Raw genomic sequence first — 72,089 nt, 5'->3', positions numbered from 1 at the left:
TTGCGCCTTTGATCTTCATCTCCAAAGCACGGACATGATCTCCATCATCAACGGGCATGATCTCCATCATCGTCGGCGTAGCGTCAAGGTCAATGGCGCCATCTTCATGATTGTTCTCCCATGTAGCAACTATTACAACTTCTTTGAAATACTACTCAACATGAAATTTAAAGACAACCATAAGGCTCCTGCCGGTTGCCACAATACAATAATGATCATCTCATACATATTCATCATCACATTATGGACATATCACATCACCAAACCCTGCAAAAACAAGTTAGACGTCTCTAATTTGGTTTGCATATTTTACGTGGTTTAGGGTTTTCGAGTAAGATCTAATCTACCTACGAACATGAACCACAACGGTGATACTAGTGTTGTCAATAGAAGAGTAAATTGAATCTTCACTATAGTAGGAGAGATAGACACCCTCAAAGCCACTTATGCAATACAAGTTGCATGTCGAGCATGGAGCAAATCTCATGAACGCGGTCATGTAAAGTTAGCCCGAGCCGCTTCATCCCACTATGCCACAAAGATGCAAAGTACTCAAACTAAAGACAACATAAGCATCAACGCCCACAAAACCATTGTGTTCTACTCGTGCAACCATCTATGCATAGACATGGCTCTGATACCACTGTAGGGATTCGTTGCATAGAAAACAAAAAATTTCCTACCGCAAGAACGCAATCCAAGCCAAGATGCAATCTAGAAGACGGGAGCAACGAGGAGATGATCGAGACTCACCCTTGAAGATTTCCAAAGCCTACAAGATGAGGCTCTTGTTGCTGCGGTAGACGATCACTTGCCGCTTGCAAAAGCGCGTAGAAGATCTTGATCACGGTGCCACGATCGGGCAGCACCTCCGTACTCGGTCACACGTTCGGTGTTGATGAAGATGACGTCCTTCTCCCCGTTCCAGCGGGCAGCGGAAGTAGTAGCTCCTCCTTGAATCCGGCAGCACGACGGCGTGGTGGCGGTGGCGATGGAGAACTCCGGTGGAGCTTCGCTAAGCGTTGCGGGAGAGGTGGAGGAGAGGGGGCGGCTAGGGTTTGGGAGAGGGAGAGGTGGCCGGCCACTATGAGGGGTGCGGCCACAATGGCTTTTGTGTGGCCGGCCCCCTCCCCTTGCTCCTCATTATATAGGTGGAACACCCAAGAGTTGGTCTACAAGTCTTCGAATAAGACCCCAAACCAAAACCTTCCATATGACATGAAACCTACCCAAGGTGGGATTCCCACTTGAGGTGGGACTCCCACCTTTCCTTGGGAGGGGGTGGCCGGCCACCTTAGGTGGAGTCCACCTGGGACTCCACCCCCTAGGGTTGGCCGGCCATGGGTGGTGGAGTCCCTCCGGGACTCCGCCTTCCAAAGTGATTTCTTCCGGACTTTTCTAGAACCTTCTAGAACCTTCCATAAATGCACCGGATCATTTCCAAACTTGGAATATGACTTCCTATATATGAATCTTATTCTCCGGACCATTCCGGAACTCCTCGTGATGTCCGGGATCCCATCCGAGACTTCGAACAATACTTCGAACTCCATTCCATATTCAAGTTCTACTATTACAACATCAAACCTTAAGTGTGTCACCCTACGGTTCGTGAACTATGTGGACATGGGTGAGAAACTCTCTCCGACCAATAACCAATAGCGGGATCTGGAGATCCATAATAGCTCCCACATATTCAACGATGACTTAGTGATCGAATGAACCATTCACATACGATACCAATTCCCTTTGTCACGCGATATTTTACTTGTCCGAGGTTTTGATCATCGGTATCACTCTATACCTTGTTCAACCTCGTCTCCTGACAAGTACTCTTTACTCGTACCGTGGTATGTGGTATGTTATGAACTTATTCATATGCTTGCAAGACATTAGACGACATTCCACCGAGAAGGGCCCAGAGTATATCTATCCGTCATCGGGACGGACAAATCCCACTATTGATCCATATGCCTCAACTCATACTTTCCGGATACTTAATCCCACCTTTATAACCACCCATTTACGCAGTGGCGTTTGATGTAATCAAAGTACCTTTCCAACATAAGTGATTTACATGATCTCATGGTCGAAAGGACTAGGTAACTATGTATCGAAAGCTTATAGCAAATAACTTAATGACGTGATCTTATGCTACGCTTAATTGGGTGTGTCCATTACATCATTCATATAATGATATAACCTTGTTATTAATAACATCCAATGTTCATGATTATGAAACTAATCATCTATTAATCAACAAGCTAGTTAAGAGGCTTTACTAGGGACTCATTGTTGTTTACATAACACACATGTATCAATGTTTCGGTTAATACAATTATAGCATGATATATAAACATTTATCATAAACATAAAGATATATAATAACCACTTTTATTATTGCCTCTTGGGCATATCTCCAACAATAACAAGGATAATTTCTGAAGTGACATGCTATCATAATCTTGATCAATACTATTGTAAAGCACATGAGATGAATGCAGCGATTCGAAGTAATGATGAAGACAATGAGTAAACAACTGAATCATATAGCAAAGACTTTTCATGAATAGTACTTTCAAGACAAGCATCAATAAGACTTGCATAATAGTTAACTCATAAGCAATAAGTTCTTAGTAGAAAGCTTTGAAACAACACAAAGGAAGATATAAGTTTCAGCGGTTGCTTTCAACTTCAACATGTATATCTCATGGATAATTGTCAACACAAAGTAATATAACAAGTGCAATAGGTAAACATGTAGGATTCAATGCACACAGTTTACACAAGTGTTTGCTTCTAAGATAGAAAGAATAGGTAAACTGACTCAACAATAAAGTAAAAGAATGGCCCTTCGCAGAGGGAAGCATGGATTACTATTTTTGTGCTAGAGCTTTTCATTTTGAAAACATAGAAACAATTTTGTCAACGGTAGTAATAAATCATATGTGTTATTTATAAGACATCCTATAAGTTGCAAGCCTCATGCCTAGAATACTAATAGTGCCCGCACCTTGTCCTAATTAGCTTGGATTAACACGGATTATCATTGCATAGCATATGTTTCAACCAAGTGTCACAAAGGGGTACCTCTATGCCGCCTGTACAGAGGTCTAAGGAGAAAGTTCGCATTGGATTTCTCGCTTTTGATTATTCTCAACTTAGACATCCATACCGGGACAACATAGACAACATATAATGGACTCCTCTTTAATGCATAAGCATTTAACAATAGATAATATTCTCATAAGAGATTGAGGATTTGCGTCCAAACTGAAACTTCCAACATGATTCATGGCTTTAGTTAGCGGCCCAATGTTCTTCTCTAACAATATGCATACTCAAACCATTTGATCATGAAAATCGCCCTTACTTCAGACAAGACGAACATGCATAGCAACTCACATGATATTCAACAAAGGTAAAAGTTGATGGCGTCCCCAGAAACATGGTTACCGCTCAACAAGCAACTTATTAAGAAATAAGATACATAAGTACATATTTTTCACCACAATAGTTTTTAAGGCTATTTTCCCATGAGCTATGTATTGTAAAGGCAAAGAATAGAAGTTTAAAGGTAGCACTCAAGTAATGTACTTTGGAATGGCAGAGAAATACCATGTGGTAGGTAGGTATGGTGGACACAAATGGCATAGTTTTTGGCTCAAGGATTTGGATGCACGAGAAGAATCCCTCTCAATACTAGGCTAGGCTAGCAAGGTTGTTTGAAGCAAACTCAAGTATAAAATGGTGCAGCAAGACTCACATATGAACATATTGTAAGTATTATAAGACTTTACATTGTCTCCTTGTTGTTCAAACACCTCAACCAGAAAATATCTAGACTTAGAGAGACCAATCATGCAAACCAAATTTTAACAAGCTCTATGTAGTCCTTCATTAATAGGTGCAAAGTACATGATGCAAGAGCTTAAACATGATCTATATAAGCACAACAATTGCCAAGTATCAAATTATTCAAGACATTATACCATTTACCACATGCAGCATTTTTCCGTTTCCAACCATATATCAATGAACGGAGTAGTTCAACCTTCGCATTGAACATTAAGAATAAAGCTAAGAACACATGTGTTCATATGCAACAATGGAGCGTGTCTCTCTCCCACACAAAGAATGCTAGGATCCGATTTTATGCAAACAAAAACAAACAGACGCTCCAAGCAAAGTACATAAGATGTGACTGAATAAAAATATAGTTTCACTAGAGGTGACCTGATAAGTTGTCGATGAAGAAGGGGATGCCTTGGGCATCCCCAAGCTTAGATGCTTGAGTCTTCTTAAAATATGCAGGGATGAACCACGGGGGCATCCCCAAGCTTAGACTTTTCACTCTTCTTGATCATATTGTATCATCCTCCTCTCTTGACCCTTGAAAACTTCCTCCACACCAAACTCAAAACAAACTCATTAGAGGGTTAGTGCATAATTCATATATTCAGAGGTGACATAATCATTCTTAACACTTCTGGACATTGCACAAAGCTACTGAAAGTTAATGGAACAAGGAAATCCATCAAACATAGCAAAACAGGCAATGCGAAATAAAAGGCAGAATCTGTCAAAACAGAACAGTCCGTAAAGACGAATTTTTCAGGGGCACTTAACTTGCTCAGATGAAAATTCTAAAAATGAATGAAAGTTACGTACATATCTGAGGATCACGCACGTAAATTGGCAGATTTTTCTGAGTTACCTACAGAGAACCCTGCCCAAATTCGTGACAGCAAGAAATCTGTTTCTGCGCATTAATCCAAATCTAGTATTGACTTTACTATCAAAGACTTTACTTGGCACAACAATGCAATAAAATAAAGATAAGGAGAGGTTGCTACAGTAGTAAAAACTTCCAAGACTATAATATAAAACAAAAGTGCTGTAGTAAAATAATGGGTTGTCTCCCATAAGCGCTTTTCTTTAACGCCTTTCAGCTAGGCGCAGAAAGTGTGAATCAAGAATTATCAAGAGATGAAGCATCAATATCATAATTTGTTCTAATAATAGAATCATAAGGTAACTTCATTCTCTTTCTAGGGAAGTGTTCCATACCTTTCTTGAGAGGAAATTGATATTTAATATTACCTTCCTTCATATCAATAGTAGCACCAACAGTTCGAAGAAAAGGTCTTCCCAATATAATGGGACAAGATGCATTGCATTCAATATCCAAGACAACAAAATCAACGGGGACAAGGTTATTGTTAACCATAATACGAACATTATCAATCCTCCCCAAAGGTTTCTTTATAGCATTATCAGCAAGATTAACATCCAAATAACAATTTTTCAATGGTGGCAAGTCAAGCATATCATAGATTTTCTTAGGCATAACAGAAATACTTGCACCAAGATCACATAAAGCATTACAATCAAAATCATTGACCCTCATCTTAATGATGGGCTCCCAACCATCTTCTAACTTCCTAGGAATAGAAGTTTCAAGTTTTAGTTTCTCTTCTCTAGCTTTTATGAGAGCATTTGTGATATGTTTTGTAAAGGCCAAATTTATAGCACTAGCATTGGGACTTTTAGCAAGTTTTTGTAAGAACTTTATAACTTCAGAGATGTGACAATCATCAAAATCTAAACCATTATGATCTACAGCAATGGGATCATTGTCCCCAATATTTTGAAAAATTTCAGCAGTTTTATCACAAGCAGTTTCAGCAGTTTTAGCAGTTTCAGGCAATTTTGCACGCTTTGCACTAGGAGTAGAAACATTGCCAACACCAATTATTTTACCATTGATAGTAGGAGGTTTAGAAACATGTGAATCATTATCATTACTAGTGGTGCTAATAGTCCAAACTTTAGCTACATTATTCTCTTTAGCAAGTTTTTCGTTTTCTTCTCTTTCCCACCTAGCATGCAATTCAGCTATTAATCTTATATTCTCATTAATTCTAACTTGGATGGCATTTGCTATAGTAACAATCTTATTATCATTATCCTTATTAGGCATAACTTTCAATTTTAAAAGATCAACATCAGAGGCAAGTCTATCAACCTTAGAAGCAAGAATATCAATTTTATCAAGCTTTTCTTCAACAGATTTGTTAAAAGCAGTTTGTGTACTAATCAATTCTTTAAGCATGGCTTCAAGACCAGGGGTACATTCCTATTATTGTTGTAAGAATTACCATAAGAATTACCATAACCATTACTATTATTAGAAGGATATGGCCTATAGTTGTTACCAGAATTATTCCTATAAGCATTGTTGTTGAAATTATTACTTTTAATGAAGTTCACATCAACATGTTCTTATTGGGCAAACAATGAAGCTAAAGGAACATTATTAGGATCAACATTAGATCTACCATTCACAAGCATAGACATAATAGCATCAATCTTATCACTCAAGGAAGAGGTTTCTTCAACAGAATTTACCTTCTTACCTTGTGGAGCTCTTTCCGTGTGCCATTCAGAGTAATTGATCATCATATTATCAAGAAGCTTTGTTGCCGCCCCCAAAGTAATGGACATAAAGGTACCTCCAGCAGCTGAATCCAATAGGTTCCGCGAAGAAAAAATCAATCCTGCATAGAAGGTTTGGATGATCATCCAAGTAGTTAGTCCATGGGTAGGGCAATTCTTCACCAAAGATTTCATTCTCTCCCATGCTTGAGCAACATGTTCATTATCCAATTGCTTAAAATTCATTATGCTACTTCTCAAAGATATAATTTTAGCGGGAGGATAATATCTACCAATAAAAGCATCTTTACATTTAGTCCATGAATCAATATTATTCTTAGGCAAAGATAGCAACCAATCTTTAGCTCTTCCTCTTAAGGAGAAAGGAAACAATTTCAATTTTATAATATCACCATCTACATCCTTATACTTTTGTATTTCACAAAGTTCAACAAAATTATTAAGATGGGCAGCAACATCATCAGAACTAACACCAGAAAATTGCTCTCTCATGACAAGATTTAGTAAAGCAGGTTTAATTTCAAAGAATTCTGCTGCAGTAGCAGGTGGAGCAATAGGTGTGCATAAGAAATTATTATTATTTGTGCTAGTGAAGTCACACAACTTAGTATTTTCAGGAGTATTCATTTTAACAGTAGTAAATAAAGCAAACTAGATAAGGTAAATGCAAGTAACTAATTTTTTTGTGTTTTTAATATGGAGAACGCAAGCAAGATAGTAAATAAAGTAAAGCTAGCAACTAATTTTTTTGTGTTTTGTTTTAGTGCAGCAAACAAAGTAGTAAATAAAATAAAGTAAAGCAAGACAAAAACAAAGTAAAGAGATTGGAAGTGGAGACTCCCCTTGCAGCGTGTCTTGATCTCCCCGGCAACGGCGCCAGAAAAAGAGCTGTTGCCGGGGGAGTTGGCAATTTCCGTGGTGTAGCTTTTCTTCAGTTCCCCGGCAACGGCGCCAGAAAAAGAGCTTGATGCGTGCAGTTAACACACGTCCGTTGGGAACCCCAAGAAGAAGGTGTGATGCGTACAGTAGCAAGTTTTTCCCTCAGTAAGAAACCAAGGTTTATCGAACCAGTAGGAGCCAAGAAGCACGTTGAAGGTTGATGGCGGCGAAGTGTAGTGCGGCGCAACACCAGGGATTCCGGTGCCAACGTGGAACCTGCACAACACAATCAAAGTACTTTGCCCCAACGTAACAGTGAGGTTGTCAATCTCACCGGCTTGCTGTAAACAAAGGATTAGATGTATAGTGTGGATGATGATGTTTGTTTGCGAAGAACAGTAAAGAACAATTGCTGTAGATTGTATTTCAGATGTAAAGAATGGACCGGGGTCCACAGTTCACTAGTGGTGTCTCTCCCATAAGATAAATAGCATGTTGGGTGAACAAATTATAGTTGGGCAATTCACAAATAAAGAAGGCATAACAATGCACATACATATATCATGATGAGTACTATGAGATTTAATCAGGGCATTACGACAAAGTACATAGACCGCTATCCAGCATGCATCTATGCCTAAATAGTCCACTTTCAGGTTATCATCCGAACCCCTTCCGGTATTAAGTTGCAAACAACAGACAATTGCATTAAGTATGGTGCGTAATGTAATCAACACAAATATCCTTAGACAAAGCATCGATGTTTTATCCCTAGTGGCAACAGCACATCCTCAACCTTAGAACTTTCTGTCACTGTCCCAGATTCAATGGAGGCATGAACCCACTATCGAGCATAAATACTCCCTCTTGGAGTTACAAGTATCAACTTGGCCAGAGCCTCTACTAGCAACATAGAGCATGCAAGAACATAAACAACATATATGATAGATTGATAATCAACTTGACATAGTATTCAATATTCATCGGATCCCAACAAACACAACATGTAGCATTACAAATAGATGATCTTGATCATGATGGGCAGCTCACAAGATCTAACATGATAGCACAATGAGGAGAAGACAACCATCTAGCTACTGCTATGGACCCATAGTCCAGGGGTGAACTACTCACACATCGATCCGGAGGCGATCATGGCGATGAAGAGACCTCCGGGAGATGATTCCCCTCTCCGGCAGGGTGCCGAAGGCGATCTCCTGAATCCCCCGAGATGGGATTGGCGGCGGCGGCGTCTCTGGAAGGTTTTCCGTATCGTGGCTCTCGGTACAGAGGGTTTCGCGACGAAGGCTTTAAGTAGGCGGAAGGGCGGAGTCGGAGGACTCACGGGGCCCCACACGCTAGGGCCGCGTGGGCCCCCCTTAAGCCGCGCCGCCCTAGTGTGGCGGCGCCCCGTGGCCCCACTTCGTTTCTCCCTCGGTCTTCTGGAAGCTTCGTGGAAAAATAAGCCCCTGGGCGTTGATTTCGTCCAATTTCGAGAATATTTCCTTACTAGGATTTCTGAAACCAAAAACAGCAGAAAACAGCAACTGGCTCTTCGGCATCTTGTTAATAGGTTAGTGCCGGAAAATGCATAATAATGACATATAATGTGTATAAAACATGTGAGTATCATCATAAAAGTAGCATGGAACATAAGAAATTATGGATACGTTTGAGACGTATCACACACCTATTGCTCCACCTGCTACTACAGCAGAATTTTTTGAAATTAAACCTTCTTTACTAAATCTTGTTATGAGAGAGCAATTTTCTGGTGTTAGTTCTGGTGATGCTGCTGCCCACCTTAATAATTTTGTTGAACTTTGTGAAATGCAAAAGTATAAGGATGTAGATGGTGACATTATAAAATTAAAATTGTTTCCTTTCTCCTTAAGAGGAAGAGCTAAAGATTGGTAGCTATCTCTGCCTAGAAATAGTATTGATTCATGGACTAAATGTAAGGATGCTTTTATTGGTAGATATTATCCTCCCGCTAAAATTATATCTTTGAGAAGTAGCATAATGAATTTTAAGCAATTAGATAATGAACATGTTGCTCAAGCATGGTAGAGAATGAAATCTTTGGTGAAGAATTGCCCTACCCATGGACTAACTACTTGGATGATCATCCAAACCTTCTATGCAGGACTGAATTTTTCTTCGCGGAACCTATTGGATTCAGCTGCTGGAGGTACCTTTATGTCCATTACCTTGGGGGCGGCAACAAAGCTTCTTGATGATATGATGATAAATTACTCTGAATGGCACACGGAAAGAGCTCCACAAGGTAAGAAGGTAAATTCTGTTGAAGAAACCTCCTCCTTGAGTGATAAGATTGATACTATTATGTCTATGCTTGTGAATGGTAGATCTAATGTTGATCCTAATAATGTTCCTTTAGCTTCATTGGTTGCCCAAGAAGAACATGTCGATGTGAACTTCATTAAAAGTAATAATTTCAACAACAATGCTTATAGGAATAATTCTGGTAACAACTATAGGCCATATCCTTCTAATAATAGTAATGGTTATGATAATTCTTATGGGAATTCTTACAACAATAATAGGAGTGTACCCCCTGGTCTTGAAGCCATGCTTAAAGAATTTATTAGTACACAAACTGCTTTTAACAAATCTGTTGAGGAAAAGCTTGATAAAATTGATATTCTTACTTCTAAGGTTGATAGACTTGCCTCTGATGTTGATCTTTTAAAATTGAGAGTTATGCCTAATAAGGATAATGATAATAAAATTGTTACTACAGCAAACGCCATCCAAGTTCGAATTAATGAAAATATTAGATTGATGGCTGAATTGCATGCTAGGTGGGATAGAGAAGAAAACGAAAAACTTGCTAAAAAGAATAATGTAGCTAAAGTTTGGACTATTACCACCACTAGTAATGATAATGCTTCACATGTTGCTACACCTCCTACTATCAATGGTAAAATAATTGGTGTTGGTAATGTTTCTACTCCTAGTGCAAAGCGTGCAAAATTGCCTAAAACTGCTGAAACTGTTTGTGATAAAACTGCTGGAATTTTTCAAAATATTGGGGACAATGATCCCATTGCTGTAGATCATAATGGTTTAGATTTTGATGATTGTCACATCTCTGAAGTTATAAAGTTCTTACAAAAACTTGCTAAAAGTCCCAATGCTAGTGCTATAAATTTGGCCTTTACAAAACATATTACAAATGCTCTCATAAAAGCTAGAGAAGAGAAACTAAAACTTGAAACTTCTATCCCTAGGAAGTTAGAAGATGGTTTGGAGCCCATCATTAAGATGAGGGTCAATGATTTTGATTGTAATGCTTTATGTGATCTTGGTGCAAGTATTTCTGTTATGCCTAAGAAAATCTATGATATGCTTGACTTGCCACCATTGAAAAATTGTTATTTGGATGTTAATCTTGCTGATCATGCTATAAAGAAACCTTTGGGGAGGATTTATAATGTTCGCATTATGGTTAACAATAACCTTGTCCCCGTTGATTTTGTTGTCTTGGATATTGAATGCAATGCATCTTGTCCCATTATATTGGGAAGACCTTTTCTTCGAACTGTTGGTGCTACCATTGATATGAAGGAAGGTAATATTAAATATCAATTTCCTCTCAAGAAAGGTATGGAACACTTCCCTAGAAAGAGAATGAAGTTACCTTATGATTCTATTATTAGAACAAATTATGATGTTGATGCTTCGTCTCTCGACAATACTTGATTCACACTTTCTGCGCCTAGCTGAAAGGCGTTAAAGAAAAGCGCTTATGGGAGACAACCAATTATTTTACTTCTGCATTTTTGTTTTATATTTGAGTCTTGGAAGTTGTTACTACTGTAGCAACCTCTCCTTATCTTTATTTTATTGCATTGTTGTGCCAAATAAAGTCTTTGATAGTAATGTTGATACTAGATTTGGATTACTGCGCAGAAACAGATTTCTTACTGTCACGAATTTGAGTAGAATTCTCTGTAGGTAACTCAGAAAAATCTGCCAATTTACGTGCGTGATCCTCAGATATGTACGCAACTTTCATTCAATTTGAGATTTTTCATCTGAGCAAGTTAATTGCCCTATAAAAATTCATCTTTACGGACTGTTCTGTTTTGACAGATTCTGCCTTTTATTTCGCATTGCCTGTTTTGCTATGCTTGATGGATTTCTTTGTTCCATTGACTTTCAGTAGCTTTGTGCAATCTCCAGAAGTGTTAATAATGATTATGTTACCTCTGAATATATGAATTTTCAATTATGCACTAACCCTCTAATGAGTTTGTTTTGAGTTTGGTCTGGAGGAAGTTTTCAAGGGTCAAGAGAGGAGGATGATACAATATGATCAAGAAGAGTGAAAAGTCTAAGCTTGGGGATGCCCCCGTGGTTCATCCCTGCATATTTTAAGAAGACTCAAGCATCTAAGCTTGGGGATGCCCAAGGCATCCCCTTCTTCATCGACAACTTATCAGGTCACCTCTAGTGAAACTATATTTTTATTCCGTCACATCTTATGTGCTTTACTTGGAGCGTCTGTTTGTTTTTGTTTTTGTTTTTGTTTGAATAAAATCGGATCCTAGCATTCTTTGTTTGGGAGAGAGACACGCTCCGCTGTTGCATATGAACACATATGTTCTTAGCTTTATTCTTAATGTTCATTGCGAAGGTTGAACTACTTCGTTCATTGATATATGGTTGGAAACAGAAAATGCTGCATGTGGTAATTGGTATAATGTCTTGAATAATTTGATACTTGGCAATTGTTGTGCTCATATAGATCATGTTTAAGCTCTTGCATCATGTACTTTGCACCTATTAATGAAGAACCACATAGAGCTTGTTAAAATTTGGTTTGCATGATTGGTCTCTAGAGTCTAGATATTTTCTGGTTAAGGTGTTTGAACAACAAGGAGACGATGTAAAGTCTTATAATGCTTAGAATATGTTCATATGTGAGTCTTGCTGCACCGTTTTATACTTGAGTTTGCTTCAAACAACCTTGCTAGCCTAGCCTTGTATTGAGAGGGAATTCTTCTCGTGCATCCAAATCCTTGAGCCAAAAACTATGTCATTTGTGTCCACCATACCTACCTACTACATGGTATTTCTCTACCATTCCAAAGTACATTACTTGAGTGCTACCTTTAAAATTCTATCCTTTGTCTTTGCAATATATAGCTCATGGGAAAATAACCTTAAAAACTATTGTGGTGAAGAATATGTACTTATGTATCTTATTTCTTAATAAGTTGCTTGTTGAGCGGTAACCATGTTTCTGGGGATGCCATCAACTTTTACCTTTGTTGAATATCATGTGAGTTGCTATGCATGTCCGTCTTGTCTGAAGTAAGGGCGATTTTCTTGATCAAATGGTTTGAGTATGCATATTGTTAGAGAAGAACATTGGGCCGCTAACTAAAGCCATGATCCATGGTGGAAGTTTCAGTTTGGACAATTAATCCTCAATCTCTTATGAAAATTTTATCTGTTGTTGAATGCTTATGCATTAAAGAGGAGTCCATTATCTGTTGTCTATGTTGTCCCGGTATGGATGTCTAAGTTGAGAATAATCAAAAGCGAGAAATCCAATGCGAACTTTCTCCTTAGACCTTTGTACAGGCGGCATAGAGGTACCCCTTTGTGACACTTGGTTGAAACATATGCTATGCAGATAATCCATGTTAATCCAAGCTAATTAGGACAAGGTGCGAGCACTATTGGTATACTATGCATGAGGCTTGCAACCTATAGGATATCTTATACATAACACATATGATTTATTACTACCGTTGACAAAATTGTTTCTATGTTTTCAAAATGAAAAGCTCTAGCGCAAAAATAGTAATCCATGCTTCCCTCTGCGAAGGGCCATTCTTCTACTTTATTGTTGAGTCAGTTTACCTATTCTTTCTATCTCAGAAGCAAACACTTGTGTAAACTGTGTGCATTGATTCTTACATGTTTACCTATTGCACTTGTTATATTACTTTGTGTTGACAATTATCCATGAGATATATATGTTGAAGTTGAAAGCAACTGCTGAAACTTATATCTTCCTTTGTGTTGTTTCAAAGCTTTCTACTAACAATTTATTGCTTTATGAGTAACTCTTATGCAAGTCTTATTGATGCTTGTCTTGAAAGTATTATTCATGAAAAGTCTTTGCTATATGATTCATTTGTTTACTCATTGTCTTCATCATTGCTTCGAATCGCTGCATTCATCTCATGTGCTTTACAATAGTATTGATCAAGATTATGATAGCATGTCACTTCAGAAATTATCTTTGTTATCGTTTACCTACTCGAGGGCGAGTAGGAACTAAGCTTGGGGATGTTTGATACGTCTCAAACGTATCTATAATTTCTTATGTTCCATGCTACTTTTATGATGATACTCACATGTTTTATATACATTATATGTCATTATTATGCATTTTCCGGCACTAACCTATTGACGAGATGCCGAAGAGCTAGTTGCTGTTTTCTGCTGTTTTTGGTTTCAGAAATCCTACAAAGGAAATATTCTCGGAATTGGACGAAATCAACGCCCAGGGTCTTATTTTTCCACGAAGCTTCCAGAAGACCGAAAGGATTACGAAGTGGGGCGACGAGGCGCCGCCACGCCAGGGCCGCGCGGCCAGGCTAGGGCCCGCGCCGCCCTGGTGTGTGGGGCCCTCGTGTCGCCCCTAAACCTACCCTTCCACCTACTTAAAGCCTTCGTCGCGAAACCCCCAGTACCGAGAGCCACGATACGGAAAACCTTCCAGAGACGCCGCCGCCGCCAATCCCATCTCGGGGGATTCAGGAGATCGCCTCCGGCACCCTGCCGAAGAGGGGAATCATCTCCCGGAGGTCTCTTCATCACCATGATCGCCTCCGGATCGATGTGTGAGTAGTTCATCCCTGGACTATGGGTCCATAGCAGTAGCTAGATGGTTGTCTTCTCCTCATTGTGCTATCATGTTAGATCTTGTGAGCTGCCTATCATGATCAAGATCATCTATTTGTAATGATACATGTTGTGTTTGTTGGGATCCGATGAATATTGAATACTATGTCAAGTTGATTATCAATCTATCATATATGTTGTTTATGTTCTTGCATGCTCTCCGTTGCTAGTAGAGGCTCTGGCCAAGTTGATACTTGTAACTCCAAGAGGGAGTATTTATGCTCGATAGTGGGTTCATGCCTCCATTGAATCTGGGACAGTGACAGAAAGTTCTAAGGTTGTGGATGTGCTGTTGCCACTAGGGATAAAACATCAATGCTTTGTCTAAGGATATTTGTGTTGATTATATTACGCACCATACTTAATGCAATTGTCTGTTGTTTGCAACTTAATACTGGAAGGGGTTCGGATGATAACCTGAAGGTGGACTTTTTAGGCATAGATGCATGCTGGATAGCGGTCTATGTACTTTGTCGTAATGCCCTGATTAAATCTCATAGTACTCATCATGATATATGTATGTGCATTGTTATGCCTTCTTTATTTGTCAATTGCCCAACTGTAATTTGTTCACCCAACATGTTATTTATCTTATGGGAGAGACACCACTAGTGAACTGTGGACTGATACGTCTCAAACGTATCCATAATTTCTTATGTTCCATGCTACTTTTATGATGATACTCACATGTTTTATATACATTATATGTCATTATTATGCATTTTCCGGCACTAACCTATTAACAAGATGCCGAAGAGCCAGTTGCTATTTTCTGCTGTTTTTGGTTTCAGAAATCCTAGTAAGGAAATATTCTCGGAATTGGACGAAATCAACGCCCAGGGGCTTATTTTTCCACGAAGCTTCCAGAAGACCGAGGGAGAAATGAAGTGGGGCCACGGGGCGCCGCCACACTAGGGCGGCGCGGCCTAAGGGGGGCCCGCGTGGCCCTAGCGTGTGGGGCCCCCGTGACTCCTCCGACTCCGCCCTTCTGCCTACTTAAAGCCTTCGTCGCGAAACCCTCTGTACCGAGAGCCACGATACGGAAAACCTTCCAGAGACGCCGCCGCCAATCCCATCTCGGGGGATTCAGGAGATCGCCTCCGACACCCTGTCGGAGAGGGGAATCATCTCCCAGAGGTCTCTTCATCGCCATGATCGCCTCCGGATCGATGTGTGAGTAGTTCACCCCTGGACTATGGGTCCATAACAGTAGCTAGATGGTTGTCTTCTCCTCATTGTGCTATCATGTTAGATCTTGTGAGCTGCCTATCATGATCAAGATCATCTATTTGTAATGCTACATGTTGTGTTTGTTGGGATCCGATGAATATTGAATACTATGTCAAGTTGATTATCAATCTACCATATATGTTGTTTATGTTCTTGCATGCTCTCCGTTGCTAGTAGAGGCTCTAGCCAAGTTGATACTTGTAACTCCAAGAGGGAGTACTTATGCTCGATAGTGGGTTCATGCCTCCATTGAATCTGGGACAGTGACAGAAAGTTCTAAGGCTGTGGATGTGCTGTTGCCACTAGGGATAAAACATCGATGCTTTGTTTAAGGATATTTGTGTTGATTACATTACGCACCATACTTAATGCAATTGTCTGTTGTTTGCAACTTAATACCGGAAGGGGTTCGGATGATAACCTGAAAGTGGACTATTTAGGCATAGATGCATGCTGGATAGCGGTCTATGTACTTTGTCGTAATGCCCTGATTAAATCTCATAGTACTCATCATGATATATGTATGTGCATTGTTATGCCTTCTTTATTTGTCAATTGCCCAACTGTAATTTGTTCACCCAACATGCTATTTATCTTATGGGAGAGACACCACTAGTGAACTGTGGACCCCGGTCCATTCTTTACATCTGAAATACAATCTACTGCAATTGTTCTTTACTGTTCTTCGCAAACAAACAGCATCATCCACACTATACATCGAATCCTTTGTTTACAGCAAGCCGGTGAGATTGACAACCTCACTGTTACGTTGGGGCAAAGTACTTTGATTGTGTTGTGCAGGTTCCACGTTGGCGCCATAATCCCTGGTGTTGCGCCGCACTACACTTCGCCGCCATCAACCTTCAACGTGCTTCTTGGCTCCTACTGGTTCGATAAACCTTGGTTTCTTACTGAGGGAAAACTTGCTACTGTACGCATCACACCTTCCTCTTGGGGTTCCCAACGGACGTGTGTTAACTGCACGCATCAAGCTCTTTTTCTGGCGCCGTTGCCGGGGAGATCAAGACACGCTGCAAGGGGAGTCTCCACTTCCAATCTCTTTACTTTGTTTTTGTCTTGCTTTATTTTATTTACTACTTTGTTTGCTGCACTAAAACAAAACACAAAAAAATAGTTGCTAGCTTTACTTTATTTACTATCTTGCTTGCGTTCTCCATATTAAAAACACAAAAAAAAATTAGTTACTTGCATTTACTTTGTTTAGTTTGCTTTATTTACTACTGTTAAAATGAATACTCCTGAAAACACTAAGTTGTGTGACTTCACAAACACAAATAATAATGATTTCTTATGCACACCTATTGCTCCACCTGCTACTGCAGCAGAATTTTTTGAAATTAAACCTGCTTTACTAAATCTTGTCATGAGAGAGCAATTTTCTGGTGTTAGTTCTGATGATGCTGCTGCCCATCTTAATAATTTTGTTGAACTTTGTGAAATGCAAAAGTATAAGGATGTAGATGGTGATATTATAAAATTGAAATTGTTTCCTTTTTTCCTTAAGAGGAAGAGCTAAAGATTGGTTGCTATCTTTGCCTAAGAATAGTATTGATTCATGGACTAAATGTAAAGATGCTTTTATTGGTAGATATTATCCTCCCGCTAAAATTATGTCTTTGAGAAGTAGCATAATGGATTTTAAGCAATTGGATAATGAACATGTTGCTCAAGCATGGGAAAGAATGAAATCTTTGGTAAAAAATTGCCCAACCCATGGACTGACTACTTGGATGATCATCCAAACCTTTTATGCAGGACTGAATTTTTCTTCACGGAACCTATTGGATTCAGCTGCTGGAGGTACCTTTATGTCCATCACTTTGGGGGCGGCAACCAAGCTTCTTGATAATATGATGATCAATTACTCTGAATGGCACACGGAAAGAGCTCCACAAGGTAAGAAGGTAAATTCTGTTGAAGAAACCTCTTCCTTGAGTGATAAGATTGATGCTATTATGTCTATGCTTGTGAATGGTAGATCTAATGTTGATCCTAATAATGTTCCTTTAGCTTCATTGGTTTCCCAAGAAGAACATGTTGATGTGAACTTCATTAAAAGTAACAATTTCAACAACAATGCTTATAGGAATAATTCTGGTAACAACTATAAGCCATATCCTTCTAATAATAGTAATGGTTATGGTAATTCTTATGGTAATTCTTACAACAATAATAGGAATGTACCCCCTGGTCTTGAAGTCATGCTTAAAGAATTTATTAGTACACAAACTGCTTTGAACAAATCTGTTGAAGAAAAGCTTGATAAAATTGATATTCTTGCTTCTAAGGTTGATAGACTTGCCTCTGATGTTGATCTTTTAAAATTGAAAGTTATGCCTAATAAGGATAATGATAATAAGATTGTTACTACAGCAAATGCCATCCAAGTTAGAATTAATGAGAATAAAAGATTAATGGCTGAATTGCATGCAAGGTGGGAAAGAGAAGAAAACGAAAAACTTGCTAAAGAGAATAATGTAGCTAAAGTTTGGACTATTAGCACCACTAGTAATGATAATGATTCACATGTTGCTAAACCTCCTACTATCAATGGTAAAATAATTGGTGTTGGCAATGTTTCTACTCCTAGTGTAAAGCGTGCAAAATTGCCTGAAACTGCTAAAACTGCTGAAACTGCTTGTGATAAAACTGCTGAAATTTTTCAAAATATTGGGGACAATGATCCCATTGCTGTAGATCATAATGGTTTAGATTTTGATGATTGTCACATCTCTGAAGTTATAAAGTTCTTACAAAAACTTGATAAAAGTCCCAATGCTAGTGCTATAAATTTGGCCTTTACAAAACATATCACAAATGCTCTCATAAAAGCTAGAGAAGAGAAACTAAAACTTGAAACTTCTATTCCTAGGAAGTTAGAAGATGGTTGGGAGCCCATCATTAAGATGAGGGTCAATGATTTTGATTGTAATACTTTATGTGATCTTGGTGCAAGTATTTCTGTTATGCCTAAGAAAATCTATGATATGCTTGACTTGCCACCATTGAAAAATTGTTATTTGGATGTTAATCTTGCTGATAATGCTATAAAGAAACCTTTGGGGAGGATTGATAATGTTCGTATTATGGTTAACAATAACCTTGTCCCCGTTGATTTTGTTGTCTTGGATATTGAATGCAATGCATCTTGTCCCATTATATTGGGAAGACCTTTTCTTCGAACTGTTGGTGCTACTATTGATATGAAGGAAGGTAATATTAAATATCAATTTCCTCTCAAGAAAGGTATGGAACACTTCCCTAGAAAGAGAATTAAGTTACCTTATGATTCTATTATTAGAACAAATTATGATGTCGATGCTTCATCTCTTGATAATACTTGATTCACACTTTCTGCGCCTAGCAGAAAGGCGTTAAAGAAAAGCGCTTATGGGAGACAACCCATTATTTTACTACAGCACTTTTGTTTTATATTTGAGTCTTTGAAGTTGTTACTACTGTAGCAAACTCTCCTTATCTTTATTTTATTGCATTGTTGTGCCAAGTAAAGTCTTTGATAGTAAAGTCAATACTAGATTTGGATTACTGCGCAGAAACAGATTTCTTGCTGTCACAAATTTGGGCAGGGTTCTCTGTAGGTAACTCAGAAAAATCTGCCAATTTACGTGCGTGATCCTCAGATATGTACGCAACTTTCATTCAATTTGAGCATTTTCATCTGAGCAAGTTAAGTGCCCCTGAAAAATTCGTCTTTACGGACTGTTCTGTTTTGACAGATTCTGCCTTTTATTTCGCATTGCCTGTTTTGCTATGTTTGATAGATTTCCTTGTTCCATTAACTTTCAGTAGCTTTGTGCAATGTCCAGAAGTGTTAATAATGATTATGTCACCTCTGAATATATGAATTATGCACTAACCCTCTAATGAGTTTGTTTTGAGTTTGGTGTGGAGGAAGTTTTCAAGGGTCAAGAGAGGAGGATGATACAATATGATCAAGAAGAGTGAAAAGTCTAAGCTTGGGGATGCCCCCGTGGTTACCTGCATATTTTAAGAAGACTCAAGCATCTAAGCTTGGGGATGCCCAAGGCATCCCCTTCTTCATCGACAACTTATCAGGTCACCTCTAGTGAAACTATATTTTTATTCAGTCACATCTTATGTACTTTGCTTGGAGCGTCTGTTTGCTTTTATTTTTGTTTTTGTTTGAATAAAATCGGATCCTAGCATTCTTTCTGTGGGAGAGAGACACGCTCCGCTGTTGCATATGAACACATGTGTTCTTAGCTTTATTCTTAATGTTCAATGCGAAGGTTGAACTACTTCATTCATTGATATATGGTTGGAAACGGAAAATGCTGCATGTGGTAAATGGTATAATGTCTTGAATAATTTGATACTTGGAAATTGTTGTGCACATATAGATCATGTTTAAGCTCTTGCATCATGTACTTTGCACCTATTAATGAAGAACTACATAGAGCTTGTTAAAATTTGGTTTGCATGATTGGTCTCTCTAAGTCTAGATATTTTCTGGTTGAGGTGTTTGAACAACAAGGAGACGATGTAAAGTCTTATAATACTTACAATATGTTCATATGTGAGTCTTGCTGCACCATTTTATACTTGAGTTGCTTCAAACAACCTTGCTAGCCTAGCCTTGTATTGAGAGGGATTCTTCTCATGCATCCAAATCCTTGAGCCAAAAACTATGCCATTTGTGTCCACCATACCTACCTACCACATGGTATTTCTCTGCCATTCCAAAGTACATTACTTGAGTGCTACCTTTAAAATTCTATTCTTTGCCTTTAAAATACATAGCTCATGGGAAAATAGCCTTAAAAACTATTGTGGTGAAGAATATGTATTTATGTATCTTATTTCTTAATAAGTTGCTTGTTGAGCGGTAACCATGTTTCTGGGGACGCCATCAACTTTTACCTTTGTTGAATATCATGTGAGTTGCTATGCATGTTCGTCTTGTCTGAAGTAAGGGCGATTTTCATGATCAAATGGTGTGAGTATGCATATTGTTAGAGAAGAACATTGGGCCGCTAACTAAAGCCATGAATCATGGTGGAAGTTTCAGTTTGGACACAAATCCTCAATCTCTTATGAGAATATTATCTGTTGTTGAATGCTTATGCATTAAAGAGGAGTCCATTATCTGTTTTCTATGTTGTCCCGGTATGGATGTCTAAGTTGAGAATAATCAAAAGCGAGAAATCCAATGCGAGCTTTCTCCTTAGACCTCTGTACAGGCGGCATAGAGGTACCCCTTTGTGTTACTTGGTTGAAACATATGTTATGCAATGATAATCCGTGTTAATCCAAGCTAATTAGGACAAGGTGCGGGCACTATTAGTATTCTATGCATGAGGCTTGCAACTTATAGGATGTCTTATACATAACACATATGATTTATTACTACCATTGACAAAATTGTTTCTATGTTTTCAAAATGAAAAGCTCTAGCACAAAAATAGTAATCCATGCTTCCCTCTGCGAAGGGCCATTCTTCTACTTTATTGTTGAGTCAGTTTACCTATTCTTTCTATCTTAGAAGCAAACACTTGTGTAAACTGTGTGCATTGATTCTTACATGTTTACCTAATGCACTTGTTATATTACTTTGTGTTGACAATTATCCATGAGATACATGTTGAAGTTGAAAGCAACCGCTGAAACTTATATCTTCCTTTGTGTTGTTTCAAAGCTTTCTACTAAGAACTTATTGCTTATGAGTTAACTGTTATGCAAGTCTTATTGATGCTTGTCTTGAAAGTACTATTCATGAAAAGTCTTTGCTATATGATTCAGTTGTTTACTCATTGTCTTCATCATTGCTTCGAATCGCTGCATTCATCTCATGTGCTTTGCAATAGTATTGATCAAGATTATGATAGCATGTCACTTCAGAAATTATCCTTGTTATCGTTTACCTACTCGAGGGCGAGTAGGAACTAAGCTTGGGGATGCTTGATACGTCTCAAACGTATCCATAATTTCTTATGTTCCATGCTACTTTTATGATGATACTCACATGTTTTATATACATTATATGTCATTATTATGCATTTTCCGGCACTAACCTATTAACAAGATGCCGAAGAGCTAGTTGCTGTTTTCTGCTGTTTTTGGTTTCAGAAATCCTAGTAAGAAAATATACTCGGAATTGGACGAAATCAACGCCCAGGGGCTTATTTTTCCACGAAGCTTCCAGAAGACCGAGGGAGAAACGAAGTGGGGCCACGGGGCGCCGCCACACTAGGGCGGCGCGGCCTAAGGGGGGCCCGCGCGGCCCTAGCCTGTGGGGCTCCCGTGACTCCTCCGACTCCGCCCTTCCGCCTACTTAAAGCCTTCGTCGCGAAACCCTCTGTACCGAGAGCCACGATACGGAAAACCTTCCACAGACGCCGCCGCCAATCCCATCTCGGGGGATTCAGGAGATCACCTCCGGCACCCTGCCGGAGAGGGGAATCATCTCCCGGAGGTCTCTTCATCGCCATGATCGCCTCCGGATCGATGTGTGAGTAGTTCACCCCTGGACTATGGGTCCATAGCAGTAGCTAGATGGTTGTCTTCTCCTCATTGTGCTATCATGTTAGATCTTGTGAGCTGCCTATCATGATCAAGATCATCTATTTGTAAGGCTACATGTTGTGTTTGTTGGGATCCGATGAATATTGAATACTATGTCAAGTTGATTATCAATCTATCATATATGTTGTTTATGTTCTTGCATGCTCTCCGTTGCTAGTAGAGGCTCTGGCAAAGTTGATACTTGTAACTCCAAGAGGGAGTACTTATGCTCGATAGTGGGTTCATGCCTCCATTGAATCTGGGACAAAGGATGTAAAAGTTCTAAGGTTGTGGATGTGCTGTTGCCACTAGGGATAAAACATCGATGCTTTGTTTAAGGATATTTGTGTTGATTACATTACGCACCATACTTAATGCAATTGTCTGTTGTTTGCAACTTAATACCGGAAGGGGTTCGGATGATAACCTGAAAGTGGACTATTTAGGCATAGATGCATGCTGGATAGCGGTCTATGTACTTTGTCGTAATGCCCTGATTAAATCTCATAGTACTCATCATGATATATGTATGTGCATTGTTATGCCTTCTTTATTTGTCAATTGCCCAACTGTAATTTGTTCACCCAACATGCTATTTATCTTATGGGAGAGACACCACTAGTGAACTGTGGACCCCGGTCCATTCTTTACATCTGAAATACAATCTACTGCAATTGTTCTTTACTGTTCTTCGCAAACAAACATCATCATCCACACTATACATCTAATCCTTTGTTTACAGCAAGCCGGTGAGATTGACAACCTCACTGTTACGTTGGGGCAAAGTACTTTGATTGTGTTGTGCAGGTTCCACGTTGGCGCCGGAATCCCTGGTGTTGCGCCTCACTACACTTCGCCGCCATCAACCTTCAACGTGCTTCTTGGCTCCTACTGGTTCGATAAACCTTGGTTTCTTACTGAGGGAAAATATGCTACTGTACGCATCACACCTTCCTCTTGGGGTTCCCAACGGACGTGTGTTAACTGCACGCATCATGGACCCCGGTCCATTCTTTACATCTGAAATACAATCTACTGCAAACTCTGTTCTTTACTGTTCTTCGCAAACAAACACCATCATCCACACTATACATCTAATACCTTTGTTTACAGCAAGCCGGTGAGATTGACAACCTCACTGTTACGTTGGGGCAAAGTACTTTGATTGTGTTGTGCAGGTTCCACGTTGGCGCCGAAATCCCTGGTGTTGCGCCACACTACACTCCGTCACCAACAACCTTCACGTGTTCCTTGACTCCTACTGGTTCGATAACCTTGGTTTCTTACTGAGGGAAAACTTGCTACTGTATGGATCACACCTTCCTCTTGGGGTTCCCAACGGACGTGTGTTAACTGCACGCATGAAGGACGCGCCAACAGGGTCTGTCCTCACCACGGACAATGCTAGCAAGAAGAAGGGGGAGATCCACAGGACACAAGGATTCATTGATGACGAGGACAAGTGTTTGTGCGACGCGTGGCTGGCGACAAGCCATGACTGTATCAATGGCGCCCAAAAAAAGGGCAAGGTGTATTGTGCCAAGGTCATGCAAGAGTACAATGAGAGAAAGCTCCACCAGCCCTACGAGAAGCCAAGCCCTCGCACGGAAGAGTCCATCAGAAAAAGATGGAACTACATCAAACAAGAGATAAGCAAGTTCTGCTCCGCCGTCGAACATGTTGTGAACACCACCGTTAGCGGTATTGGCGTGATTTCAGTGGTAAAGAAGAGGCATTCATCATCATTCTATTCTATTTACATCATTCTATGTGCATCATTAGCGGCGTTGGTGTGATTGCAGGTATCCCGGGCCTTGGAGAGGTTCAGGGCAGTGCATAAGAAGGGCTACCATATGGTCCATTGTTGGGAGAAGCTGAAGGACGCGCAAAAGTGGAAGACAAGCTTTGCGGCCTACGATGAAACTGTGAAGAATGGGACAGAGGTTAACGTCGACGGCGAAGACGACGAGCGTGGCCGTCATTCCCTTCCGCCTCGTCCCCGAGGCCATAAGGCTACCAAGGTTGATCTAGCCCGAGAGGCGCAGGCCATTGCGTTCACCCAGAGCTTGGAGAAGATGATGGCCAAGAATCATGTTGCCATGGCAGCTAGGGACGGGAAGAAGCGTCTGGAGAAAGAGGCCGCAACTGCCATCTACCTCAACCTCACGAAAAAGGTCATTGAGGTCCAAAGGATAGACGTCGAGGCCAAAAAAGGCATACGCCGAGGCCAAATTGCGTGCAGCCTAGGCCAGAAAGATGGACGCCGAGGCCAGGAGGATGGATGCCGACGCCAAGACCCGTGCAGAGGACACAAGGATCATGCTAGCTGATACGTCTCAAACGTATCTATGATTTCTTATGTTCCATGCTACTTTTATGATGATACACACATGTTTTGTTCACACTTTATGTCATATTTATGCATTTTCCGGAACTAACCTATTGACGAGATGCCGAAGGGCCAGTTGCTGTTTTCTGCTGTTTTTGGTTTCAGAAATCCTACAAAGGAAATATTCTCGGAATCGGACGAAATCAATGCCCAACATCTTATTTTTCCCGGAACCTTCCAGAAAGTCAAAGGGGGACCAGAGGGGAGCCCTGGGGGCCCCACACGTGTGGGCGGCGCGGCCCAAGGGGGGGCGCGCCGCCCTATTGTGTGGCGGCTCCGTAACCCCTCCGACTCCGCCTCTTCGCCTATAAGAAGCCCCCTGACCTAAATCTTCGATACGGAAAAGCCACGGTACGAGAAACCTTCCAGAGCTGCCACCATCGCGAAGCCAAGATCTGGGGGACAGGAGTCTCTGTTCCGGCACGCCGCCGGGACGGGGAAGTGCCCCCGGAAGGCTTCTCCATCGACACCACCGCCATCTTCATCACCGCTGCTGTCTCCCATGAGGAGGGATTAGTTCTCCATCGAGGCTAAGGGTTGTACCGGTAGCTATGTGGTTAATCTCTCTCCTATGTACTTCAATACAATGATCTCATGAGCTGCCTTACATGATTGAGATTCATATGAGTTTTGTATCACTATTCATCTATGTGTTACTCTGGTGATGTTATTAAAGTACTCTATTCCTCCTGCATGATGTAATGGTGACAGTGTGTGCATCATGTAGTTCTTGGCGTAGGTTATGATTGTAATCTCTTGTAGATTAGGGAGTTAACTATTACTATGATAGTATTGATGCGATCTATTCCTCCTTTCATAGTGTGATGGTGACAGTGTGCATGCTATGTTAGTACTTGGTATAATTGCAATGATCTATTATGCACTCTAAGGTTATTTAAATATGAACATCGAATGTTGTGGAGCTTGTTAACTCCGGCATTGAGGTGCTCTTGTAGCCCTACACAATGAATGGTGTTCATCATCCAACAAGAGAGTGTAGAGTGGTATTATTATGTGATCAATGTTGAGAGTGTCCACTAGTGAAAGTATGATCCCTAGGCCTTGTTTCCAAACATCGAATCTCCGTTTATTTACTGTTCTGTTGCATGTTTACTCGCTGCCATATTTTATTCAGATTGCTATTACCACTCATATACATCCATACTACTTGTATTTCACTATCTCTTCGCCGAACTAGTGCACCTATACATGTGACAAGTGTATTAGGTGTGTTGGGGACACAAGAGACTTCTTGTATCGTGATTGCAGGGTTGCTTGAGAGGGATATCTTTGACCTCTTCCTCCCTGAGTTCGATAAACCTTGGGTGATCCACTTAAGGGAAACTTGCTGCTGTTCTACAAACCTCTGCTCTTGGAGGCCCAACACTGTCTACAGGAATAGAAGCGTGCGTAGACATCAAGCACTTTTCTGGCGCCGTTGCCGGGGAGGAAAGGTAAAAGGCACTCATACTCCGGTCCCAGGTAACTAAGTACTTTTCTGTTGCCGTTGTGTGTGTGCTCGAAGCTATTTTCTTTAGATCCTGCAATTGCATCTTTTTGTTTCTTGTTAAACACTAGTAAGGCATAGTGGAAAACATTTGTGAGCTTTTTAAACTATTTCCTAAGTCAAGACATGAATGGTTTAATGCAAAAATTAAAAAACCTATGGAACCTTATTTGCATGCTAGTAGTAATATTAGTATGAACGCTTTGAACACCATTGTTGATAATGATATAGAAAATTCTAAGCTTGGGGAGGTCGGTTTTGATGAAAAATGATCTCTTTAGCCCTCCGGGTATTGAGGAGAAAGTTTATGTTGATTATGATATGCCTCCCATATATGATAATTATAATGATAGTGGTCTTCTGGTGCCGCCTACTATGGAGGATAAAGTTTATTATGATGATACTATACCTCCTGTATTTGATGATGAGAATAATAATGATAGCTACTTTGTTGAATTTGCTCCCACTACAACTAATAAAATTGATTATGCTTATGTTGGGAGTAGTAATAATTTTATGCATGAGACTCATGATAAGAATGTTTCATTTGATAGTTATATTGTTGAGTTTGTTCATGATGCTACTGAAAATCATTATGAGAGAGGAAAATATGGTTGTAGAAGTTTTCATGTTACTAAAACACCTCTCTATATGCTGAAAATCTTGAAGTTGCGCTTGTCTAGTTTTCCTATGCTTGTTGCATTATGCTTCATGAATTTGTTTATTTACAAGATTCCTTTTCATAGGAAGTGGGTTAGGCTTAAAATTTGTTTCATACTTGCTTTTGATGCTCTCTTTTGCTTCAACTCCTATTTCTTGCGAGTGCATCATTGAAATTACTGAGCCCATCTTAATGGCTATAAAGAAAGCACTTCTTGGGAGATAACCCATGTGTTTATTTTACTACAGTACTTTTGTTTTATATTTGAGTCTTGGAAGTTGTTACTACTGTAGCAACCTCTCCTTATCTTTATTTTATTGCATTGTTGTGCCAAGTAAAGTCTTTGATAGCAAGGTTGATACTAGATTTGGATTACTGCGCAGAAACAGATTTCTATCTGTCACGAATTTGGGCAGGGATCTCTGTAGGTAACTCAGAAAAATCTGCCAATTTACGTGCGTGATTCTCAGATATGTACGCAACTTTCATTCAATTTGAGCATTTTCATCTGAGCAAGTCCAGTGCCTCTAAAAAATTCGTCTTTACGGACTGTTCTGTTTTGACAGATTCTGCCTTTTATTTCGCATTGCCTCTTTTGCTATGTTGAATGGATTTCTTTGTTCCATTAACTTCCAGTAGCTTTGGGCAATGTCCAGAAGTGTTAAGAATGATTGTGTTACCTCTGAACATGTGAATTTTCGATTATGCACTAACCCTCTAATGAGTTTGTTTCGAGTTTGGTGTGGAGGAAGTTTTCAAGGGTCAAGAGAGGAGGATGATATATGATTAAGAAGAGTGAAAAGTCTAAGCTTGGGGATGCCCCCGTGGTTCATCCCTGCATATTTCAAGAAGACTCAAGCGTCTACGCTTGGGGATGCCCAAGGCATCCCCTTCTTCATCAACAATTTATCAGGTTTCTTCTCTTGAAACTATATTTTTATTCGGTCACATCTTATGTGCTTTACTTGGAGCGTCTGTGTGCTTTTATTTTCATTTTGTTATCTTAGTTCTCTGAATAAATTCATACTTGTGTGGGAGAGAGACATGCTCCGCTTGTTCATATGAACACTAGTGTTCTTAGCTTTACTTTTAATGTTCATGGCGAAGGTTGGAAACAGGAAATGCTGCATGTGGTAATTGGTATAATGTCTTTAATAATTTGATACTTGGCAATTGTTGTGCTCATATAGATCATGTTTAAGCTCTTGCATCATGTACTTTGCACCTATTAATGAAGAACTACATAGAGCTTGTTAAAATTTGGTTTGCATGATCGGTCTCTAGAGTCTAGATATTTTCTGGTTAAGGTGTTTGAACAACAAGGAACACGATGTAAAGTCTTATAATGCTTACAATATGTTCATATGTGAGTCTTGCTGTACCGTTTTATACTTGAGTTTGCTTCAAATAACCTTGCTAGCCTAGCCTTGTATTGAGAGGAATTCTTCTCGTGCATCCAAATCCTTGAGCCAAAAACTATGCCATTTGTGTCCACCATACCTACCAACCACATGGTATTTCTCTGCCATTCCAAAGTACATTAATTGAGTGCTACCTTTAAAATTCTATCCTTTGTCTTTGCAATACATAGCTCATGGGAAAATAGCCTTAAAAACTATTGTGGTGAAGAATATGTACTTATGTGTTTTATTTCTTAATAAGTTGCTTGTTCAGTGGTAACCATGTTTCTGGGGACGCCATCAACTTTTACCTTTGTTGAATATCATGTGAGTTGCTATGCATGTTCGTCTTGTCTGAAGTAAGGGTGATTTTCATGATCAAATGGTTTGAGTATGCATATTGTTAGAGAAGAACATTGGGCCGCTAACTAAAGCCATGAATCATGGTGGAAGTTTCAGTTTGGACACAAATCCTCAATCTCTTATGAGAATTTTATCTGTTGATTGCTTATGCATTAAAGAGGAGTCCATTATTTGTTGTATATGTTGTCCCGGTATGGATGTCTAAGTTGAGAATAATCAAAAGCGAGAAATCCAATGCGAACTTTCTCCTTAGACCTTTGTACAGGCGGCATAGAGGTACTCCTTTGTGACACTTGGTTGAAACATATGCTATGCAATGATAATCCATGTTAATCCAAGCTAATTAGGACAAGGTGCGAGCACTATTGGTAATCTATGCATGAGGCTTGCAACTTATAGGATATCTTATACATAACGCATATGCTTTATTACTACCGTTGACAAAATTGCTTCTATGTTTTCAAAATGAAAAGCTCTAGCACAAAAATAGTAATCCATGCTTCCCTCTGCGAAGGGCCATTCTTTTACTTTATGTTGAGTCAGTTTACCTACTTCCTTCTATCTTAGAAGCAAACACTTGTGTCAACTGTGTGCATTGATTCTTACATGTTTACCTATTGCACTTGTTATATTGCTTTATGTTGACAACTATCCATGAGATATACATGTTACAAGTTGAAAGCAATTGCTGAAACTTAATCATCCTTTGTGTTGCTTCAATGCCTCCTACTTTGAATCTATTGCTTTATGAGTAACTCTTATGCAAGTCCTATTGATGCTTGTCTTGAAAGTATTATTCATGAAAAGTATTTGCTATATGATTCAGTTGTTTAATCATTGTCTTTACCATTGCTTTGAATCACTTCATTCATCTCATATGCTTTACAATAGTATGATCAAGATTATGATAGCATATCACTTAAGAAATTATCTTTGTTATCGTTTACCTACTCGAGGGCGAGTAAGAACTAAGCTTGGGGATGCTTGATACGTCTCAAACGTATCTATAATTTCTTATGTTCCATGCTACTTTTATGATGATACACACATGTTTTGTTCACACTTTATGTCATATTTATGCATTTTTCGGAACTAACCTATTGACGAGATGCCGAAGGGCCAGTTGCTGTTTTCTGCTGTTTTTGGTTTCAGAAATCCTATAAAGGAAATATTCTCGGAATCGGACGAAATCAATGCCCAACATCTTATTTTTCCCGGAACCTTCCAGAAAGTCAAAGGGGGACCAGAGGGGAGCCCTGGGGGCCCCACACGTGTGGGCGGCGCGGCCCAAGGGGGGGGGGGCCCTATTGTGTGGCGGCTCCGTAACCCCTCCGACTCTGCCTCTTCGCCTATAAGAAGCCCACTGACCTAAATCTTCGATACGGAAACGCCACGATACGAGAAACCTTCCAGAGCCGCCGCCATCGCGAAGCCAAGATCTGGGGGACAGGAGTCTCTGTTCCGGCACGCCGCCGGGACGGGGAAGTGCCCCCGGAAGGCTTCTCCATCGACACCACCGCCATCTTCATCACCGCTGCTGTCTCCCATGAGGAGGGAGTAGTTCTCCATCGAGGCTAAGGGCTGTACCGGTAGCTATGTGGTTAATCTCTCTCCTATGTACTTCAATACAATGATCTCATGAACTGCCTTACATGATTGAGATTCATATGAGTTTTGTATCACTATTCATCTATGTGTTACTCTGGTGATGTTATTAAAGTACTCTATTCCTGCTGCATGATGTAATGGTGACAGTGTGTGCATCATGTAGTTCTTGGCGTAGGTTATGATTGTAATCTCTTGTAGATTATGGAGTTAACTATTACTATGATAGTATTGATGCGATCTATTCCTCCTTTCATAGTGTGATGGTGACAGTGTGCATGCTATGTTAGTACTTGGTATAATTGCAATGATCTATTATGCACTCTAAGGTTATTTAAATATGAACATCGAATGTTGTGGAGCTTGTTAACTCCGGCATTGAGGTGCTCTTGTAGCCCTACACAATGAATGGTGTTCATCATCCAACAAGAGAGTGTAGAGTAGTTTTATTATGTGATCAATGTTGAGAGTGTCCACTAGTGAAAGTATGATCCCTAGGCCTTGTTTCTAAACATCGAATCACCGTTTATTTACTGTTCTGTTGCATGTTTACTCGCTGCCATATTTTATTCAGATTGCTATTACCACTCATATACATCCATACTACTTGTATTTCACTATCTCTTCGCCGAACTAGTGCACCTATACATGTGACAAGTGTATTAGGTGTGTTGGGGACACAAGAGACTTCTTGTATCGTGATTGCAGGGTTGCTTGAGAGGGATATCTTTGACCTCTTCCTCCCTGAGTTCGATAAACCTTGGGTGATCCACTTAAGGGAAACTTGCTGCTGTTCTACAAACCTCTGCTTTTGGAGGCCCAACACTGTCTACAGGAATAGAAGCGTGCGTAGACATCACTAGCCGACTTGAGCAGCGTCGACGACGACACCATGGCCTAGTTCATGAAGAGGCACGCTGAAATCCGCGCGCGAGACGTCTGATCACCGGCGCCAATGTCTAGCACGACGGCCTTCTTTTGGACTTCATATGCTGTTCATGTGCAAGTGTGATGAACTTATTACGGATCTCAATTTGACGTAATTTGAGGCTATAATTTTGTGTAAATTTGACCTAATTTGAGGCTACAACCTCTTTTCTGAAACAAAACTGGCCCGCGCCGAAAATGCGTCGGCCCGCTGGAGCCACCCCCACGCAAACGGACGCATGACCATTTTCGCATCCGCGGGCCGACCAAACGGATGCTCGTGGATATTTTAACTGTCCAAAATGCGTCAGCCCGTTGGAGATGCCTTCAGAAAAAAGTTAGAGCATGTAGGCAACGTACCCTCTTTTTTTATTTTTTGAGAATAAGAGACTTCATTAAGCAAATGATTAATCAAATGACAAGATTACAATCGCTCAAAAGAGTGTCAGAAAGAAAACCTGCGTTATAATTTATTCACATGCAACTTATGCTATTCGACCTAGCTTGGTTAACATATAAGTGAGCTGCTTGATTAGCGGCCAATTAAAAAATGCTAAATCTAGGAAAACCTCTCGTAATTTGCAAGATTTTCTGACAAATAGGTTTAAGTTCTGATCTATTTAGGCAATCAGCATTAAACAATTGTATTACCTCAATGCAGTCGCTTTTAATGATAATCTGGTGATAGCCTATCTCCACAGCCAGTCTAGCTCTGTCTCACATTGCCATAGCTTCCATCAACGATGCATTAGCCGAGTGTTCGTACCAGAGCGCCTAGGCACACATTAACATCCCTTGATGATTTATCACAACAAGTCTCGTGCTTCGACGTGCCCGTGTGCTTTTGGTTTCGATGGTTTCTTTGGTTTGTCCTTCTCTACCCGAGAGAGGTTACATGTTGTTTGCAACACCTAGCGAACATAATCAGTAGCACTCCGGCCTCCTTCACCATGTTTCTGAGCGTTACGCTCTTTCCATATAGCCCAACATCCGCACAAGATTAAAGCTACCTTAATTTTAGGATTATCAATCATATCCAAAGCCCAAGATTCTAGATGAAACGATGGTAGTTTAAGATTCATCATCTCACGCAAATCTTGCCAGAACATCTTTGCTCACATACGCTGAAAGAGGGCATGGAAAATTAATTCTTCGGCTGCCCCACATGCTTTACACAAGTAGCAATCTGTTCCATGTGTCTCTCCTTAAGAATTAATCGTGATGGAACAAACTTTCTTATCACCCTCCACCAGAAGGAACAAACTTTTGGCGGGACTGGTAATTTTCACAACTTCTTCCAGGATATACTTGAAGAACTATGAACCAGAGGCATTATTAGCTCTCTGAATCAATGGCATTAGCCTGTAAACAGAAACTTTAACAGTCATCAAAAAAACATACTTCCTCCGTCTAGGAGCGTCACAGCTGTTATCCTTCACGATTGCTATCGTCTGGCGTATGACTTTGTGAAAATTCAATTCAAAGACAACTATCGTGAAGCAAATTCTCTAGCTTATGAATTAGCTAGGTTTGCACGGAGACATGAGCAACAGATCTGGCTCGATGATCCCTCATTTCCCATGATACCTTTCCTCTACAATGATGTAACATCTGTTAATAATGAACTAATTAAGAGTATGATTATGTGAAAAAAAATTCAAAGATTTGTCTAAATTTAGATATATCTGTACATTTAAAAGTGTCTAGATACATTTAAATTTAGATAAACTTGCGGCATTCTTTTATGACCAGAGGTAGTATTTTATTATAAGTACTTGCCAGCCAAGGAAACCAAAAAAAGAGAATAGTTGAAGGGAAAGATATTAAATGCACAAATATTTATGGAAAATGTATTGACATCAGTACACCATTTTGGGGTTCGGCAACAAATCCTAAGTTCATGAATAGACTTGTCTCCAACGCTCAAAGCACATTCATAAAAACTAGGAGCATCCATGACAACTTCCTCTATGTTAGAAACTTGGCGAGGAAGCTTCACAAGTTAAAAACGCCATCACTCCTTTTCAAGCTTGACATCAAAAAAGCGCTTGACTTGGTGAGGTGGGATTATTTGATGGACTTGCTTCAACACTTGGGCTTCCCAAGTAAATTTCGGGATTGGATTTCAGCTATCCTTGCCTCTTCTTCCTCAAGAGTGCTCCTAAATGTCATTGCGGGAGAGCCTATAAAGCACAGAAGAGGGCTTAGGCAAGGGGACCCTCTATCCCCGCTACTCTTCGTCCTAGCCATTGACCCACTTCATCACCTTATTTGCAAGGCCACCGACCAAGGTCACCTCCATAGATTGAGAGGTAGAGCTCCCATGATTCGAACCTCCCTATATGCCGATGATGCCGCCATTTTCATGGTGCCCAACAAGGATGACATCAACTATCTATCCTCCATTTTGCAACAATTTGGAGATGTCACCGGTCTTGTCACTAATTGCATAAAAAGTCATGTGGCCGCCATTAGGTGTGAAAATATTGATCTTGACCATGTTCTTCAAGCTTTCCCGGCTACCCGTTCAAACTTTCCAATGAAGTACCTTGGCCTTCTGCTCTCTGTGAAAAGGTTAAAGAGAATTCACTTTCAACCTCTTGAGGATAAGATGGCCAACAAGCTTATGCCATGGATTGGGAAGCATGTCACCATGGCCGGCAGGGGCACTCTTGTGAAATCCGTCCTTACTAGCATTGCTATTTATTTCATCACCGTGCTCAACGTTCTGATGGAGGTCCTCATGAAGATTGATAGCATTAGGAGAGCCTTCCTTTGGGCGGGTTGTGAGAAAGTAACCGGGGGAAAATGCAAAGTAAATCGGGAAATGGTTTGCAAACCAAAAGAGTTCGGTGGCCTTGGGATCCTCAATCTCACTAAGTTTGCGTCCGCGCTTCGAATGAGGAGGCTATGGCACGAGTGGAATGACGAGACCAAACCGTGGGCGGGTCTTGGAACCCCTTGCACACCACAAGATAAGGAAATCTTCGCCGCGGCTACAAGGGTGACCATTGGGAATGGAAAGAAAGCGCAATTTTGGGAGGCCCCATGGCTAGATGGAAGACGGCCTAAAGATATTGCCCCCCTCATTTTTAAAGACTCAAAAAGGAGGAAGTGCACCGTTAGCAAGGCTATGGAAAACAACTCTTGGGTCTCGCAAATCAATATGCAAGATGGCCTCTCCGTTGAACACATTGTGCAATTTGCAAACCTTTGGGAGCTAGTGAGCAACTTGCAAATGGATCCTACCACTCCGGATACCATCTCATGGAAGTTAACTACTAGTGGATGCTATTCTTCCAAGTCGGCTTACACCATGCAATTCTTGGGTCATCCTAATTCTTCCATGCCATCCTTCTGGTCTGTCGAGCGTCCCAAACGGATATTTCGGACGTCCGAAATGCGTCGCGCCGCTGGAGATGCCCTTAGTAGAATGTTGCTGAAACACTATGTTTCTATGGGTTATTACTTATAACACACCATTTTGGACGTTGGGAGATGGTTAATATATAAGATATCGTGAAAACTAGGACATAGTGGTGTTTTCCTGACCCGTTTTCGTGTCTAGCACACAAAAATTGACCACACTAAGTTTACCTAGGGTAATGACCTCACTAAGGCCAGGTTTCGGTGAAATCATGTATTCAATCCCACCAAATCCCATTTATTCCTAATACCCAATCCATTGGGATGGGACTATATTGGATTTTGTAGAAAAATACAGTAGCCTCATTGTGCACTTTTTAGTGGATTTTTTGAGAAAATGTTTTTAGAGGAATATGAATCAGAACAAGGCCGACATCCAAATACAGTAGTTGTGTAGCCCAGAACATGGTAATGGGCCGATGTTCCAATGTTTCGTAGCGCTTACGAAATGAGAGCCTCCAAAACCTGTCGCTGCAATCTGCAAGACACCGAAGAAGCCGCCGGCCCTAACCTCCCTCTCCACTCTCCACCACCACCATGACGGCGGCTCCTCTGTTATCGTTGACGGACGCGGCGACGGTGGCCGCGGCGCTAGCCCCCAGCCGAGCGCCCACCAGAGCCCGCACCCAAGCCGCCGCTCGCTTCCCCACCGCCGTCTCGCTGCGATGCCGCCGCGCTCGGCCCCTGACCGCGGCGGCCGCCACGGGGGGCTCGCCGTCGTCCGCCGCGTTCCACGGCGAGTGCTACGTCGTGGGGGACAACATCGACACCGACCAGATCATCCCGGCCGAGCACCTGACCCTGGTGCCGTCCAAGCCCGACGAGTACCGCAAGCTCGGCTCTTTCGCCTTCGTCGGCCTCCCGACCGCCGCCTACCCCATCCCGTTCGTGGTCCCCGGCGAGGAGTCGTCCCGCTACGCCGTCATCATCGGCGGGGCCAACTTCGGGTGCGGCTCCTCCCGCGAGCACGCTCCCGTCGCGCTCGGAGCCGCCGGCGCGCGCGCCGTCGTGGCCGAGGGCTACGCCCGCATCTTCTTCCGCAACTCCGTCGCCACCGGGGAGGTGTACCCTCTGGAGCTCGCTGACAGCGGTGCCAGCAAGGAGTGCAAGACCGGAGATGTGGTCACGGTGGACCTCGATAGCTCCGTCTTGATTAACCACACCTCCGGCAAGCAGTACAAGCTCAAGCCTATTGGTGATGCAGGGCCGGTTATTGAAGCTGGTGGGATCTTCGCTTATGCCCGCAAGACTGGGATGATTGCATCGAAATCTGCCTGAATGAAAAGTGAGTCCTTTTCTGCCGCTACCGAACTTCCAATTTTGCTGATATGATTTGCTAGTGTGCTTGCTGTGAGCCTGTGACTATGTCATGCATGTAAAATTGTTAGGCATCTGGATAGGTTAGTAGTCAAAAGGGGGAAATTATTGAGCATCTTTTTAGCAAACATTTGGTTTGAGACTACAATTGCAATTGCTCTTGTAGGGTGGTGATTGACAGATGAGGCAATATTGCACTTTGTAGTTTGAATTGCACTATAATGGAGTAACTTACTTTAGGAGTGCAACTAACAAGGTTTTTTATGTGAAATTAATCTGAGCAGTACAAAGTTCATTTCTTGCAATAATTTTGAATATGTATGTAATCTCAGCATCTTTGTTTTGTCCCAAAACACACCTAAGACCCAGCAATGGATCAAACATATTATTGTAGACGTGATATCTGTTAAAATGACTGTAAAGCCAAATAACTTGGGATTTGCCTGCCATAGTCAAATCTGCAGACTTGTCCCTAATCCTGAGGTTGGCCTCGGCCTCAAGTTCAACTAGCAGTGGAGAGGCTAGAAGCCTCAAGTGATATTGACGATTTTGCAGTCACCCCTCCTCCCCTGGTTCTGTGTCACCCTTTTTGATCTGAAATTGTGTGTACTTAATCCTTGGAAATAATGCCAGGAAAAGGGGTTGATTCTCTTTGACCCGATTTTGGATTTAGTAAGTGTTCTTCCCTAGAGACCTTACTTGGGTAGCAAAATACTTCCAGACAACGATTCGATCTGGTTACGGATGTAGTAATACCCTTTTTACCCTAGTATCAAGGTCTTGGTACTCGGATACCCTCATAGGGGCAGAAAGAGGCCCATTAGGCCTAGGGCGGCCCAACACGAGAAGTCGACATAGGAAGGTGACCAGGGCGCATCAACAACTTGGAGTACAACACAAGCCAAGATTACCTGCACTGGAATTCCCAGGGTATCATTGTAACCGACTCATATCAGATCTAGATGTTATGAAATTGACTCGGCCCCTTGTAACTCTAATCCGTAACCCATGTATATAAGTTGGGTAGGTTACGTGCTGAGTCGAGTCGTAACAGAAGACTTCGCCTTCATGCACCAATCTTCTAATTTGCAATCCTACAGGCAATGCCACCACCATAGCGCCCTCGAGACTCCCTCTCGAGATCACATTTGAGCAAAAGGAATAATCTAGTCACTAGTCGGAGCAGTGTTTTTACCGGACAATTTTTCTTGGGGCCTAAACCTTTTACAAATCTGTGTCCGTGTGATACCATCAGGATCTTCTTGGCGCATCACCCCTTATCATCTATTGTTTGTAAAATACCTCAACAATTGGCCCCCGCCTTGAAGTCCTTTGCGTTTTGATCTACAAGATCCTTGATGGATCGTCTCCAGTGTGGAGTCTCTGCCTACACACCTGGTCGGGGTTTCTGCTTCGGATAACTAAACTTCATCACCGAGACGTGGAGCTGCAGAAGGCCGAGTTGGCGATGAAGTTCAGGGATCCAAAGTGGAACTCCCTGACCTGGTGTGGAAGCAAAGACGTTTAGTTGATCTTGACAAAATCAATCAAAGATCTTGTAGATTTAAGCACCGGGCCGCATGGTGGGCGCCAGTTGTCGAGGTATTTTACTGACAATAGAGAATGGGGGGTGATGTGCCTAGAAGATCCCAATGGTAGCACTATAACACAGGTTTATACAGGTTCGGGCCCCGGTAAAAAAATCCCTACTCCTGTTTGTGCCCCCACTCCCTGCCTTATATACACGTCCAGGGATTAGGGTTACAAGGAGCCTAGTTGATTACATCTGAGAAGGTACGTCTAGATCTGATCTAAGTCAATTCCAATGATATCCCGGGCAAGTAATCTTGACTTGTCTTGCACTCCAAATTGATGTCATGGTCTCCCTAGTACACCGAGTCCTTGTGTTGGGCCTCGATCTACCGCCCTTTGGTTATCTGAGTCCTAGACCCCGACACTAGGGAAGAAGACTATTACTACATCCAAAACCGAATGGAAGGTAACCAACTCTTTTTCTTGCGCTGTTTCAAGGAAGTATTTTGCTACCCTCCCAATCACACAAATCAAGCTCGGCACACCTAGAACTTCCTTGATCTGCTTGGACCCTCATCTCTTTGATCAAAATGGCCCATGGAACCTATTTTTACTTATCCCTCAATGGTGATTTTGTTCTTTAGGACACAACAGGCTTCCCCCTCGGTTGTGGTTTGTATCTTGATCTTCATGTGCTTTTGGCAACCGTTTGGCACACGATGCTGCCATGTTTTATAGCCATGATACTACAAGCATCAAAGTAATAGGTTGCACTTGCCTACATTTCTGTTTCCATATCCCGTTGGTGGTACGCCTAGCAGCAGCGCATATGGATGTTCTTTAATTGCCTGCCATAGTTCTATCAAATTGATTGTTTTTTTCAATGTGAAAATCAGATGCTTCTGTGATACTTCATGATAGCTGCTGCTGTGCTGTTCTTTTGAACTATGAGTTGCTGTTTCACGGAGTTGAACTTGACCTGGTTTCATAAATAACTGGAAATCGCCCCCGAACTCGCGTAAGAAAGACATAACTCGGCAAAATGTTAGATAAAGTTGCAGGGATTTGATATCCCACCCAAGGCTGCAAATTACTCGAGTTAATTAGGCTAAGATTCTTTGCTACTTTTAATCTCAAGGTTATAAAATTGCATACACAAGACATACATTGCTCTAAAACTTATGAAATAACTAGGAAAACTGTATCACATATATCAGCAAAGACTCACATGCAATGGTCTTACAGTCTAGTGACATCAGATTGCTAAAAAAAATAGTAGTAAACCAATACAAAATAATCGTAAGGAATTAAGGGAACTCTGAATAATTATCATACAAATCAAATTACGAAGGCCAGGAATACACTTTTAAGCATCATAGTAACTGAGATACAACAGATTTCACAAGCATCTAGAGTTCTCATAATAATTAACAAAAATATACTGGAACAAGCATGTGTGCTCCTGAAGTACTGCAGCCAGAACTTGCACTTCTAAAAAGGCACAATAGTAGAGAGCTCATTCATTTATTAAACTAGAGAAGCACCCCAGGATCTATACTTATCACAACTAAAAGTTAAAGAGCTACGCACATAAGGCGGATGCTACAACCAATGTTGCTAGGTACTGAAAAAGTCAATATGAAACGAAAATTGCAAAGCTCTCGGGATTAGCAATAAACAAGAATCGGGACTGCACAAAAGTTTCCAGGAAGAAGTAATAATAGAGATATCAGAGCAATCACACAGAAATAATCTACACATGTTCACCACACCAAAGACTTGCAGACTACGAGTACTACTCTTCACAGTAGAAGGGTGAGAAACTACTCCCCGACTGTGCCTTAGGACCCTTTGTGTCTCCCTTCATAGATACAACACCACTCCACAAGGTTGCAGCAAGGGCGGTGGATTGACACTTAGGAAGGAGCAGCAGAACAACTACAAGAGTGGTCTTTGAAGCACCTTGCCTGCGCAAAATCGACCTTGTTGCTCGAAGGGAATTATGGTTTTCGAACTCGAATGGGAGTGTGTACTTATGTCCACATGAGGAGAAGACATGCTTATAGCCTATATAGGAGATAGCCCACCACGACCATGGGCTCGTCTATCCAGCTGCTGAGCAATAGGACCGTGGTTGTGGTCGTCGCAGAGTAGTTGAGAGGTGGAGGTCTCGGATTTTCCTTCTCTGCATTCTGCTGTAAGTCTGTAACGTGTGGTTGATTCAATCGTCAAGCCGGCAAACCGGGATCAACCGTCTTCTGCATTACTGAGATCAGAACTCTTAGCAGTCCCACTTTTCTTTTCGGGTTTGCTTGCGTCAAAGCTACAAAGTCCTTTCTTGTTGAAACTCACTTTGTGACATGTGGGCCAGCCATTCCTTGCTACTGTACCGTACCAATACGAGGGCTTTTGTTCTGACACCTCGATGATATGTGGGCATGTTCTTTGCTTGCCATGTTGCATCACAGCAATGGTAAAAACACATGTATTTTTACACATTTGTTTTCCCTCTTATCTATTTCCAGTAAATAGAAATCTATATCCAATAAACTGGGAAATCACACAATTAGAAAGTTTTATAAAATTTCAGCCAAAAGTATGAACTATGAAGTAATCCATATGCTTGAAGATCGGGGTGTACATTAGTCAAATTTCATTTGGATACCACTTCCACTTTCATTTGTTAATTATAGGAACACTTTCTTAGCTAGAATGATTAGCATATTGTTGAAAAATATGCAAGGCCTAATGTCAAAGGCCACGTCTATCTTCAGTTTAGAGAAGCAGTGAGATGTGTATGGAATGTGGCAGTTCAGTCACCCATTGCCAAATGCATGCAGTACTAGGTAAATCTATATTATTGCATGCAGTACTCGATAAATCTCTATTATTTCTAGTGTATTTTTTGGAGATGTATATCTGGCATCTACAGTAACTTTTTTTTTCTACTATCAAAATTATTTTAACAGTAGGCGGCCTTACATATTTTCCAACACTTGTGTACCATGATGTGATGATAATGGAACTCGATGCTGAACTGTAAACTTCTGTCGTAGCACCTTCTTTCATACTGGGGTGTATTTTATGTGTAAGTAGTGCTAACAATGTGACATTTATTTCCAGGTAAGCTTTATCTACTGTCAGATTAGATGAGAGGCCTCTGCAGGTGGCAAGACTGGTTTATGAGTAAGAATTGGTGCGCCTCTATGTGCGGTTGTCCAGCAGTTGCACTGCTCTTTTTTCATAGGCTTGTACCAGCCATTGTGTGCAAAAACTAGGTCCCAGAGTACTGAACTTTGTTGTATTGAATGAGATTTTACACCCATGTAATAGTTTTCTTTGTTCCTGCTACCCTCTGGATGAGTATGAATAAAATCTTTGATGTCAACTTCTGTTTATAACTTTAGCATGTTATAATTATTTGCAGTGGCAGATTGAATTTTGTTGCTTTTGGTGTTTCTGTTGAGTGAGGAAAAGGAAATTCACTTGGTTTCCTACACTCAGTGAAGTGACTGGCTTTTCTTTGGTATAATTTGGTTTATGGAGACGATCTTATTTAGAAGAGGAACGATCGCTGGATCATATAAAGATTATTCTTGTCTGGTTGAAAGATAGAATTCTGAGTAATATGCAGAGCTTTACTTGAGGGTCAGTATGATTGATGTGTTCTAATGTTCCTTTTTTGGAGGTGTTGGTTGAACTCATCAAGTATAATTTAGTGGAGGCTTCCGAGTAATATGCAGAGCTGGTTGACTGCTTGGAGAGCGGGACAACGGGAAGATAAATTTCTACACAGGTAATTGTAGTTGTAATTTGTAATCGAGGCAGATGCTTAGCTAGTCATGGATGCCATGGACAACGGGAAGATAAATTTCTCTCCAGCATCGGCGATCATCGATGATCAGAAGCTCCAGCGCCGTCTTGCGGTGTCAATTTCATGCGAGATGTAAATTAACTGAGTAGGAGTTTGCAGAGTCAGTATTGTAGTGCCAGTGTCATTCTGTCATTTGTTTGGGAGTTTGACGTTCCGGTCGTTGAGTCATTTGATTGGGAACCTGACGTTGCAGCGCAGGCCGGTGTTCATGTAACTAGATTTTGATATGCGCCTTGGCGCACGATCCCGTGAAGCTCATGCCAAATTTATTTCGCATAAAAGTGATAAAAATGGCTACCAATATAATAATACTTCTTTACTATTTTTCATATTGAAATTCTGCATAAGTCAAACCAATTTCAGGCGTAATAATATGATGATTAGATCTAAGAAGTAATAATATGATTCAATATAAAGCACTACGACCACTACTGGAATCGAACAACAATTTATACATTTCCCTGAGCACATTCCAAAAATGATAAACGCCTTTCAATTGGTATCAGGCCTTAGGGCACGATCCCATGAAACTCACGTAGATTAACATTTTAGTATAACATAGAAATAAATAAGGTGTTGAAATGATTCTTGGGTTTTACAAAAACGAAGTCGATATGATAAAATTTAGATAAATCACACAAACACACGATGGTTCTATCAAGAGCAACACAAGTGAGAAAGGAACAACAAAAGTACATCTACATAGGCTGCCTATGGGATAATTCGGCATAGCACACCACCAAACCATGTCATTTCAATAGTTTCTTAACTCTTCATGTTCACCTCACTATGCAACTTAGCTATAGATCTATAAATCGCCAACTTGAGCTACAACTTGAATGGTGTGCTACTTGGGCAGCCTTTCATCAGTTCACGAAGGAGAGAATAGGGCTACAACCTAAATACTTGCATCCTTTCAACAGGGCTGCAACCTGAATCCTTTCATCCTTTCAACAGCGCTATAACCTGTGAATCCTTTCATCCTTTCAACAGGGCTGCAACCTGAATTCGTTCATCCTTTCAACAGATCAGCTCTTTAATTAGTCCACCAATAAATACCTCTAATTAAACATTTGATTAGATCCTATTCGTCTATGTGCAGAAGAACAGATACCCCACCATAAAAGAACAGAGATGGGGTGCACACTGAAAATTTCAAGCGAACCTTAATATTTGCAATATTGCTGACAGCATTGTTCATACACACATGAAGAACAAACAATCTGGAAATAAACCAATGAGCGGGATACTTTCATGGAGATTACGGACACATGAATAGAGTCAACAGTTTATCTAGGTTTGTAACTTGAGATTAGCAACGCCTACAAGGACAGAAATATCACCACCCACCTTGGGCATTGGTAGGAATAGGAGGTCAAATGACGTGAAGCAACCAACCACAACAAATGAATAGAGGAAGAATAGACAGAACACCATGTGGTATGGAAGGAATAAAATGAAAAGAACCCAACCAACACAAAACATGAAAAATACCCTTTAGAAACAGAACATGCAAACATTTATGTAAACAAAAGGTACAGGGTGGAGAAAAGGCAAACACCTGACTTCAGCGGCAACACCCTCTGAAACACACAAAGGCAGAGCTGAATTTGTAACACAAATATACATGAGGGCATGGCGAAAAAACTACTGCCTAGGACATGAGAGCATATGGTAATGATGGGAAATAAAAATTATTTTGAGCTATCAAGACAGGAAAGGCTTGAGGCTAACAGCTGTAGTAATAGCCATGAGGAAAGTCTTCCATAATTTAAGAGGTTGGCACCAACTATTCAAAAGCAAGTGAGAACCTATCATAAACAAAAAACAGGTGCATCATGTGTATATCTGTCAAAAAGATATAACTCAATGATTAAAAGACCTTGGTAGAGTAAACAGTACCTGCTCTCTATGGTAGATTTAGTTCTCACCAGCTACTGCTATAGATACTAACCATACCTAATTGATAATGCTACATTGATTTTAGTACTTCATCTGCAACAATATTCAAAAGAAAGCCAGTACCTATCATATGCAAAAATCTGGGCACTCATTTAAATATGGGCACTCAGCAACGATTCACACCTGGATCTGGATTAATTAAGAAGAGAAGAAGCTCACTTGAGGTGTTGTACATTCCATCTATTCACAAGCATGGAAATGTTCTCCAATGGATGTTCTGTACATATAGCTTATACTTGCCATGCTTTATCTTCATAAGTTTCGAATGTATATGAATTGTTTTGGTCTGCCAAAGAATATATCTAAACTCAGAAATAATAAAAGAAGATCCTAACATTACAGAAGTTCTAAGGATCAGGCCCCGTGAATAAGTGAACTATGCTCCCCGTTGTAATAAATAAAAACATGAACTCCAGTAGGTTGTACAATTTTAGGAAGGTGTAGGGTCAAAATTCAAAATTTAAGATCATGATAAGTCGACTAACAGGGCATATCAGTTGATTTCTGGGGCATAATCTTCTACTAAAGGTCTCATTCCTATTCATTATATACATTTATATCAACGTTTCTCCCTCGACAAATGGTTGATATGAGATGATGCATCAAATATTTAAATGTATTCACAAGCCCTGTTCTTCTGCACAATTAGCTACACATCATACAAAGAAATATTTAATTATACACTTACCTCGAGACAATGATCTATTTTTGCATTTAGAAATGGCTAAATATGTTTTACATCATTAAGACACAGAGGCTATTACCTAGGCCCCAAGCTTTCATGGTATACCCGACTTGAAATAAGATCCTATATGCTGCTTCTCTGTTTGTAGATCCTGATTTTTTTAAAGTACCCCACATATTTAGTCCTTTAGTACATATATGAACATTTCTTATACCCCTCTCCCCTTTTAATTTGTTCATGTGTGTTAAGTGTTCTCCTTAGAAACCTGAAGAATCTAGTGTAGATTTTAAGTTAGGTTCTCCAGTATCTAACTCAAACTCTTAAAGAACGTTGACATGTACGGTTGCTATAATACTTTCCGTATTTCTTCTCTACATATTATTCTAGGAACAAAAGAACATAACTTTGCAAGAACTGAGGAGAAAAGCAACATAACTTACCTTGTTTCCAAATCTGAGCCGAACTTCAGGCCTGAAGACATGGAGAACCGATGACTCTGACGCCACGCTGACCACTGAGCCCCACGTCCTTGCAGACCAGATGAAAAAAAAACCATTACACAAATTCAGAACAGTAATACCCCTTGGACAACAAAGAACCAATTTGTGTACCAAGGAGCAGCTGCGCTAGTGTCAATGCTCCGCCCAGTTACATGTGATATTTAAGATTTGTTAGGGATCATCAGGGATGAAAAATAAAAACCCAAAGTAGTAATTAACATGTCTTAATCAATAGGACAGTGAAAACGACCCCTCCTAGTCACGCATCAACTGTTGATGACTTCTCTATCCACTCCACACATGACAGAGATCTAGTATACATGTAGCAAAATGAACCATCAAGCTTTCAACAAAGCTTGTTAGTGTAACTAAAAAAACTAATTACGCTTCTCATTTGTAAACATCAGGCAACACACATTTCAAATCTCACGCTATTTACCCAGGCAAAAATGCATGTCGCACACATACATCAGAGCTCAAAGTCGGATCACACACAAAAAATCAAAGGAGAGTAAATGAGAGAATGGGCAGACCACCATTACACCCTCAGATCCAATGCAACAATATTGGTGGATTGAGAAGGCCATCACCAATAACATCATATGATTCTGGATCAACCAATTTAAAGGCACCCAGAAATCAAACAAATTCACGAATTTGGATTTATGACCTGTGAGAACAAAATCAAGACAACACATGAATCTTTCTGAAGGAGAGATGACTACTGACCTATGATATGCAACTGAATTGATGGTTTGAACATAATAAAACCAATATACTTAATGCATACCTTCCGTTTTCACCATATCTCAATCTGAGAAAGTGAGGTGAGGCACATGGCATGATGGAACCTCAGCTGTGGCAGCAGCCCGTCCACATGACTGGTTGTCTAAATCTTCCCTGCTACACCAATGAGCTAAAATGATACGCAAGGTTGGCATTACCAACTTAACAGAGGAGAAAACAGCAGTTCAAAGCATAATAGCACATCAACGGAGAGACGCATACAAACATAATTTAGCCTAGAAAAAGTTGCAATGGTAACACGGTAAAATTTAGACTGGCATGCATCAAAGATCACAAAAAGAATGTTCATTTAGTATTATCCAGCTATTACTGATCTATTGAGAAGTATAGACATTGTTCTCCGCTAGAACGATAGCTTGATTTACATCCTACTGAGGCTAAATTTCAGAAAAAAAATTCTAAACAAAGTTAGAACAATAATATCTTGGTACCTCGCTTTAATTTCCACTAAAATGAAATGCAGAAACAGTAAAAACAAAACAAAAGAATCTGTTTGGATAGGCCATAGAAGATTGAAACAATCTGTTTAGATACCGTGGAACTAACCTGGGAAGACCCTTTACTATGAAATTGTTGTCTTCCAAAAAGCAGCTGGGTGCAGGGGCATTATGAACCGCAGCCACGAACATGGTAGTAGCCGGGATTTGACAGTCTTCATCAAGACGCTAGAGCCAAATCAGAGAACCAGCAAGGTTGGCGGAAGAAACTGGGAAGCATCATAGTTTGGAAATAAATATTGAACATAAATTGAATCAGCAGGTGATAGATAATTCAGACACATGAAGCTACAAAAACAATGTTAGAAATTTGGATTGTAGGTACTCCATGTGAAAATATATTATTAGCTGGATACATACAACTCTATAAAGTCCAGGTTAGGAATCTGAATTATTTATGAGCTATGTGAACTTTGGCTAAAAGGAAAACCCAGCAGTCGACAGTTATTCCGATCTAATGTCTATAATTATAGCCGACATGTAGGAAATAACAGACACAACATGTGTCCAGCCTTTTGTGTAGGCATATGAGTAGCACAAAAGACAAGATAATTTTAAACAATAAATTTCAGCTGAATATGTTATCACCAATAGCAAGGGACCAAGCAAGGCTAAGCACGTAAAGAAGGCCAGTAGAGAATTTTTATTTCTTACAATAAATTTCAGCTGAATATGTTATCAGCTTCTTGGAATTTATATAGGTAGCAGAGTATGTTTCGAGAGACTATAAATCTGCTCCTAGATATTTCACCGTGGTTCAGATCTTGATACATTTGCTCTCTTTTAGAACATAGGATTTACAGCAACCAGAGCTACAACTCGAAACAAAACAATAGTTCTACATTTTATTTGCTAGCGAATGCAAGCACCATGAGGAACCTGTGAAGTTCTCGGCCTGAACCGGAACGCTGACTCAACAACACTGGCGAGACCCGATGAACTATTTGGTAAAAGTAAATCTGTAGCGAGAGGCTGCTAAAAGAAAGAAGAAAAGGAGTAGGCTGGCCTCGATTTCTTGGCTGGCTAGGCAGCTCGATCTTAATCTACGAAAAGATGAATTAGTATGGTGCAACATCTTCGCAGAGACGGACAGAGGGGGCGAGCTGTGGTGGCCTTTGGTTTGGCTCATGTATTTGATCCTACAAAATTCAGAAATACGTAGGTGAAACAGGTAGAATCATGCCAAAGCACTAAAATGAATATATTAGCACCTAGAGCTCATATTCAAGTGGAAGTTGTGTTGGCCTTTCCTATCAGAACAACCATAAATCCCCATCCTTAAATATTCATCAAGATTTAACTATTATTTAAAATTGAAAAATAAAATCCGGTTTTGGCTGCCCACCACATTATCATCTGAAAGGTCTAAAAAATTGCACAAATGTAGAGAATATAAAAGAGGATGAATACCATACTTGCTTGCACGTATTTTCATTATATTCCCGTGGCCAAAAAAGGTTTACATAGGAGCTGAATTGGCGAAGTGTCTAGCAAACAAAAGCTGCAGATCACAGAAAGATATTGGAATTAAAGAAATATGATAATTACTTCAATAGGCCAGTACACAAAAACTTTGGATCTTATCACCACCCTCGTTGTCGAAAACCTTTGTAAGTCGCATAAACACGTACTCTACCTTTTTTCTCAAACTTTCTTGTTCTTGATGCCTAGATGAGTCAAACCAAAAGAAGAACATGATCATTGTTAGTGAACAGAGATGTGAGTACGGAGCAACAACTCATAAGGAATGCCTCTCCTTAACATTCTGGTACCTTGATTGCAAGAATGCAAAGAGCAAGATGGAGCATAAATTATACATACACTAATCTTAGCTAGGATTTACATCAAACACCTTCTAAACATAGAGAAGATGGATCTGCACAATAAAATATGAGATGTTCCAGGGGAGGGGTTTGGCTCCACTTTCAGCCTGAAGGAGGGAGAGGAGCAGCAGCGGCAACCAACTCACCTGTCGGAGATGGCACACTCCTCATGCTGATGGAGGCAGTGCTCCTCCCTGCAGATAATGGCTTCTGAGAGAGAAAAAACTACTCAATACTGACAATTAAATAAAGATAAAAGGGGAATACATGAAATCCTAACCAGCACAAGGATCTGAAGCGGCTCACCTGCTGATGGCATCAACATGGTCTTCCCGGCGAGCAGCACAGATGGTGGCAGCCTGAAATCGTCCCGTTCACCTCCAGAATGGGCGGAGCTCCAGGAGCCCCTCGTGCTTGGGCCGGCGTCGCTCCTGCTGGATGGAGGTCGCTTGGGGAGGCGGAGCGGCAGGGAGGTGAGGCGTGGGAGAAGGGCGGCCGGCCAGGGAGGCGGAGCGGCGCTGCCAAACGCCGCAAAAGAAGAACGCGAGGGAATTGGGTCCGGCGGTGCGTCACTCTTGCTAGATGGAGGTCGCCTGGGGAGGCGGAGCGGCAGGGAGGCGAGGCGTGGGAGAAGGGCGGCCGGCCACGGAGGCGGAGCGGCGCCGCCAAAAGCCTCCACCGCCGCATCCAGCCATCGTTGCCGCGTCCATCTGCCCTCGCTCGGGCGCGCGTTCTCTGCCGCCGTTGCGGCCGCGTCCAAGCGTCCCAACCGCACACAGGAAGCCGCCGCTGGACAAAATCGAGGTTGGGCTGATCGGCTCGCTCGAAGTCGTCGCCTTCCTGGCCTCCTACTGCGCGGAAGGAGGTCAGCGACGAGCTGCACTTCCTCCGGCGATGGTGATGCGATGAACTCGGTCTCCTGCCGGCCGCCGATGCGAAGGGCGGCGGCAGAGAGAGGAAGAAGTAGGAAGGGGAGGTGGCGCCAGCGGCGGTGACGGGGAGGAGGCCGACGACGGCGGGGAGCGGGAGATGGGGAATGGCTAGGGTTGTGACCACGAGCTGTAGTTTTGGCTCATCTGACCACCGCGCGAGGAATTACCCAATCTACCCCTGCGGGTGGAGATCTTTCCACCACCCACGAAATCTACCCGCAGTGACCGACATGCGGGTCCGGATGGAAGTGGGACCCACGTGCAGCCACTGGCGGGTAACCCATGGCTGTTTCATGGGGTTAGCTAGCGGGAGGGCCAATCGGACCACTCATTTTCTGCCCAGAATAAACGGATAAGATTGCCCAGATATGAAGATCTAACGGTCCAGAAACTCTAAGCTCTGTGAGTTCCCCTATGGGGGGCATCAATTATACCTTTAGATGGGCGATTCGCCCAACGAGGCATAAGCTTTGTTACGGATCGTCAGAAGCTATCAGGTAGGGTTTTGTTGTTGAGATTTTTCTTCTTTTTTTCTTTATGTTGTGATGTATATGTACTTAATAAAGCTAGATTGTTGTCAAAATAAGTAGTCTTGACAATCTGAACTTAACCGTAAATAGCGTTAAGAAAAAAGTCTATTCTAAACCTTGAACTTGTACAGGTTTGGCGAATCAAACCCCGAACTCAAAATTCCTGACGTTTGTACCCTGAACTATGTGATCTTGGTTTAAATCAAATCTTGGGGCTGTTTGGTGGACTGGGTCCAGGAATACCTTTCATTAACGTGTGGAGCCCACCTGTCATCTTTATCTTTTACCTCAATCCAGCTTGCCCCCATCCATATCTGGCCATGGGCAGCCCGGCCCGACGGCCCGGCCCGGGCCCGGCCCGAAAAACTCGGGCTTGGGCCAGAAATGTTGGCCCGACTGCCGGGCCGGGCCTGGGTAGCCCGAAAACTCACTTTAACACTACGGCCCGGCCCGCGGTCCGACGGGCTTGGTGGGAATTTGGTTGAGCCGGGCCGGGCTTGGGCCGGATTATTTTGCGTCGGGCCTACCTCGGGCCGGCCCGAGGCCCGGCCCGGGCCGACACATGCCCAGGTATACCCCCATCTAACAAAAAAAGCACCGTCTATAGGGTAAAGCCGGCAAGGTGAGGGCAAGGGAGTCGGCCGGCGTACTGCTGTTTCCATCCTTGTCTGGTCGGAGGCGTACTGTATGGGGAGGGCGAGGGGGATGGGAACGGGCAGGGGGAGGTGGAGGAGCTGCGGCGTGGGTCCCATCGCTGCCGTTGGGAGCTCGCGGGAGAAGGTAACCTGCGGCTATGCAACGGAGTGGTGACTCCAGGGCTGGGCCGCATGAGAGCAAAAACAATAGTGTAGCCGACAACCAACGATAACAATTTGCCACATCATCTATAGTTAACTTATAGCTAGCAGGTATAATAGTAAGCTATAATAGTGTAGTACTTTTACAATACATAGCCCACCTTTTAGTCTCACATAGTGCCTAGGAGCACGTGCCAGAGCAGACTATTAAATAAGAGCCCACTTCTCTTCTCTCTCCTAATCTCTCCACTCCAACTAAGCAAACTTATAATATTTTATCTCTTATAGCCAGCTGACTGTACCTTATTGTATTTGCTGTGAGCATCTGAAGCAGGCGGCCAACTACGACATGCGACATACCATGTAGTTGTTTTGGTGGCGCCGGCATAGGGTATTTTGCAGGAACATATGGGCAGACATGGGCAAGTGGTGTCGGCCGGTACCTGCTCGATGGTGCGGGCTGAGTTCGTTCTGCACGGCTGCGAGCACGAGGAGGCAGGTGGCGCGGAAGGCGCCATCGTGGCGGACGTGCACCAGACCTTGCCGAGCTTGCTAGTGTTGGCCTGTGCCAGATTGGGGAAGAAGATGAATCTTAGATGTGGACCAATATAGTTGGTGAGAGTAGCACTTTACATTTTTATTTTTTATCTTAAAAATAGATTCAAGGTTTGGTTTAGACCAAGGATGTGTTCGGTTTTAGGATGAAGTGGAATGGAATGGAACCATTCCATTCCATTCCATTCCACTCCATTCCATTCCACTTCATACTTGCGTTCGGTTGATCTGGAAAGGAGGGAATGGAACCACATGGAGTTAATCTAAAATTTAATTAATTAGAGCCTAATTAATCTAATCATTATTCATTATAGCCTAATTAGAGCCTAATTAGGCGTGGGGACGGCGGCCTCGTCCTTGCGCTGGTCGAGGAAGCTTGGGAGCGAGCTGGGGGAGCGCGGCGGCCGGGCGCCGGCGACCTCGGGTGCAGGTCCCGCATGGAGCCGGAGCAGGAGGTGGCCGGGTGGCGGAGTCGGGCCGCGCCGGCGCGCTCTGGGCCGGAGCTGGTGGCGGCCAGGCGGGAGCAAGGAGAGAGAGAGGCTCGGGGCCGGAGCTGGTGGAGGCCGCCGTCGCGCCGCGCCTGGACGAGGCCGCCGTCTCCACGCCTGGACGAGGCCACCGTCCCCGCTCCGTCGCCTGCCCGCGCCCGACGACCTCCGCGGCCGTGGCTGGTCGCATCCGCGCCGCCGCGCCTCGGGCCGTGGCTGGGGCGGACTCCGGTCGCCGCGCCTCCGGCCGTGCTCGAGGTGGCCGGCCTCCGGCCGCCGCGCCGTGCTCGAGATTGGGGCGGCGAGGGCGGCGAGGGCGGCGTGCTCCGTCTCGCGTTGCTCCGGCCGGGAGAGAGAGAGGGGTTAGCACAGGGGAGAGAGAGGGATTAGCACGCAGATCGAGACATTCCACCTCATCCGGCCGATTTGCCCGGACGGGTGCGTTCCGCATCTGGGCGGAATATTCCCTTTCGAGGAACGGTTCCATTCCATCCTGTCCCTGAACCGAACGCGAGAATGGCTCCAAAGAATGGAATGGTTCCATTCCGTTCCACCTAATTCTACAACCGAACAGACCCCAAGATTACATAGTTCCGGGTACAAATGATAGGGATTTCGAGTTCAGGGTTCGTTTCGCCAAACCTTTATGAGTTGAGGGTTTGAAATGGATTTTTTTGCATGGTGTAAACATTTTTTCCCTGGCAGTTGGAGTGGCGAGTCACAATTCACAAAGAAACTTATTTTTGAGCTGCATTTCACCCCCCCTCTGGTGATCTCTTTAATCTGATGATCTCCCTTTTCACGTCAGTCACACTCACAGTCACTGGATATGGTGTGCTTTGCTGTCTCCCCCTCCTCCTCTCAACCGCTAAAGGAATAATTTAACCTCTGAAAGGGTATCGAGAGATTTTGGCCATTTATAGAGCTAAAATTTGAAATAGGGGACACTGAAGCCGTTCATAGAGGGCGAACCTTTGAAAAAGGGGACACTGAGGGCATCTCCAGCGGTCGCGACGCATTTCGGACACCCAAAATATCCGCGGGCGTCCGTTTGCGTCGCCTGGCGGACGCGGAAATGGTCGCGCGTCCGTTTGCGTCTGGGGCTGGCTCCAGCGACGCGACGCATATTCGGCGCAGGCGAGAATTCAAAAAGTGGTGTCCAAATTGAGGGCTGAAACTACTTTGCACGAAATTTTACAGCCGCAAATTGAGGGCTGAAACAAGTTCATCACACTTTGCACATGTCACAGCGCAAAGTGGAGTCCAAAAGGGGCATAACAAGGCCTGAACAACAATAAAAATGTCCAAAAGGAGGCCAAGGTGATGGGTGCATGGCGCCGGCGATCAAGCGTCTCGCGCGCGGATTTCGGCGCGCCTCTTGATGAACCAGGCCCTGGTGTCGTCGTCGACGTTGCTCAAGTCGGCTAGCATGATCCTAGTGTCCTCTGCAAGGATCTTGGCCTTGGCGTCCATCCTCCTAGCCTCGGCGTCAAGCAATTTGGCCTCGGAGTCTGCCTTCTGGACCTCAATTACCTCTTTCGCGAGGTTGTGGTAGATGGCAGCCGCGACCTCTTTTTCTAGATGCCTCTTCTCGTCCCTAGCAGCTAAGGCGGCACGATTGTCGGTCATTATCTTTTCCATGCTCTGCGTGAACGCAATGGCCTACGGCTCCAGGACAAGATCGGCATTGGTAGCCTTATGGCCTCGTGGACGAGGAGGAAGGACTGGACGGCCTTGATCGTTGTCTTCACCGTCGAGGGTGACCGCTGTCCCATTCTTCACAGCTTCTTGGTAGGCCGCAAAGCTTATCATCCACTTGTTGTTGTGTTTGAGCACCTCCCAGCAATGGACCATATGGAAGCCCTTCTTATGCGTCGCCCTGAACTTCTCCAAGGCGCGGGATACCTGCAATCATAGCCGCCAATGATATACATACAATGATGCAAATTGTGTAGAATGATGATGGTTGTATCGTGTTTACCACTGTCATGACGCCAGCGCCGCTTACGGGGTTGTTAATAGCACGTTCGACCGCCGGGCAGAATTTGCTTGTCTCTTGTTTGATGTAGTTCCATCTTTTTCGGAGGGACTCTTCCGTCCGAGGGCTTGTGATATGGTAGGGCGGGTGCATCCTGGTCTCGTTGTACTGCTGCAAGACCTTGGCCCAATAGACCTTGCCCTTTTGCTGTGCGCCATTAATACAATCTTGGGTCGTTGCCAGCCACGCTTCACACAAACACTTATATATCCTCGTCGTCGATGAAGCCTTGTGTCCTCAGGCTCTTGCCCTTTTTCTTCGCAACAATGTCAGGCTGTGTTGGCGCGTCGTCGAAGTCGTCGAAGGACACGGGTGTTGGCTGCGTCTGCTGGGTGGCGAACAGCCGTGCGGTGTCGATGTCCTCCGCATCTTGCATTGGTGGCCAGTCATCATGCGCGCCTGTCCCGGCCCGATCATCGCGTACGAAGCCGCCGCCGAAGATAATTTTCTGGATGTCTGAATCATGGCGGTCCTTCCAATAGTCCTACGAACGACCGGACATCAGACGCATCATACACGGCACTCGCACACATTGACAGAGCTCACATACCGGGTCGTCCATCGTCGGGGCAGGCGGCGCCATATCGTCGAACAGGATGCGGGGCTGCGGCATGCTCTCCTCCGGCACCTGGCGGAGGGACTCTTCTATCCGAGGGCTTGTGTTATGGTAGGGCGGGTGCATCCTGGTCTCGTTGTACTGCTGCAAGACCTTGGCCCAATAGACCTTGCCCTTTTAATGTGCGCCATTAATACAATCTTGGGTCGTTGCCAGCCACGCTTCACACAAACACTTATATATTCTCGTCGTTGACGAAGCCTTGTGTCCTCAGGCTCTTGCCCTTTTTCTGCGCAGCAATGTCAGGTTGTGTTGGCGCGTCGTCGAAGTTGTCGAAGGACACGGGTGCTGGCTGCTTCTGCTGGGTGGCGAACAGCCGTGCGGTGTCGATGTCCTCCGCATCTTGCGTTGGTGGCCAGTCATCATGCGCGCCTGTCCCGGCCCGATCATAGCGAACGAAGCCGCCACCGAAGATAATTTTTTGGATGTCTGAATCATGGCGGTCCTTCCAATAGTCCTACGAACGACCGGACATCAGACGCATCATACACGGCACTCGCACACATTGACAGAGCTCACGTACCGGGTCGTCCATCGTCGGGGTAGGCGGCGCCATATCGTCGAACATGATGCGGGGCTGCGACATGCTCTCCTCCGGCACCTGGCGCGTCTTCTGTGTCGCGCCCGGGCAGGAGTCACCGCTTCTAGGCGTCCGGTTGAGGTCTGGAACCGCCGCCCCGGTCAACTTCACCGCGGCAGGCCGGAGGCGAACCACGGCGCCGCGTGGCCCTGCAAGGGAGCGGGAGTTCCAGGGTGCAGCTGGGAACTTACCGAGCTGACCGACGAGGCCGGAGGCGCGACGCCGGCGATCCCCTCTCTCTTGACGAGCATGTAGCACTCCGCTAAGGTCGGATGGAGGGCTACTTGCGCGACGCCGGCTTTGATCTGCATCTGCCAGGCGTGCTGGTTGGCGGCCGCGACGGTCTTCATTTTCTGGTTCTTGCGCCGCCCGCGACACTTCGCGGCCTCCATGATTTTCTCCTCCGGGGAGAGCACCTTCTTTGCCGCCTTCGGCTTTGCCTCCCGGCCGCCGCCGGTGGCGGCCCGCTTTGCTTCCGCCGGAGCTGCAGCCTCCATTGTGGCTATGGTCGTGGCTACGGGGGAGTGTGGGGTGGCGGCGGGTGCGAGGGTTTGCTCCGCATCCATGGCGGTAGCTGCGGCGGCGAGGACGTCCATCGCTTCTGAACTGCTCGCGCCGGTCTAGTTTGCAATTTGGCGCGGGGGAATGGCCAGTGGCGGAATAATATCGGCCTCCAGCCACTGACGCGCGGGTCCTACGTCTTTTTCGGCGGACACTCCGCGCGACCGCTGAGCACAGGCCAGGTTTGCGTCTCCGCGGACGGCCCGATCATTTTGCGTCGCCCCGTTGGAGCAGGCTCCACACACATTTCCGGTCACGGCGGACGACGAAAACGGTCGGTTCCGATATGGCAACGAGGGCAACGAGCTATCTGTCCGTGCTGTCCTCTAGCGACACTCACTGCGTCGGCACTCGGCACGCTGACTTCCCTGCTATGAGCACGGCAACTTCGTTGTCCCCGTGACGCTGACGGCTCCCAGCCATCTGCTGTTGCGTCTCGTCCCCGCGCACCGCCCGCGCCAAGCACGCCTTACTCAGGACCCGCGTCACACCGAGGTCTACCTGCATTTGACGAGCTGCGCCGGGAGCCGGTTGACAAATCACACGTACGGGATCAGCAGATGCACCCGTCAGTCGTCACCGTCGCCGTCGCCGTCGCCGTCGGCCGCCTCCACCTGACACCTGTTCCCTCGCCGTATCGCCGGCAGTGCATTGGAGAACGACCGCTCCCCGCGCCCGCGGCGCGTGGTCGACGCGATTGGTGGCTGAAGAACCCGTCTCCGGTTCGTCGGAGAAGCGCGAGGGAGGCTTGCCGGAGGTTGGAGCGTGTGCGCGCGTGGGTGTGTACAGGGTCGGCCGCAAGCTCGATCGGCCGCCATCAATGGTCTCGCGCGACGCTGCTGCCCCAGCGCGCCGACCGAAAACGACGGACGGACGGCGATCGATTCGCCTCCTCGATCAAGAACTGAAGTGAGTGACTGCTGTGGTTCGTACTGCTCTTTCCGGTGCCACCTAGCTCAAGACTTTCAAGCTAGCTGCCGGCAAGTCCCTGACTTTTGTGATGATTTTGGCGGGGTTTGCCGCTCGCGTTGCGTTGCGCCGCCGCGTGTTGCTCAGTGTTGTTTTGGGATGCCGACGCTGTTTTTTTTTTTTTTTTTGTCTTTACGATCTGTAGCGGACAGCTCTGCCAATCATGCAAGCAGCTCTGTCGTCCCATGGCGCGCGAGAGCGACGCGACTTGAAGTGCAGCGCGTCTAGGTCAAACTCCCGCTCCTGTTCTGTACATATACGGGCAACGCATGAGCATCAGCTCAAATTCATATGTCAACCCTTGAATCGTTCGCCGGCATGCATTTAATTGCAGATGGATCATCGAACTAAACCGTACCCTGCGTTCTTCCGTCAACTTTGAAGCTAAAACTGCACCCGTAATCCGTCCGCCACTTCGCACTAGACAATGGCCGGGTGCAAGCCACCTTTTTGGGAGGCCCCTTAGCTTCGTGGGAGAAAACACAGAGAACTTGCACGCCTCTATCATCTTTGCAATCTGTAGAAGAAATTCTTAAAAATGTTAGAATATGTAATAGGCTCTCTTTATTTCATGTGTTCTACTCCTATACGGTTGTGTATTTGGAGTCCTCCCTTTATAAAACTCAGCCCATGTTGTGGCACATATAATTAACACGAAACCGTCTGGAGACGAACCAGGCGTTCCGACCTATTCGTCGATATGGTATCAGAGCCCTCGTCTTCCTCGACAACCTAGCTGCCGCCGCCGCCGCTATCCCTCAGCCGCCGCCGCTGCCCCCAAGACAAATCGCTGCCGCCGCAGATCAGTCGACCATCTGCCGCCGCCACCGCTATACCACAAGAAAACCAGACCGTCGCCGCCGCAGATCATCTGTCGTTGCCGCCGTCAAACAAAGCCAACATCTAGCCGCCGTCGATCATCTGTCTCCACCGGCTACAACTCCCAAACAACCACAATCTCCCAAAACCCTTAGACACCAAAACAGCCACCAAATCACCAAACCCTAGATCGTTCCGCCATGGGATCTTCGTCGAACTCGAGCTCCGGCTTGGCTGCTGCTCTCCGTGCTCCACCAGCACAGCAACTCACATGTGGGAACTTCCTCCTATGAAAAGCCCTCGTCTCTCCTGCCTTTCGCGGTGCCAACGTGATGGCCCTGCTTGATGGAACCGACGCTGCCCCGGCCAAAACCATCGAGGTGGAGGATGCTGAGAAGAAAAAAGTCGTTGTTGAGAACCCTGCCTATGTTGGATGGCTTGCTCGTGATCAGCAGGTCCTACGGTTCCTCCTCAACACGCTTTCACCCGACATTTTGATACATCTTCTTGATGTAAGCTCCACAGCCGAGGCCTGGTCTGCCATCAACTCCATGTTCAAGACCGCCTCACGCACTAAGGCTCAACATCTCCATGAGAAATTGAATGATACGACGAAGCTCTCAATGACAGCCGACTCCTATTACACCAAGATGAAGGGGTTTGCCTCAGAATTGTCAGCTCTTGGCAAGCCTGTTGAAGATGATGAGATGCTTGGTTATCTGCTGCATGGTCTTGACAAAACTGAATACAATGCACTTATTACTTCTGTCAATGCAAATCCTGGCACTACACTTGATGATTTTTATGAGCAGCTGAGTTCTTATAATATGCGCAATGGAGTTGAAGAAAATGGAGAGTTTGTTTCCTCAGCGAACCTTGCTCGTCGTGGTCGTGAGCAGCAGCATCGTCCACGCGGTCGCACTCCGCCACCCCGCGGCCACACTCCTCCACGTGGCCGGTCCCCTGACTATGCTCCTTACCGTGGTGGTGGAAGTGGCAACTATCGAGTCAGAGAGGATGATCGTGGCTATTGGCGCCGTGATGAGCGCCCGCATGATCGTCGGGATGATCGCCGTGACAGACGCCGAGATGATGGTGGAGGTGATCGACGTCGGTCTGACAATGGCCGCCGCTTTGACCGCACCCCTACTGATACGGGCATGGAGGCCTATGTGGAGCCCAGATTCAGGACTCCACCAGCTTAATTATCTTAGTTTATGTAACGGTCATATATGAGCCAATTAGGGATTTTTAATAAATCGAGTTAGTCTTGGTTTGGGCCTGTCCAACCAAGTTAGGTAGGCCCATAGAGGGGCGCCCCAACCCAGCAAGGGCTGGCCAGCCAGCTCCCCATCATATAAGGAGGTGGGACGGCTAGGGTTAAGGTTAGTTCAAGTTTAGTCTAAAGTTTAGGTTATACCTAGTTGCGTGTGTTCACGTGTATCATCCCTCCGAGGGTACGGCGCTGCCATTTATCTATATTATCCGCTGCGAAGGTTCTTGTGTTCATCAAGGATTATCTAGCTCAAGGTTTGAGGCGTATCGTTCATCGATCTGTTGCTTGCTGGATTCGTTCCCTCTTCTCCAGGCTGCGTTCATCGCGTTGTTGGGAGGAATTACTACCCCCGGTTCTTGCTGTGAAAGATCGGGCATCAATCTAGGTGGATCGGCTGGGATCCACCGTATCATGTGGTATCAGCTTTCTGGGTTGCTCACGACGAGGTTTTGTTGATCGATCTCTTCGGATCGGTTTGCATCGGAGAAGATTGGCTCTAGATCGGAGGAGTTTGGCTCTCGGTCGAAGGGGGTTGGTTGGAGGAAGTTTGGAGTTGTTTGGTGCAGTTTGCAGGTCATCCATGGCTATTTCGGAGGTCAAAATCGCGAAAAATCGAGGCTGGATTCGGGAAGAAGACGAAAATTCGCGACCCGCCCCGGTCCACAGGCCGGTTGACCGGGCTCTGGGCCGGCCGGGCCGGTCCAAACCGGCCCATATGCTGATGCCAACCGGCCCCAGTACTGAGCCGCCCAGCCAAACCGCCAGTTGCTAGGCCGGTCAGACCAGGCCTCAGGCCGGCCAGGCCGCCCCCCCAGGCCGGTCCAACCGGGCCCTGGGCTGGCCCAGCCGGTCCCTGGGCCAGCCCAGCCGGTCCCCAGGCCGGTCCAACCGGGCCCTAGGCCGGGCAGGTCCCTGCTGCTGCGGTATTTTCTCGGGTGGTTTCTCCTATTGCTGCGGTGGTTTCTCCGGTGATGCTGGCTCATTTGTTGATGTTGTCCCTACAATGTCTCGTTTTGGTGGCATGTCAGGTAGGTGTGCAGATGTCTATTATGACTACCAAAGTATGATGACGGGTACGCCGTTTGATGCATCTACAATCAAGTGGAGGTTGGCTAGTTCTGCGACACCGACCGAATTTCAACTTTGGGAATCACACATTGAAGGTGGATTTGCGAGATGCAAGGAGTTTCATAGTTCTTTCGGTGGCCAGACGGAATTTGCTATTGCATATAGGCGTGTTGATGATGTTGTGGCTAGTTGGTACCGTAATGCTCTCATAGTTCAGGGTATCATTGGTCTACGATCTAGTTGGGAAGATTTCAAGCGGTTTCTGTGTGATAACTTTAAGTGTGCACTCTTGAGTAAGCCGGTGGTGTGCTCTAACACTGCCGTGGAGGAGGTTGTTCCAGTACAGACAGTCACTAAGGAGAGGAAACCTAGCTCTGATACCAAGAGCACTACTGTGACTGTTGAGGAGGATGTACCATTGAGCGGGCTGAATATGCAACTGAAGAAGGTACAAGATGATGCTTGCAAGACAGTTGACAAGGGTCAGCGGTGGAGTTTGTTTCAGACTCAGTGCATTATAAAGGGCAAGACTTGCAAGTTGATAATTGATGGTGGTAGCTGTACTAATGGCATTAGCAAGGCGATGGTGGCAGCATTGGGGTTGTCTACATGGCGTCTTCCTGAACCTAAGCGTCTTGAGTGGTTGAATAGCTGTGGTATGCTGAAGATTACTCACAAGGTACGTGTGCCATTTACAGTTGATGAGTATGTTGATGAGATAGAGTGCGATGTGTTGCCATTGGAGGTGTGCGGATTGCTACTTGGGCGTCCATGGCAGTATGATCGTAATGTGACACATGCTGGGAGAGCAAATACATATTCTTTTATGCATAGTGGCAAACATCGGACTTTGAAGCCTTTGGGTGATGATCATATCAAGTCCGATGTGGAGTTAGTGATGCGTAAGGAGAAGTTGCACAAGCCTAAAGTGCTACCAGAGGTGCATGATGTTCCGAGCATTGATGTTGGTGATGTTTCATCCATGCATGTAGATGACAAGCCAGTTCTTGTTGGTGACAAGCCGGATGAAGCTACACTTGTTGTTGATGTGGATGTTACAGCATGTGCTACAGTTCCAGTTTGTGTTGATGCTAGTATACAGACTGATGATATTTGTGCTGATGATATTTCAGTACATGTGGCGCAGATGCGCGTGGGAGGAGTGGGAGGCGAGCGCGTCAGTGGAGACAGTGGGCAGCGACACTACCGTGCTAGGAGTACTGCAGTTCAGTTTTTCGCGACACCGCGGATACATCAAGGCAAGGATGGACGTGTGAGACGTATATCTATGTGGCCCAGGAATTACACATCTTGTGCAGGGTCATGTGCAGCGACACAAGGGTCCATCAAAACCTAGCAAGAAGAAGGTATTGGCGCCGAAGTCCAAGCTCATGTGGAGAAGAAAGGAGGCGCCAAGTGCTGTATCAAGTCAAGAAGGCCGCGAGGGAGGATGTGGTGTGGAAGGCAAGCAAGACTTGAGGAAGGCGAGGACGTGTCATGTTCATATCACGTCACCTTTTCCAGAAGACCCTCACGCGTTGGGGACAACGCTTCTGGAAGGGGGGGGGGGAGGATGATACGGGCATGGAGGCCTATGTGGAGCCCAGATTCAGGACTCCACCAGCTTAATTATCTTAGTTTATGTAACGGTCATATATGGGCCAATTAGGGATTTTTAATAAATCGAGTTAGTCTTGGTTTGGGACTGTCCAATCAAGTTAGGTAGGCTGATACGCGTGAGGCACACGTCCGTTGGGAACCCCAAGAGGAAGGTGTGATTCGTACAACAACAAGTTTTCCCTCAGTAAGAAACCAAGGTTATCGAACCAGTAGGAGTCAAGAAGCACGTGAAGGTTGATGGTGGCGGAGTGTAGTGCGGCGCAACACCAGGGATTCCGGCGCCAACGTGGAACCTGCACAACACAATCAAAGTACTTTGCCCCAACGTAACAGTGAGGTTGTCAATCTCACCGGCTTGCTGTAACAAAGGATTAGATGTATAGTGTGGAAGATGATGAAGAACAGTAAAGAACAATGTTTGCAGTAGATTGTATTCGATGTAAAAGAATGGACCGGGGTCCACAGTTCACTAGTGGTGTCTCTCCAATAAGAAATAGCATGTTGGGTGAACAAATTACAGTTTGGCAATTGACAAATAAAGAGAGCATAACAATGCACATACATATCATGATGAGTAGTGTGAAATTCAATTGGGCATTACGACAAAGTACATAGACTGCTATCTAGCATGCATCTATGCCTAAAAAGTCCACCTTCAGGTTAGCATCCCCACCCCTTCCAGTATTAAGTTGCAAACAACAAACAGTTGCATTAAGTATGGTGCGTAATGTAATCAACACAAATATCCTTAGACAAAGCATTGATGTTTTATCCCTAGTGGCAACAGCACATCCACAACCTTAGAACTTTCTGTCACTGTCCCAGATTAAATGGAGGCATGAACCCACTATCGAGCAAAAATACTCCCTCTTGGAGTTACAAGTATCAACTTGGCCAGAGCCTCTACTAGCAACGGAGAGCATGCAAGATCTTAAACAACACATATATGATAGATTGATAATCAACATAACATAGTATTCCTTATTCATCGGATCCCAACAAACGCAACCTGTAGCATTACAAATAGATGATCTTGATTATGTTAGGCAGCTCACAAGATCGAACAATGATAGCACAATGAGGAGAAGACGACCGTCTAGCTACTGCTATGGACCCATAGTCCAGGGGTGAACTACTCACACATCACTCCGGAGGCGATCATGGCGATGAAGAGTCCTCCGGGAGATGATTCCCCTCTCCGGCAGGGTGCCGGAGGCGATCTCCTGAATCCCCCGAGATGGGATTGGCGGCGGCGGCGTCTCTGGAAGGTTTTCCGTATCGTAGCTCTCGGTACTGGGGTATTCACGATGAAGGCTTTAAGTAGGCGGAAGGGTAGGTTTAGAGGCGGCACGAGGGCCCCACACAACAGGGCGGCGCGACCCCACCCTTGGCCGCGCGGCCCTGGCGTGGCGGCGCCTCGTCGCCCCACTTCGTAATCCTTTCGGTCTTCTTGAAGCTTCATGGAAAAATAAGACCCTGGACGTTGATTTTGTCCAATTCCGAGAATATTTCCTTTGTAGGATTTCTGAAACCAAAAACAGCAGAAAACAGCAACTGGCTCTTCGGCATCTTGTCAATAGGTTAATGTCGGAAAATGCATAAATATGACATAAAGTGTGTATAAAACATGTGAGTATCATCATAAAAGTAGCATGGAACATAAGAAATTATAGATACGTTTGAGACGTATCAAGCATCCCCAAGCTTAGTTCCTACTCCTCCTCGAGTAGGTAAACGATAACAAAGATAATTTCTGAAGTGACATGCTATCATAATCTTGATCAATACTATTGTAAGCATATGTAATGAATGAAGTGATTCGAAGCAATGGTAAAGATAATGGTTAAACAACTAAATCATATAACAAATACTTTTCTTGAATAGTACTTTCGAGACAAGCATCAATAATACTTGCATAGGAGTTAACTCATAAAGCAATAGATTCATAGTAGAAAGTTTTGAAGCAACACAAAGGAAGATATAAGTTTCAGCGGTTGCTTTCAACTTCAACATGTTTATCTCATGGATAATTGTCAACACAAAGTAATATGATGAATGCAAATAAGTAAGTATGTAAGAATCAATGCACGGTTAATACAAGTGTTTGCTTCTAAGATAGAAAGAAATAGGTAAACTGACTCAACATAAAAGTAAAAGAATGGCCCTTCGCAGAGGGAAGCAGGGATAAAATCATGTGCTAGAGCTTTTCAAGTTTTGAAATCATATAGAGAGAATAAAATTAAAATTTTGAGAGGTGTTTGTTGTTGTCAACGAATGGTAGTGGGCACTCTAACCCCCTTGCCAGACAGACTTTCAAAGAGCGGCTCCCATGAAATGTTTATTTTTGGGTGACACTCCTTCCAACCTTTGCTTTCACAAGCCATGGCTAACCGAATCCTCGGGTGCCTTCCATCAATCACATACCATGAAGGAGTGTCTATTTATTTTAGTTTTATTTAGATGACACGTCTCCCCACCTTTGCTTTCTCAAGCCATGGCTAACCGAATCCTCGGGTGCCTTCCAACAATCACATACCATGGAGGAGTATCTATTTGTAAAATTATGAAGGTTAATTAATTGGGGTTGGGAACCCCATTGCCAGCTCTTTTTGCAAAATTATTGGATAAGCGGATGAAGCCACTAGTCCATTGGTGAAAGTTGCCCAACAAGATTGAAAGATAAAACACCACATACTTCCTCATGAGCTATAAAACATTGACACAAATAAGAGGTAATAACTTTTGAATTGTTTAAAGGTAGCACACGAAGTATTTACTTGGAATGGCAGAAAATACCATGCATGTAGTAGGTAGGTATGGTGAACACAAATGGCATAGTTTTTCGCTCAAGGATTTTGGATGCACGAGAAGTATTCCCTCTCAATACAAGGCTTAGGCTAGCAAGGTTATTTGAAGCAAACACAAGTATGAACCGGTACAGCAAAACTTACATAAGAACATATTGCAAGCATTATAAGACTCTACACTGTCTTTCTTGTTGTTCAAACCCTCACCAGAAAATATCTAGACTTTAGAGAGACCAATCATGCAAACCAAATGTCAACAAGATCTACAGTATTTCTTCATTAATAGGTGCAAAGTACATGATGCAAGAGCTTAAACATGATCTATATGAGCACAACAATTGCCAAGTATCAAATTATTCAAGACATTATACCAATTACCACATGTAGCATTTTCTGTTTCCAACCATATAACAATTAACGAAGTAGTTTCAACCTTCGCCATGAACATTAAAAGTAAAGCTAAGAACATATGTGTTCATATGCAACAACGGAGCGTGTCTCTCTCCCACACAATGAATGCTAGGATCTGATTTTATTAAAACAAAACAAAAACAAGAACATAAAGACGCTCCAAGTAAAGCACCTAAGATGTGACGGAATAAAAATATAGTTTCACTAGAGGTGACCTGATAATTTGTCGATGAAGAAGGGGATGCCTTGGGCATCCCCAAGCTTAGATGCTTGAGTCTTCTTGAAATATGCAGCGATGAACCACGGGGGCATCCCCAAGCTTAGAGTTTTCACTCTTATTGATCCTATTGTATCATCCTCCTCTCTTGATCCTTGAAAACTTCCTCTACACCAAACTCAAAACAAACTCATTAGAGGGTTAGTGCATAATCAAAAATTCACATGTTCAGAGGTGACATAATCATCCTTAACACTTCTGGACATTGCACAAAGCTACTGAAAGTTAATGGAACAAAGAAATCCATCAAACATAGCAAAACAGGCAATGCGAATCTGTCAAAACAGAACCGTCTGTAAAGACGAATTTTTCTGGGGCACTAAACTTGCTCAGATGAAAATGCTCAAATTGAATGAAAGTTGCGTACATATCTGAGGATCACGCACGTAAATTGGCAGATTTTTCTGAGTTACCTACAGAGAATACTACTCAAATTCATGACAGAAAGAAATCTGTTTCTGCGCAGTAATCCAAATCTAGTATGAACCTTACTATCAAAGACTTTAGTTGGCACAACAATGCAATAAAATAAAGATAAGGAGAGGTTGCTACAGTAGTAATAACTTCCAAGACTCAAATATAAAACAAAAGTGCAGAAGTAAAATAATGGGTTGTCTCCCATAAGCGCTTTTCTTTAACGCCTTTCAGCTAGGCGCAGAAAGTGTGAATCAAGTATTATCAAGAGATAAAGCATTGACATCATTACCAGGGGTGTTGGGAGTTTCCTCAACAATGCATTGTATATGGTCTATGTAAGTAACTCCTCTTTGTACGCTTTTAGGCTTACTATTCTCATCAAACAAATTTTTAGGAACAAGCCAAGCATAGTTATTTTCTAGAGCTTCATGCATCCCTAGGAGCTTACTAGGTATCGGTACTTTAATCTCCCCACCATCATTAACATTATTAGTGTACCTTATTCTATCCATGTCCATCTTTTCAAGTGTTCTTTTAAAATCAGTGAACAAACCAAGCCTCTTATGCTTAATAAAAACTTTTCTAGCTTCTTTAGCTATATCTTCAAATTCTCTAACAAGGATTTTTAAAACAAAATCTCTCTTTTCTCCCGTCACCATATCAGAAAGTGCAAGAAACATATGTTGCATTATGGGATTGAGATTAACAAATCTAGTTTCCAACATGTGTACTAAACAGGCAGAAGCACTTTCATAAGTAGGAGCAACTTTTAATAATGGTATATCTTCAAAATCTTCATCCATACTAACATGGGTGAAAAATTCTTCTATATTATCTCTTCCAATGATAGACCCTTGTCCTACCGGTAATTTTTTTCAAAGTGAACTTAGGAGGCAACATGATGAAATAAACAAAAGGTAAATAAAGTAAATGCAAGTAACTATTTTTTTGTGTTTTTAATATAGAGAACGCAAACAAGATAATAAATAAAGTAAAGCAAGTAACTAATTTTTTTGTATTTTGATATAAAGAACAAACAAAGCAGTAAATAAAATAAAGTAAAGCAAGACAAAAACAAAGTAAAGAGATTGGAAGTGGAGACTCCCCTTGCAGCGTGTCTTGATCTCCCCGGTAACGGCGCCAGAAAATGTGCTTGATACGCGTGAGGCACACGTCCGTTGGGAACCCCAAGAGGAAGGTGTGATGCGTACAGCAGCAAGTTTTTCCTCAGTAAGAAACCAAGGTTATCGAACCAGTAGGAGTCAAGAAGCACGTGAAGGTTGATGGTGGCGGAGTGTAGTGCGGCGCAACACCAGAGATTCCGGCGCCAACGTGGAACCTGCACAACACAATCAAAGTACTTTGCCCCAACGTAACAGTGAGGTTGTCAATCTCACCGGCTTACTGTAACAAAGGATTAGATGTATAGTGTGGAAGATGATGAAGAACAGTAAAGAACAATGTTTGCAGTAGATTGTATTCGATGTAAAAGAATGGACCGGGGTCCACAGTTCACTAGTGGTGTCTCTCCAATAAGAAATAGCATGTTGGGTGAACAAATTACAGTTGGGCAATTGACAAATAAAGAGAGCATAACAATGCACATACATATCATGATGAGTAGTGTGAAATTCAATTGGGCATTACGACAAAGTACATAGACTGCTATCTAGCATGCATCTATGCCTAAAAAGTCCACCTTCAGGTTAGCATCCCCACCCCTTCCAGTATTAAGTTGCAAACAACAAACAGTTGCATTAAGTATGGTGCGTAATGTAATCAACACAAATATCTTTAGACAAAGCATTGATGTTTTATCCCTAGTGGCAACAGCACATCCACAACCTTAGAACTTTCTGTCACTGTCCCAGATTAAATGGAGGCATGAACCCACTATCGAGCAAAAATACTCCCTCTTGGAGTTACAAGTATCAACTTGGCCAGAGCCTCTACTAGCAACGGAGAGCATGCAAGATCTTAAACAACACATATATGATAGATTGATAATCAACATAACATAGTATTCCTTATTCATCGGATCCCAACAAACGCAACCTGTAGCATTACAAATAGATGATCTTGATTATGTTAGGCAGCTCACAAGATCGAACAATGATAGCACAATGAGGAGAAGACGACCATCTAGCTACTGCTATGGACCCATAGTCCAGGGGTGAACTACTCACACATCACTCCGGAGGCGATCATGGCGATGAAGAGTCCTCCGGGAGATGATTCCCCTCTCCGGCAGGGTGCCGGAGGCGATCTCCTGAATCCCCCGAGATGGGATTGGCGGCGGCGGCATCTCTGGAAGGTTTTCCGTATCGTGGCTCTCGGTACTGGGGTATTCGCGACGAAGGCTTTAAGTAGGCAGAAGGGTAGGTTTAGAGGCGGCATGAGGGCCCCACACAACAGGGCGGCGCGGCCCTGGCGTGGCGGCGCCTCGTCGCCCACTTCGTAATCCTTTCGGTCTTCTGGAAGCTTCGTGGAAAAATAAGACCCTGGGCGTTGATTTCGTCCAATTCCGAGAATATTTCCTTTGTAGGATTTCTGAAACCAAAAACAGCAGAAAACAAAGAATCGGCTCTTCGACATCTTGTCAATAGGTTAGTGCCGGAAAATGCATAAATATGACATAAAGTGTGTATAAAACATGTGAGTATCATCATAAAAGTAGCATGGAACATAAGAAATTATAGATACGTTTGAGACGTATCATAGACCCATAGAAGGGCGCCCCAGCCCAGCAAGGGCTAGCCGGCCACCTCCCCCTCATATAAGGAGGTGGGACGGCTAGGGTTAAGGTTAGTTCAAGTTTAGTATAAAGTTTAGGTTATACCTAATTGCGTGTGTTCACGTGTATCATCCCTCCGGGGGTACGGCGCTGCCGTTTGTCTATATTATCCGCTGCGAAGGTTCTTGTGTTCATCAAGGATTATCTAGCTCAAGGTTTTAGGCGTATCGTTCATCGATCCGTTGCTTGCTGGATTCGTTCCCTCTTCTCCAGGCTGCGTTCATCGCGTTGTTGGGAGGAATTACCCCAGGTTCTCGCTGTGAAAGATCGGGCATCAATCTAGGTGGATCGGCTGGGATCCACCGTATCACCTACTCCCTATGTGGACAACGACTGCCAGATATGCACCAAGCATGGTCACCCTGCTAGCTAGTGTTGGTGGCGCTACTCAGATGACAAGAAGAACAAGGATGATCGTGAGAAGGGTGCCCATACTGCCTCCTATGGTGTCGATACAAACTGGTACACTGACACAGGGGCAACTGATCACATCACTGGCGAGCTGAATAAACTCCTCGTCGCCAACAAGTATCATGGACAAGACAGTGTTCGCACTGCTGAAGGTACATGTATGAACATTAGTCACATTGGTAATTCAATTTTGCACACTCCTCATGGTTCCTTTGATCTTAAAAATATTCTTCATGTTCCTAGTGCCTCCAAAAATCTATTGTCAGTTCATCGCTTTACACTTGATAATCATGTCTTTATTGAGTTTCATCATTTCTTCTTCTTAATCAAGGACCAAGCAACATGAAGAGTTATGTTTAGAGGACCATGCTGGGGTGGTCTCTATCCCTTGGTGCCCATGTTCCATGAGACTGCCAAGCATGCTTTTATTTCAATAAATCCATCATCCTCCACATGGCATCGCCGCTTAGGACATCCATCTTCATTTGTGGTTCAGCAAGTTCTTAGAAGAAATAAAATAGCTTACACCCGAGAGAGTACTCCATATATTTGTGACTCTTGTCAGTTGGCCAAGAGCCATTAGTTGCCATACCCCATATCCTCTAGTGTTTCTACTGCTCCGTTGGAGCAATTGTTCTCTGATGTATGGGGCCCTGCCCCTCTCTCTGTGGGAAAACATGCATACTATGTAAGCTTTATCGATGATTTTAGTAAATTCACCCGGATTTATTTTCTCAAAAAACGTTCTGATGTCTATCAATCTTTCCTTAATTATCAGCAATATGTTGAACGCAAGTTCGATAGGAAAACTGTTACTATGCAAACTGATTGGGGAGGTGAGTATGAAAATTTGAATGGATTCTTTCAAAAAGTTAGCATTACCCATCATGTATCATGTCCTCATGCTCGTCAACAAAACGGTTCGGCTGAAAGAAAACACCGTCATATAGTTGAAGTTGGTCTTGCTTTGCTTGCCAATGCCTCTATGCCTCTCAAGTTCTGGGATGAAGCCTTTATCACTGCTACCTTTCTCATAAATCTTCTCCCTAGCAAGGTTCTTGATTTTGAGACACCCACCGAATGTTGACTTCATGTTACACCAAACTATGATGCTCTTCGGACTTTTGGCTGTGCTTGTTGGTCTAACCTTCGTCCCTACAACAAACGGAAACTTGCGTTTCGTTCCAAACGGTGTGTGTTTCTTGGGTATAGTCCTCTCCATAAGGGTGTCAAGTGCCTAGATATATCTACAGGCCGCATCTACATCTCCCGTGATGTTGTGTTTGATGAAAATGTCTTCCCTTTTGCCTCCTTACATCCAAATGCCGGTGCACTTCTTAAGAAAGAATTTTTGCTTCTTCCATCTTCCTCTAATTCCCATGAGGAGAGTGGATATGGTGACCGCGTGTATACGTGAGCACGGTCTTTTTAACGTTGGATTTGCTTTGAGATTCTAGCAACACAGTTAGAAAAGCAAACGCCATGAAGTTAACTTTTAAAATCTGACCCGGCCTTGTTTCTGACCAGCAAGCGCGAAAGTACAACCCAGCATTGAACTGTACGTTGGAGGGACCTGGACTGCTGTAGTTTGTCGCGTCACTGCCTGTGGTGGAGAGCAGCCGAGACATCCACTGCTGCTTACATGTGAATAAAGGAAGGCTACATAGAGTATCGTTGAGGGTGGTCATTGCATGCATCGAAAGGCTGCACCAGTGCGTACCATGCAACACAGTGGACAGTGTTAGAGTATATCACGTCTAGGCTATATTAGGCAGTTTAAGATTGTACTCCAATTCTATCTCTACTAGGCTTCTTGCCCTCCAAGTCTCTAGTACTATATAAACAGCCCAAGAGGCTCAATGTAATCACCAATTACCACATATCAATACAATCATATTCCGCAGTCTATCATGGTATCAGAGCGGTTCTTTCTGCGACCTAGGGTTTAGCCACCCACCGCTTCCGCCGCCCCCGGGGAGATCGATCTCCATGATCTCCGCCGGGGGCATCAGATCTCGTAGCTAGTTTTACTTCCGATCTAGTTCATAGTTTTAGCAATTTTCGTTTTCTGCTTCCTTTTTTTTTCTTTCCCCAATTAGATCTGTCTAGTTTCTTAGCCACTAATCCTTTGCCGATCCAATCTTGGCGACTCGGATGAACGGGGCCCCTAGCACCCCACGCGCACGCTGAAAACCCTGGTACCAGGCCGGCCTTCGTCAACTCGAGTTGCACCAATGGCTGCCTTCAGCTGTGCACGTGCTCGACATCAGGTGGATCAAGTGCGCTGCACATCTACTACGACAACAAGAGCTGGCTCATGTCGCATGAATAGCATATTCATGTGCGTATGAACCAGCTCTACTCAAGCCAAGCTGCCTCCAACTACTGCACATCTATATCGCCGAACTACTCCACGCCAAGCTGCATCAAGCTGTCCATCTACGTCGCCTCGCCGTCATCATCACCAAAAATCATCTACGCCAACAACTCCGCCACATGTACTGCATCCTCGCCATCATCATCAATCAAGGGCTTCGTCAACGCCAACGGGTTCTGCGTCGCCGCGCTCTTGCATGTAGATGAATAAAACGGGTTCGATCCCCGACATCTACTACCGCTACAGTTCAATCGCCATCGACAACCACCTCGTCATCTTCGTCCACAATGACCATACCGCCAGAGTTGCAGTCTAATTTTTTGTTTGCACCGCATGTGCTCAATTTTCTTCTTGCAACCACTTCATCTACTCCGGCGCATACGACGCGCAACCGACCGTACACGGAGGCCTTCTCTGCTACTCCATCCAACTCTAGCGCGCATGGCTCATGGTGGTCCCTGTCTTCGCACGCCCGGTACCGGCAACACCGGCGCGTGCCTTCGTCCCCGGCGCGCTCCCGAGCCCGGCAAGTTCGGCGCAGCGTGTCGCCTACCTCAACTACCACAAATCCAGCTACGTCTACCTCGAGTTGACTACCGCTGCAACCGCCTTTTATTTTATCACTATGGCGACTTCCCCCGGGCTCAAGACGACACCGACCACAACAACATCAACATCAACAACTTCATCAACGGCGATTAAATCACACACGACTTCATCGACCGCGACTACAACGCCCTGGCTACCAGCTACATCGACATCGGCATCAAGGGCTATCATCCACCGGCCCCCTCTCCAGTCTGCGCCTTCGGCTTATGCTCCAGTCGGACCGTCCGCGACGCTCTTGCTGTATTCGCGTCACTACCGATCCGACTGCGGGGGGATGTTAGAGTATATCACGTCTAGGCTATATTAGGCAGTTTAAGATTGTACTCCAATTCTATCTCTACTAGGCTTCTTGCCCTCCAAGTCTCTAGTACTATATAAACAGCCCAAGAGGCTCAATGTAATCACCAATTACCACATATCAATACAATCATATTCCGCAGTCTATCAGACAGCAAACAGTAAACATCAGAACTAGTAGCAACTAGACTTTTCTCCTTGCATTACATGGCTTTTTTGAATGCCACGATACAATTTTTTTGCCACGCATGCAAGACTCGCTGTCGATGCTGCTGTTGACTGAGCATGCACGTATGAATCACTAATCCGTTCCACTAACCACGTAGGAATAGGCGGTAGGAAAAAAATGCCGCATGCAGTATTACGGACCAACACACAACGAACAACAATTAACAAACAAACGACATGGGTGGGGCGCATCACAAAAAGCGTTGCCACCAGTTAAACGGCACGACACACGGCGTTAGACACGTGTCGCGTAGGAACCGCGTGCTCACATATACACCCGATCACCAGACTTCTTTTGTTCCCATGAGAGTGCCCATAATTGCAATGATCATATTGTGCCTATTATTTCTGTTACTAATGTGGAACAGGATGATGCAACTACAGAAGAAAATTCTGCTGAAAACAGTGAAGAAAGCAGTGAAAACTGTACGTGCATACAATGATGCTGAATGAGCCTCAGAAACAGACGAAAACGGCACGGAGCACGAGGAGGATCTGGGAGAACATTCCCCTGGCCGCAGCGATCCCGAGGCGCGTCAGCCCGAGACAGATTCGCCTACCAGGTCATCCGCTCGTCCCGAGGCGGATCCCGCCAGTCCCACGTCGCGCCGTGCCCAGGCGCGTGCCGGCCACACGCCTGGCGGGGACCAGGTGCATGCGGCCACCCCCTCTCCGCCACGTGCCGGCTCTGGGCAGCATGAGCAGGGCTCTGCCTCCCTGTTCCCCGGCCTGTCCCCTTGTGGATCTTCTGCGAATGGTGGGGGTGAGGGTGAGTACGTGTTACAGCCCGAAAATTCCGAAAATGACGAAAATGACAATGATTCCGGCGCCTCACATTCTGTCCATGCTGATGCTGCTCCATCACCATCATCACCACCTGGAGTTCGCACTCGATTACAACAAGGTATACGTCGTCCCAAGAAATATACTGATGGTGCAATTCGATGTGGTATGTATTCCTCCACAGGTGAACCACATAATCTCACAGAAGCTTTGAGTGATTCAAATTGGTGTCAAGCTATGAAGGAGGAATATGATGCTCTCATGGAGAACAAAACTTGGCATCTTGTTCCTCCAAACACAAACAGAAATTTAATTGATTGCAAATGAGTGTATCGTATCAAGAAGAAGGCAGATGGTTCCATTGATAGATACAAGACTCGACTAGTTGCAAAAGGGTTCAAGCAAAGGTATGCCATTGATTATGAAGGTACCTTTAGTCCTGTAGTAAACATTGCCACCATCAGAATTGTTTT

At 43.7% G+C, this 72,089-nt stretch overlaps 2 protein-coding genes across 2 annotated transcripts; one reads left to right on the top strand and one right to left on the bottom strand.

The window, feature by feature from the left end:
- Positions 1–34,831: 34,831 nt before the first annotated feature.
- On the top strand, positions 34,832–40,596 carry LOC127306823 (3-isopropylmalate dehydratase small subunit 1). The gene is made up of 2 exons (XM_051337539.2): positions 34,832–35,643; positions 40,332–40,596. The coding sequence occupies exon 1, from the start codon at positions 34,896–34,898 to the stop codon at positions 35,634–35,636; it is 741 nt and encodes a 246-aa protein (XP_051193499.1). The 5' UTR covers positions 34,832–34,895; the 3' UTR covers positions 35,637–35,643; positions 40,332–40,596.
- Positions 40,597–41,618: 1,022 nt separating this feature from the next.
- Positions 41,619–49,570, bottom strand: LOC127310199 (uncharacterized). Its single transcript, XM_051340891.2, has 7 exons — positions 49,062–49,570; positions 47,663–48,396; positions 47,503–47,566; positions 47,170–47,200; positions 45,020–47,034; positions 44,170–44,899; positions 41,619–43,330 (listed from the first exon to the last, which is right to left on the bottom strand). The coding sequence occupies exons 1-5, from the start codon at positions 49,568–49,570 to the stop codon at positions 46,993–46,995; spliced, it is 1,380 nt and encodes a 459-aa protein (XP_051196851.1). The 3' UTR covers positions 41,619–43,330; positions 44,170–44,899; positions 45,020–46,992.
- Between the last annotated feature and the right edge of the window lie 22,519 nt (positions 49,571–72,089).

The sequence above is a fragment of the Lolium perenne genome, chromosome 6 (genome assembly GCF_019359855.2).
Source record: "Lolium perenne isolate Kyuss_39 chromosome 6, Kyuss_2.0, whole genome shotgun sequence".
Lineage (NCBI taxonomy): Eukaryota > Viridiplantae > Streptophyta > Magnoliopsida > Poales > Poaceae > Lolium > Lolium perenne.
This window is presented reverse-complemented; position numbering and strand designations above follow the sequence as displayed.

Coding starts and splice junctions, on each gene's coding strand:
- LOC127310199 (XM_051340891.2), bottom strand. CDS start 49,570: ATGGGACCCACGCCGCAGCTCCTCCACCTCCCCCTGCCCGTTCCCATC. Junction 47,567..47,662: donor CATGTTGATGCCATCAGCAG/GTGAGCCGCTTC, acceptor TTTCTCTCTCAG/AAGCCATTATCTGCAGGGAG. Junction 47,201..47,502: donor GAGTGTGCCATCTCCGACAG/GTGAGTTGGTTG, acceptor TGACTCATCTAG/GCATCAAGAACAAGAAAGTT.
- LOC127306823 (XM_051337539.2), top strand. CDS start 34,896: ATGACGGCGGCTCCTCTGTTATCGTTGACGGACGCGGCGACGGTGGCC.